At 39.1% G+C, this 72,089-nt stretch overlaps 3 protein-coding genes and 1 non-coding gene across 4 annotated transcripts; 1 reads left to right on the forward strand and 3 right to left on the reverse strand.

Annotated features, from left to right (window-relative positions):
- Positions 1–12,403: 12,403 nt before the first annotated feature.
- On the forward strand, positions 12,404–12,506 carry LOC145633494 (small nucleolar RNA R71). The gene has a single exon (XR_014112817.1). It is a non-coding gene; the product is annotated as a small nucleolar RNA R71 (small nucleolar RNA).
- Positions 12,507–18,134: 5,628 nt separating this feature from the next.
- LOC145632791 (uncharacterized) lies at positions 18,135–19,154 on the reverse strand. Its single transcript, XM_081685127.1, has 3 exons — positions 19,087–19,154; positions 18,514–18,970; positions 18,135–18,377 (listed from the first exon to the last, which is right to left on the reverse strand). Exons 1-3 carry the CDS (start codon positions 19,152–19,154, stop codon positions 18,135–18,137), a joined length of 768 nt encoding a protein of 255 aa, XP_081541253.1.
- Positions 19,155–39,652: 20,498 nt separating this feature from the next.
- LOC145632792 (uncharacterized) lies at positions 39,653–40,054 on the reverse strand. Its single transcript, XM_081685128.1, has one exon. It carries the CDS (start codon positions 40,052–40,054, stop codon positions 39,653–39,655), a length of 402 nt encoding a protein of 133 aa, XP_081541254.1.
- A 313-nt stretch (positions 40,055–40,367) lies between these two features.
- Positions 40,368–41,510, reverse strand: LOC145632793 (uncharacterized). The gene has a single exon (XM_081685129.1). The coding sequence runs from the start codon at positions 41,508–41,510 to the stop codon at positions 40,368–40,370; it is 1,143 nt and encodes a 380-aa protein (XP_081541255.1).
- Between the last annotated feature and the right edge of the window lie 30,579 nt (positions 41,511–72,089).

Here is a 72,089-nt window from a genome sequence, read left to right on the forward strand (position 1 = left end):
TTAAGAACATAATGAGCAAAAGGAAGAGCATAATGGAGCCCAGGTTAAGGGTTGAGGAACCGAGTACTCAACAAACTCAAGCTCAAGGACCAAATGTTCCGCCTAGATTGATATTCTTAAACAAGGTCTATGCTACATTCTTTAACGACCTTCACGGACGAAAGTTAAGTCCCTCCAGACACTATGATCAACGCTCCATAAGAGCTTTGGGGATTAACGATGATATAAGGTCGCTCCTTGAAAACTTAGGGATGAGTGAGTTCATCAAACTTCAATTCCGAACATATAAGGATCCCACCTTCGAATTCTTAGCCTCTTTTGAAAAGGAGCCTTATGGGACAACTTCCAAATTTCCTTCCTATTGTTCAACAACCAGCACACTATGACTCTTACTGATCTTAATGTATTGTTGGATTTGAACCCCGAGGCGGACCTCCTTGCCCCTTCATTGAGCCTATTCCCTGAGTACGATGCATTTCTATGGTGGCAAACGATTACCGATTTTGAAGAGTTCAACACTAGGTATTCGGTGGCCAACCATATTATCCACCCTGTGCTCCGTATTCTACACCGCATTATGGGGTTTGCGGTGTTTAGCAAGCAGGACTTGAGTAAGCTCTCGCATGAAGAGCTATTTACTTTGTGGGTTGCCACTAGGGAGGAATTGAAAAGGCGGCTCAATATGGGGTACTGGTTCGTCGTGTGCTGCGAGGCAATCAAGTCAGGTCACAGGACGGGAGAAATTGCCCTCGGTGGGATGATTACAAGGATTGCCAAGAAGCTTAACTATGAACGCTTCTTCCCCTCGTGGACTCAAATTGGGGCCGACAAAGATCTATTCATTGACATACAGCAAATAAGAAGGTCGGGGTTCCTCCAAGGAACTTCAGATGCCAACAATTTTCATGCCTGGATGGTTGACCGCGAGCACCATTATATCTTGCCTTACCCCATTCGTACATCCTTGGAGCGGAACACAAGGAATGTATGGAAAATTCCGCGAGACAATGGTGTGTTACCCACTGCTTTGGGTGGCGCAGGGAATATGGAAGTCGACCAACAACAACAACAGCAACAACAACAACAACAATAACAACAGCAACAACAACAACATCATCAGCTACAACATCAAGGCATGAGTAGCCTTGAACAACAAATGATGAGCATGCAACTTGGCATTCAAAGCCTAATGGAGAACCAACAGGGTGTTTTTATGCAAACCCAAGCTCTTTATGGTGCGGTCGTGGATAGGGGTGAGGTCACCCCCCCCCCCCCCGGTAAATTACCCATATTGGTCACCCCAACAAGGCCCGGTCCCTTGGTGGCAGGGATCACAACCTACTTGGCGCTATTGGCAAGGGCCCTCCTCCCACAGTGTTTCCCGGGTAGACTACCCAACGGAAACCGGGTACGATTATCGTGCCCCCGGGGGGAGCGATTTTAGGGGTGACCCCAACTATCCATATGTCGACCCTACCCGCCCTTCCCCTCTTCAGCTTCCCACCCCTTTCGACTCGTTGCCTCAATGGCAACAAGACCTCTTCCGAGGTCACTATGGTTGGCCTCCAGGTTACACCGGTGGTTGGGACCCACACGGCATCCCTCTGGACGGTTTCTCTTACAACACCGAGGATGATGGAGATGATGATGAAGCCGGCCCTAGTGGCCACTAGCCCCCCTTGTTCTTTATTTCTCCCCTTTGCCCCCTCCCAATGTTTTAATTTGGCGCATCGCGGATGGTGCATTGCTTTAGTGTGTGGGGGGTGTAAGAGGCAAAGGGATGTTTTTTTTTATAGTGTGGGGTAAGGCTTGTCATTATTCTAGTGTGGGGGGGATTTCATTGTAGGTGGTAGAGCTCTCATGGTTCGGTTGGCTTTATCATGTTTTGATGTTGATTTATCTTCTTGATTGTGATGATGATGTCCCTAGGTGATTTGATAAGCTTTTGCTAACGAATTTTCAAGTGTTTGTGTTGGTGATGGCGCTCCCATGAAGTAAAATCCAAACTCCCGATAGTCCAAACTTCCCTTAATCCAATTTTTTTTTTAGTTTATTTTATTTTATTTCTTTTTCTTCATTTTGTTTAAATTCTTAATTTCTTTCTTTGATTTTTAATTTTTTTTTATTTTATTTATGTTTCATCTCAGTCGTTTCTTTCATTTTGGCTAACTTTTTTAGCTTGGAAATGGAGATAAAGGAAGTTAAGGGGCAAATCGAGCCCCCCTCGGTGAAATTGCATAATTTATCTTGTCTTTATTTCAAGCGGCATTTGGTGAGACCTTTCCTCTCTTTTATTTTCTTTTTATTTGGGTGTTTAGCTTAGGTTTAGCTTAGGAAGAAGTTTAATGGTTCGAGGATGTTTGCTTTTGGTTCTATGGAACCTGGGATCGTTGATGTTGTTATCGAACGATCACTTGTATGATGATTGGGATTTAATTGAATTATATGCCTCGTATGTGAACCTTTAATATTTCTTCCTCTTTCTTTTGTTTTGTTTTCCCCTTTTTGTGTTACAAGCATAATTATGACAATTTGAAATGATTTTTGATGTGTAATTTGCTCACTCTTTTGGATTGGTTTTCCTCGATGTGTCTTTGAATGATTATCTTCCTAGTTGATGAGGGTTTACACAATTTGAGAATGCTTTGGGTTGAGTTAGAAACATTGTAAGCTAAGGTAGCCCGGTTTAAAACTTTTGATGACATTTGAACCCCTAGTTCACGGGAAAGTGGTAAGATGGTGTTGCTCTCTATGGGTGGATAGTATTCCCTTGGTTAGTATTTGCTATATTTCTTATCCCGTGTGAGCGTCATTTGTTCTAGCCTTCATCATTCTTGTGAGCGACATTTAGGATCCTTAACTATGCATGTCTTAATCTTTGTGTTGGAGTCTAGCTCCCAAGATCGTGACCATATAACTCTAGAGGAGGAAGAGGGAATTTCTTCTCATTTTTCTTTGTTTCTTTGTGTTTTGTTACAAATTTGGTTTTCATTTTTACATTCACCCTCTTGCTAACCAATTGAGCCTTATTTCCCCTTTCTTGACTTAGCCATATTACAAACCTATCGGCCTATGTTCTACCAACCCTTGTAGTTAGTGAAACATTAGCTTGTGAGGTTCGATTTTGATAATGTTGAAATTGAGCAAGAAAGTTGTGTAATTTGGTTCAAATAAGGTTTTGAAAGATTATTCATGAAAAGAGTACGCAAAAAGGTTTGGCAAGAAATTTGAAACTCAAAAAAAAAAAAAAAAAAAAAAAAAAAAAAAATTGAAGTAATGTGGTGTGGTTTGTTTTGAAAGGTTGTAAGTTTGAGAACAGGTTCAATTCTTAGGATGTTCTTAAGAGATGGCCACTCTTACACTTCACTTAGGAATTGCCACCAAAATTTTCAAATTGTTTCCCAACCATAACCCCTAGCCATGACATTACAACCATACTTAAGACCCTTGGATTCTAGAGGGGCGTGGTCAAAGAACGGTGGAGGGAGATAGATTTCCACCCTATGGAGAGAGTATGCATAGTTGAGATGTCGAGATAACCTTATGATTCCACATAAATATTTCTTTTTTCGGTTCCCTCGAGGGACTATGAGGAGCTAGCTAGGGGATGAATTGAAGCTAGTGGAGAGAACACGAACCATCTTGGTTGGGGCTAGGGCGGAGAATGAAATCATTAGTTCTCTACGCTTAGCTTAGGTTTGTCTTTTTCAACCTTGAGCATCTTGGAACGTGTTTTCCCTCTTTGAATTGAGAAAGATAAGTATTCTTTGGTGCATTTATTTGCAAATGAGTCCAAATTGAGCATTTCATTACCTTGAGGCTTGATTGGTTTTGCTAAAACCTTGTCATGTTATGTTTGTTGTGTTTGTCTTTTTGTTCAAGTTTTCCTTGCTTGAGGACAAGCAAGAGGCAAGTGTGGGGGATTTTGATGAGTGACATTTATGCCACTCTTTTATCCTTTTTCTCTAAGGATTCTCCCCTCATTTGCACTTGTTTGGCCCTTTTTCTAAGCATTTTTACTAAGTTTTGCTTCCTCTTTTCTTTTCTCCTTTATCTTCCCTTTTCTCGCTTTGTTTTTATTTTTATTTCCATGCTTTTGTTTTGTAGGTATTATGTGTCGAAAAAAGAGGATATCAAGAAGCAAAGCTAACTGTTGTGCGCGGGGTGCTGTGCGGCTTCCGTGCTGGCGCGCACCTTTGGTTGTGCGGGCACGCAGCCCTGTCAGAACCCGCGCAGCCAGGCTGAAGAAACAGAGCCTAACCAGAGAGTTTGCGCGACTTGTTTTGCGGCTTCTGTGCGGGCGCGCGACCTAATGCGCGGGCGCGCGACCTAATGCGCGGGCGCGCAGGCCTACTATGCGGGTGCGCTTGATTTCCCGTACCCTCAAAGTTGCGGCCGCGCACTATGCTGAGAGGGTGCACACACCTACTGTGCGTGCGCGCATATGCCGTGTGCGGGCGCGCGCGGCTAGGTTTCTGATTTCTTTGCACCTTGTTGTCTAAGTGTCTTTCTTTTAGGAGAGCCACATATATATAGACAGGACTCTTTGTAATAGAGGGGACTTAGTACTAATTCCATAGAACATTAGCCTAATCTAGAGAGAGAAAATAGATTGTTATTCAAGCATCCTTTATTGTATTCAACTTTGCTCAAGGTTTAATCTTCCATCAATTAAGCAAGAATCCAAGTTTTCATCTTTCATTAATCATTTCTTTAGTAATCTCTTCTCCTTTCCTTTAGTATTATTTTTTTGTTTTATTGTTACTTATTCTTTTCAATCTTATTAGCTTATCTAGTTGTTATTGATTTCATTTATTTTAATCATGTTTTGTTTTGAGTTTTAGTTTATTTATAGTTTTGATATTATGTTTAATCTCCCTTCTCTAGGTTAAAATTTTAGCTAGGGGAAGGGGGTGGAAGATATGATTTAATATTGGATGAATGATGATGGTTGGATTGAACTTATGCCATATATTTATGAAAGACATGATATTTATTAGCTTGGGATTATTGTTGCACTCTATTTGATGTTTTCTAGTTTAAATGCATGAAAGTGATTTGAACTAGATTAGGATCACCTCTATTTTAATGATTGCATGAGAATGAGTTATTAAAGTGGAGTTTTTATGGATTATGCTTCTTTATTCACTTGATTTGATTGTAACAAATAGGATGCATGAGAATGATCCTTATTAGTGTAGACCTCTTTCATTGATTTGCCTAGACTATTGCATGAGAATGAATTATTTAGGTAGAATCTTGTGTTCTTTGGCATATGTTTCATGATAATCACCATTATTCTCCTCTTTCTAATCATATTGGACACCCCCGTATCCCTAGCGTCATTTTCTATTGATTTTAATCATCATTTTCTTGCTTATTTGTAGTTTTAGTGTTCTTACTCAACAAAACCAACAAAAACAATCCCCTTTTCACTCTTGCATTAGTGATATTTGACGTTGAATTATCGTGCTTCCCTAGTAGTTCGACCCTTTACTTGCCACTAACTAGTTTAGTTTAGGTTTAAGTATTATAAATGATTAATTTGGTTAGGGTAGTAGCTTAACGACCTATCTAACCCGCGATCAGAAATAAAAATTTTATTTTTAAAAAAATAGGAAAACTATATAAATAGTATTTAAAACAAACATGTATAGCATTTGGCAAGTAGCTCAGTTGGATAGGATACTCTAGAGTTGGACAACAGATCAGGGGTTCGAGTCTGGAAGGACGCATCTTAGTTTATTTTTTGTTTTTTTTTTCTTTTTAATCTTCTCCTTTTTTTTTCCACTGCTTCTCTCTCTTTTTGTTTTTCACAATTTCTTATGTATTTTAATATGGTTTCTAATTTGCACTTGTTTCAATTGTAGATTGTTAATCTTTTTTCTATTAAGTGTTAAGTTGTTGTTTTCAATATGATTTTGAGTTTTTCAATTTCTTGGTTGTTAATACTACCTCCGATCCAAATTACTCGCAACTTTGGAATATTTTATATCTCACAAATAATACCCCAAAGTTGCGAGTAATTTGGACCGGAGGTAGTATGTAGATTATTTTGTAACTTTTGTTGTATTGTTAACATTTAAATGAATAAATGGGCAGTAGATGTAGTATTGATTATTTTTTTTAATTATTGTAGTGTGTGACCATGAAAAGATATGTAATTCGTATTATTTTATGTATTGTATTTTGACATTTAATTGAAGTTACGTATTATTATATCATGCCATTTTATTTTGCAATTTTATTGAAATCTGGACTTATTTTATAGGGTGTTTGGTATAAACATTGTTAATGAAACGGAAAGGATTCAAATAAAAAGGGGAAAGGGTAATAATAAACGTTACCTTTACTATATGTTTGGCATTATAGTGGAATGAAAACAATTTAAGTATATTGTGATTGAGAAATAAGGAAACATATTTTGTTTCCACTAGTTTTTCAAGGGTAGCAAATAGGGGATTTTGTTACCCTTACTTTTGACCCATACCAAACAACTAGAAATGAAAACACTTAATTAAATCCGTTTCCTACATCTAAAGTTAGTATACCAAACACCCCTTATTGTGTACTTGTGTATTTATTTGAACACTCTATTTTATACTTAAATACCCGATTTATATCCACGCATTTGGATATTGTGTGTTTGATGATGTTTGAACCCCCTAGGTACAATTCCTGGATCTGCCACTGATTGGCTTTTAGTTCTAAGAAAAAATTTCATTATTGGAGCCCGAGTGTATTATAAGAATTATTTTTTTATCATTCAATCACGTGTTAATTACGGAGTAGCTATAATGTTTTTTATTTAATCTTACTCAAAATCAAACCAAAATAGACTCAACCTACAGTCCTACACCAGTCAATAGAGAAATATACATCACTAATCTCCAATTAAAGAAGCAAATCTACCAGAGTATTAGACTTAGCTTGCTGCTTACAAGTATTAAACTTCAAACCGAAAGGTGGCTCGAAAGCCGACATGAACATAAGTCGGACTGTTGGACTAGTATTAGACAAAATGTTTCGTCAGTTCGGACTGACAAAATGTTTCGTCAGTTCGGACTGACAAAATGCAGATTTTTGATATTTTTAATTGGCGGGATGATATCCTCTATTGGCTGGATGGTATCCTCTGTTGGTAGGATGATATCCTTTATCGGCTACATGATTTTCTTTATTGGCTGTATAATATTTCTACTGGCTAGATGATATCCTCTATTGGATGGATGATATCCTCTACTAACATGAAGATATCCTTTATTGGGTGGATGATATTTCTACTAGATGGGTGATATCCTCTATTGGTTGGATAATATCCTTTATTAACTATATGGTATCCTTTATTAACTGGATGATAATTCTACTAGCTAGATGAAATCATTTATTACCTTAGAGGATATCATCAAGCCAATAAAAAGATATCATAGACACAATCATAAACGATATGATATAGCTAATAGAGAATATCATCCAACCATGATATCATATAACCAATGATAGGCGTGTCGCGTACCTAACAAAAATAAACCTAACTAGACCACTACTATGTAGACGGGCAAGCAAGGGTCGGATCCCAAGAGACTATGGTTCAACTAATTAAATAGACTCAAGCAATTACTAAGCAAGTAACCAAATCAAATGAATGAGAATCAATAACTAAAGAACTAATTAAAATGATTAAATCAAAACAATATGACAAATCAATGCTAAAAACATCCAAGTTCAAGCATCGCCACGAATACAATTAATGCAATAGTCGTTCTACCCCTAACACATAATTCAATTGATTAAAGAGGAAAAGTAATCCGTGAATAATACCAATGGTCTCTCCCAAGTTATCAATGGCTTCTCTAATCACAATCAAGCCTACTTCCGTGGAATCATGTAATTAAAGACCTTAAGCACATTACTCTAACTTCCTAATCATCCATTCAACTACTCCCGTGATGAACTTCAAACCCTTAATTGATTTATTCAAATCCGTCAAAACCCAAATCCCGTTGCGATTAAAACAAAGGATTAATACCAATACTCATCATCCCTAATTCTAGTATTGGCATAAGCATAATCAATTAAGCATATCAATTACAATTATTATTAGAGAATTTAAATAATTAATTCATGCATCAATTATATTCGGGTTCCGCTAGATCTTGGAATAAAGAAACTACTCACACATATTAACGAAAGCAAAAACAATATTCAATGAAGAAAACATGATTAATAAGCAAATAAAAGTAGATGAAGAAATAAAGATGAATACCAATTGCTTGAATGAAGAAAAGTACCAATTGTTGATGAACAAGGATTAAAACTTGAAAGTGTAAATTAATCTAGATCTAGAGAGAATATTAGTGTTCTAAAGAAAGTTTAAAAGCTAGAAAATAATAACTAAATATGTTAAGTTGGGATTTACAAAGGGTATTTATATCCCTTAATTAAGAAAACCCGAAAAAAAATAGGAAAACACGGTCTTCGACACTCCGCCCGGTCTGACCGGGCAATGCTGCCCGGTCGGGCGCGACAGACAAACTCGCCCAAATGCTTCTTCACGTAGCCTCCTCGTGTAGTACCTCGTCTGCCCGGGCTGCCCGGGCAATGCTACCCGGTCCGGCCGGACATAAATTGAACTCTTCATACTTTCTCTCTTGTGGATTCTCTTCTTTCCTTCTTCGCCTTGGCTGCCAGGGCAATGTTTCCCTCCAGGGCGGACACAGGTAAAATTCTCTCCATCTTAATAACTCTCATGGGTATCCAAAATAAGTCCAAATCATCCGAAAATCTTCATGTGCCTAAAAAATCAATTAAATAGACCAAGCCACACTATAGAAGAGAATATTAGCGAGAAGTAGCTCCGTAGAGATCAAAAACCATATGAAAATAGCTATAAAATGAGGGTAAAATATGGTATAGAACGTGTACATCAAATTCCCCCAAGCTAACTTCTTGTTTGCCCTCAAGCAAGACAATCAATGACAAGCAACAACCAAATAAACATACTTCACCCCATAATACTTTGAAAATACCATACTTAAAATTGAATCGGACACACATGCATCTTAGCCAACTAATCACCTCATTCAGACTATAAATCAACCTGAATGGCCATCAAAAAGAGTCAACCATGTACACATAAGGAATCGATGACTAGAATTTCTCACTTAGTGGTCACTCCGCACAATTTTATGTGGCGAGCTAAAAATGAGCCCGATCTCTCTCCATCCCCACTAATAATTATAACCACCCATTCTCACAAAACTCGTGTGTTTAAAGGGTGATGATGCCGCTCAACCTAGTCAAAAGTCGACTCGAAATGTGACAATTACTCCAGCATTTTGACAAAAGACTCGTTTCACATGAACACAATACTATGCACCAAGGTTAGAAGGTCATTTTTTTCAAGCTTGTAATGTTGGCCGGGTGAAAATGGGTAGGAAAATTTGGAAAATGTAGGCAAATATAGTCCCTCAGGGAAGCCATCAAAATGAACAATACAAATTAAAATCCCATCGAACTAATTCACAAGAATACACACTCCAAACACAACTTGAATTAAGAGCAACTACCACCTTATTCACCCTACATAATCAATTCATCACACTATTCTTATTTTTGAAGCTCTTTTATTTATCCTTCAAGAAGCTGAAATTTTTTTCTTTTTTTTTCTTTTTTCTTATTTATTTTCTTTTTTTTTAAAAAAAAAACTATAAGAGCTAAAAAATAGATCATTTAGAAAAAATTTCAAGAACCTTCAAGATTTAAATTAATCTTCTCCAAAACATCATCACAAACCATAGAGAACACCAAGATAGATGGCTCCCCCAAGCTAGACTTGGGATAAGTTACTAATTGGGGCCGATAGGTTAATTTTGTGACTTAGATGAAAAACATGGACAAAGCTACAACATGGGTAAGCAAGAAGGGGACAGACGTTTTTAAATTCATCTGGAGGCTACCTAAGGAACATGGCCTTCGTCTTCCTCATCGTGCATGTGCAATGTACCATGACACACTACTTAAAGTCTCAAGATAAAACTAAGATCGATGTCACACGAGGAACTAACACACATGAATAAATAATAAAAGCTCAAGCCTCACAGTTAACACAGTCAAGCTCCAGATTCATACACAGTTGCACAAAGTTGATTTCCATTAGGCCAAGACAATCCAATATCAGATCATGATCATTTAATCCGCATTGCAAGTCTTTCAATCAAAATCAAGCTAAAAACCTTTAAATTATCAAGGATAGGAGAACAGAGAAGTAGTTTACTAACTATTCATCGTCATGATTCCCAAAGTAACTGCCCAAAGACAAAAGTAATCCCTCCCCCAAGCTAAACTTCACGTTGTCTTCAATGTGAACATATATCGAATAAGAACAAGCAAGGGAAAAAGAAAACTAGGCCCTATTGGCAGAGGAGGGACCATACCTAAGGGCGGGGCTGGGACCGCCCTCAAAATAACGTCGCATCATAACCCCAAGACACTAAAAAAAATAAAAAAAAAAATAAAAAAATAAAAGGGAAATTAAAATAAATAAAAAAAACGGAATGGGTTGCCTCCCATTTAGCGCTTGTTTAATATCTTTAGCTCGACCCCTCTTTAGTAGCTCAACCTGGGTCACCACACGGAGAAGATACTCTGTGGTATTTCTTATAAATATATCCACCTCCAAACGACTCCTTCAAATTAGAGTTGATGTGCTTTATATCCGAATTGACCTTCAAGTAACTAAACCCATCATGTGGTGGAATATTGTCCTTTTTGCTAACAGGATTTCTATTAGAAATACACTTATCAACAAAAAGGTTAGTAGCATCGATTCTCAAACAAGTACCACCATCAAAAGTAAAATTATTGTCATTGAAAAGCTTAAACACAACTTGTTTATCCGAAGCTCTAATGGTCACTTGTCCTTTAGGAACATCTATTAAAGCTTGACTTGTAGCAAGAAAAGGACGACCAAAGTTATGTGGGATCTTAAGGTCTTCTTTCATATCCACTACAACAAAGTCAACTGGAAATACAAGTTCACCAATCCTAACTAATACATCTTCAACTACACCCTTAGGGAGTCTAACAGTTCTATCAGCCATTTGAAGAGATATGGGAGAGGGTTTAAGTTTTTTGAAACCTAAATTTTCATACAAAGAAGAAGGCATTAAATTAACACTAGCACCTAAATCACACAAGACCCCATCGAAAGTTGTTTCGTTTATCTTGCAAGGAATAGTAAAACTACCAGGATCATGCAATTTAGGTGGTAGGTTCTCATGTAAGATATCAGAGCCATGCTTCTTCACTACCTAATTTTCTAATTCCTTATTATTATGATTATGATCTAGAATTCCTTTCACAAATTTTTTAAATTGAGGCATTTGAATTATAAGATCTGAAAAAGGAATGGTAGCATATACCTTCTTAAGAGTTAAGAATATTTCCAAAATGCTTATCGAGCACAGCTTTTGATAACCTTTGCGAGAAAGGCATCGGTTCCTCATAGGCTTGTGGGGCAACATATTTGGGGCCTTCATTCTCACGCGTTTTAGTTTTTGACTCTATATTGCACACTTTCTCCTCTAATTCCCTCGTAGTCAACTCATCTCTCTTCACAAAAATTGCATTGCATTGTTTCGTTTGGACTTTTGCTTGATCTTAAAGAGTTGATAGATGACTCACTTGTTGTGATAGTTGAGAAAGATGAGTTTCTATCCTCTTATTTTAAGCAACGAGCAGTTGGATCGAGTTTTCAAAATATTCATTCTGCTTTGCTTGTAACTCAAATTACTTTGATATAAGCTCTTGTTGTTGTTGTTGGGAAGTAGCAAAAGTCTCCATAATGGATTCAAGATTTGAAGATTGAGGTGGTTGTTGGTGCATGGGATGATGATTGAAAGGTGCCCTTGCTTGAAAAGCTGGTCGTGGTGAAGGATTAGCTATAGCTTGTGTGTTCTTGTATAAGAACCCTTGATGATTTCTCCACCCTTCATCAAATGGCCTTGTGGAGGTCGTGGTATAGAAAGCATTAGCTTGCTCAATCGTCATTCCATCATAATTGGGTTGACATTCCCGTGCAGTATGGCCTTGTAATCCACACATCTGACAAGTTTCCATTGAGGGTCGAGGGGACTCAGCTTGGAGTTGATTGACTTTATGAGTTAGTGCCTGCACAGAACTAGTCAACATGGTTAGAGCATCATTATCATGTTTATTACCTGTATTGATAGCATTTCGTCCCCTTGGATGGTAATTATCATTAGCCGCTATCTTCACAATCAAATCCTTCGCATCGGTTGGATTCTTCATCATGATAGAACCTCCAGACGCAGCATCAATGTATATGTGAAACTCATGGGTCAAACCATTATAGAATGTTTGGATCAACATCCATTCTTGAATACCATGGTGAGGGCATTGTCTCTGCAATCTCTTAAACCTTCTCCATGCATCATATAAGGATTCGTCATTAGATTGATGAATGGTAGACAAAATATATGCTTAGTAAAGCGAATCACAAATAACTAGTAAAAAACCGTTAGTCCCCGGCAACGCCGGCAACGCCGCCAAAACTTGATAGGCGTGTCGCGTACCAAAAAAAATAAACCTAACTAGACCACTACTATGTAGACGGGCAAGCAAGGGTCGGATCCCAAGAGACTATGGTTCAACTAATTAAATAGACTCAAGCAATTACTAAGCAAGTAACCAAATCAAATGAATGAGAAGCAATAACTAAAGAACTAATTAAAACGATGAAATTAAAACAATATGACAAATCAATGTTAAAAACATCCAAGATCAAGCATCACCACGAATACAATTAATGCAATAGTCGTTCTACCCCTAACACATAATTCAATTGATTAAAGAGGAAAAGTAATCCATGAATAATACCAATGGTCTCTCCCGAGTTATCAATGGCTTCTCTAATCACAATCAAGCCTACTTCCGTGGAATCATGTAATTTAAGACCTTAAGCACATTACTCTAACTTCCTAATCATCCATTCAACTACTCCCGTGATGAACTTCAAACCCTTAATTGATTTATTCAAATCCGTCAAAACCCAACTCCCGTTGCGATTAAAACAAAGGATTAATAACAATACTAATTATCCCTAATTCTAGTATTGGCATAAGCATAATCAATTAAGCATATCAATTACAATTATTATTAGAGAATTTAAAGAATTAATTCATGCATCAATTATATTCGGGTTCCGCTAGATCTTGGAATAAAGAAACTACTCACACATATTAACGAAAGCAAAAACAATATTCAATGAACAAAACATGATTAATAAGCAATTAAAAGTAAAAGAAGAAATAAAGATGAATACCAATTGCTTGAATGAAGAAAAGTACCAATTGTTGATAAACAAGGATTAAAACTTGAAAGTGTAAATTAATCTAAATCTAGAGAGAATATTAGGGTTCTAATGAAGGTTTAAAAGCTAGAAAATAATAACTAAATATGTTAATTCGGGATTTACAAAGGGTATTTATGTCCCTTAATAAAGAAAACCCAAAAAAAATAGGAAAACGCGGTCTTCGACACTCCGCCCGGTCTGACCATGAAATGCTGCCCGGTCGGGCGCGACAGACAAACTCGCCCAAATGCTTCTTCACGTAGCCTCCTCGTGTAGTACCTCGTCTGCCCGGGCAATGCTGCCCGGTCCGGGCGGACATAAATTGAACTCTTCATACTTTTTCTCTTGTGGATTCTCTTCTTTCCTTCTTCGCCCTGGCTGCTAGGGCAATGTTTCCCTCCAGGACGGACACAGGTAAAATTCTCTGCATCTTAATAAACTATCATGGCTATCCAAAACAAGTCCAAATCATCCGAAAATCTTCATGTGCCTACAAAATCAATTAAATAGACCAAGCCACACTAGAGAAGAGAATATTAGCGTGAAGTAGCTCCGTAGAGCTCAAAAACCATACAAAAATAGCTATAAAATGAGGGTAAAATATGGTATAGAACGTGTACATCAGCCAATAAAGGATATCATCCAGCCAATAAAGGATATTATAGACACAATTATAAATGATATCATATAACTAATAGAGGATATCATCCAACCATGATATCATATAAATAATAGAGGATATCATCTAACGAGTGGAGGATATGTATAACTTGTTTGAAGATATGTATAATTTGTTTGATAATATTTATAACAATGGTGGAACCTCCATTGAAGTGCTCGAACTAAGGTCATGAGCATAACATAATTTGCTCATTTCTCAACCAATATACATGCATATGTTATCAAAATGCTCACAATGTAACATACAATTTTATGAGACAATCAATTTAAACAATTATACATCATATAACAAAAGTCCCAATTTGATTTTTGGGCATTTTTTTAAAAAAATCCAAGAATCTCAAGCTTTCTCTCTCTTCCGCCATGGATGACCTCGTTGCCCTCCTTTGCTGTAACTACCATTGACTTGTTATCGGGTGAAAACTTGTTCTTCATCGCAAGAAGATGACGGTGCTGATACTTTCTTGAGTCTCGACTGACGGCCGCACTCAATACTTTGTGTTAGACAAAACCAACTTCACTAACCTCTTTGGCATGCCTACCTAAAATACTTCACATTTCTGGAAAATGCTTTCATACCATTGAGTTGGTGAAGAAACTGATAAGTGATAACATCCATGCTTAACAAGTCTAATGCTAGTAAGCTAGTTGATTCTATGATCAATAATGTGACCGGTTTCTTACAATAAACATCAAAATGAGGTCTGCACAAACAATGTGATGATTCTAAACTAAACAACGTTGTACAACTTTGAGTACTCAATGGTTGATACTTACAGCTTAATTAGTATAGGAGGCAATTTCTATTTTCAGCTTCGTAAGACAATATAGTGCCTACTCATTCATAGTGGCGGAGCCAGAAATTATAAAATGGGGGGGACAAATGAACATCGCATAGTTTGACAAAAACGTTGCGGAAAAAAAAAACAATACTTAGCTTGAACAGGTATTTAGTTTTTTTTTTTTTTTTTTTTTTTGAAGACAAAACAAGGGGAATCAATTTATTAAATTAAGATCTGCTAAAGTTTGAAAACTTTGGGGGATAGAATCCGAACAAATACATTCATCACTAGTACCCGTATCCTATCTAGCAACAAAGTGAGCTACAGTATTCCCCGCCCGTCTAACATGAACACAATCAAAACTAGTAAACGCATTCCTCATTCTACCAATATCCTCGAAGAAATGAAAAACAGGAGCTGCTCCCACTTGCTTGTCTCTAATAGCACGAACCACATTCATCGAATCACCTTCAAAGATCACATTTACAAACCCAAGTCTGCGAACAATCTGAACACCATAGCACGCGGCAGCAGCTTCCGCCACCTCTGATGACCATCTGCAGGAAGTCTTTTTCGTTGCAGCCAACAAAATCGTGCCCCATTCATCCCTCACGACTGCACCCAAGCAAAAACCTCCATGGTTGGGCACATGTGCATCAGTATTTACCTTAACAAAGGAAGGCAGTGGCAGACTCCAATGTTCACGAGAGAAAGAGGTAGGAGCATACACACCCCCACCAACTCTAGCATTGTAAACACAATAATCCTCTCACAATTTGACGAAGTTTGCAGCAATCATAACCCCATTAATATCATTTACATCGCCAAATATTGCTTTGTTTCTACAACACCACCCTGCCCACGCAAGACACAAAAACACTCTCAATTGTGCTTTGTCAAATTTGCTCGATACCTAGCAGAATAAATCTTGAAATGAAGACATTGGAGCATCATTTAGCAGTTTAAGAAAATTACTCTGCTGCCAAATACTCACAGCATGCGTGCAATAGAACAAAGAATGGATTATTGACTCACTACCTGCGCCACATATTGAGCATCTGCTTGAGGGATGAATATTACGAAAATGCAGCATTTCCATCACTCCAAGGGACCCTTTTCATGCCATCCATATGAAGTGGCACAGCTTTGGAGGACCTTTTAAATCCCAGACCTCGCGCCAAAGTCGGTTTTCACTTTCACCATGGAGCAATTCCCATGAACTCAGCTTGCCCAATCTACCCAACCAATAAGCTGATTTCACAGAAAAAATCCCAGACTTAGATGGCCACCAATACCTCCTATCCTCAACCAATACACACGGCAAAGGAATATCAAGCACCCTAGGGCAGTCCTCCTCACAGAAAGTGGCAATCACTAGCTCCGAATTCCAACACATGTTCTCAAAATCGATGAGTTCACACACCAGCAAATCAATATCAAAGTACAATTGCATAGTAAGAATACAGCTTGGAGCATCCCCACCTAACCATTCCTCTTCCCAGACCTTAATTGAGGAGCCATTACCCACTCTCCATTTTAAACCCTCAAGGAGCAAAGATTTTTCCCCCCAAATACTTCTCCACGAATAGCTCGGGTCAAATCCTCTTGAAGCACCACAAAAATCAGAATATTTAAAATACTTTGCTTTGAGAATTTGTTGTAGCATTGTATTTTCATCCCCATATAACCTCCATCCTTGCTTAGCGATGAGAGCCAAATTGAAGCACTTTAGGTCTCGAAATTCCATTCCACCCTTTCATTTAGGATGACAGAGGTCTTCCCATCTATGCCAATGAATCCTCCTATTCAAGCCATCCGAATCCCACCAAAATCGGGCTGGAGTTGAGTGAATTTCATCGATGAGACAATCTGGAATCCTAAAAATACTCATCATGTAAGTTGGAATTGCTTGTGCCACCGCCTTAATTAATATTTCTTTACCAGGCCGAGATAATAATTTCTCCTTTCACCCTTGAAGTTTCTTCCAAATACGCTCTTTGAGACAAGTGAAGACCGCTTTTTTTTTATCTCCCGATAAGAGTCGGAAACCCCAAATACTTCTCATTTCTATCCACTTCTCTAACACCAAGAATTTCAATAATTTCCTTTCTTCTCTCCGGCTTCACACATTTGCTGAAAGCTACTTCGGTTTTGCTTAGATTGACTTTCGGACTGGATGCTCTTTCGTATGTACTGATTATATCAGCAATATTAGAACATTCATGCAAATTAGCCATCGCAAATAAAATGTTGTCATCTGCAAAGAAAAGATGAGACACCCTAAGTGCTCCCCTACAAATACTAACTCCATGTATCAAATTACCTGATGCCACCTTGGAAATCAGAGTAGAGAAAGCCTCCGCATATATAAGAAACAAGTACGGTGATATTGGGTTCCCTTGTCGGAGTCCCCTAGATGGAATAAGAGCCTCAGAAATTACCCCATCGTATTTGAAGGAGAAAGAGACGCTCGATAGACATTGTCGAATTCTATTAATCCAAGCTACTCTGAACCCCATCTGTAACATAACTTTCTCAATAAAGACCCATTCTACTCTATCATATGCTTTGCTCATATCAAGCTTCAGAGCCACATTTCCATATCTACCTTCCCCCTTTCTTTTCATAGAATGAAAAATTCCGAAAGCAATTAGAGCATTGTCCGTAATTAGTCGATTCGAGACAAAAGCACTCTGATTTTCCGAAATAAGATAACCAAGCATAGGCTTCAATTTATTCGCAAGGGTTTTTGAAATGATCTTATATAAAACATTACATAAACTAATAGGTCTAAATTCAGACATCTACTTAGGTTCATCACATTTCGAAATTAAAACAATGCAAGTACGATTTACCTCCGAAAGATCGATTTCACCCTTCCACCAAAATTGCACAAATTTGACAACATCACCACCAATAATACTCCAAAATTTCTGGAAGAAGAGGGCATGCATTCCATCCGGACCAGGAGCTTTATTTTGGTGCATCTGAAACAAAGCATCCTTAATTTCCTCTGCCGTCGGCTCCGTATCAAGTATATCATTCATTTCAATATTCATTTTATACTCAATACCAGATAAAGCCTCCTCAAAATCTGTTGGCCTACTTAACGCAAATAAATTGCCAAAGTAACCTGCAATAATGCCATCCATATCATTCTTCGACGACTTCCATACCCCGTTCTCAACATAAAGGCCGTCAATAGTATTTTTCTTTTTTCTCTGACTTGCTTTATGGTGAAAATACTTTGTGTTTTTATCACCATCCCGCAACTCATTTGCTCTTGATCGTACGAGCTAATATGATTCTTCAAGCCTTTGGAGTTCACTGAGTTCTTGAGCAATTTTGATACACAAACTCAATCGACGAGCATCCAATTGCTGCCCCTGTAATAATTGAAGCTGAGATTCTGCTTTCTTAATTTTCTTTTTAATCTCCCCAAATGTAGTGGCAGCCCACGAAGACAGACCCTCCTCCATCCTTGCGATCCACTCATGAATCGGACATCCATCCTCTACAATCCACGCATCAGTCACCACCTTGCCACACTCTTCTTTTGACAACCAAAGCGACTCAAATCTGAAAAAAAAAATTCTTTTTTTGTTCCACCTCGCTTTCCCCAAATTTCAATAAAATCGGTGCATGATCAGAATGGCATATTTGAAGGTGAATTACCTCAAACGACGGAAATAAGGAACACCACCCACTACTAGCTACATATCGATCAAGTCTTTCACGAACAAGTGTCTCGATTGATGTACCTCTTTGCCATGTATAGACATTGCCTTTGTATCCCAAATCTCTACAATCACAATCGTCAATAGCCTCTCGAAATGCATCGATTTGTCTTTCTCCACGAATAGCACCATCATATTTTTCATGCATGCCAAGAATCACATTAAAATCCCCAAATATCACAATCGGAAGAGATGAAGAAGCATAATTAGACTGCATCAAATCCCACATCAAGTGCTTATTAGTAGCTTCCGGCCACCCATAAATACCCACCAATATCCATGTCGGAACATTCTCCGCATTACATACCACACCACAAATATGATGCTCAGAGTAACTACTAATATTTAAGGACAAATCTCTCCACCATAACCCAACACCTCCGGATCTTCCAGAACTATTAATACACAAACCATTAGTAAAACCACATCTATTCCTGATCAACTCTAATCTCTGTGAGTCAATCTTAGTTTTCGAAAAGAAAACTACATTTAACCTCTCTCTCTCTAACACCAATCCTGGAGAGCCTTAATTGTTAATGGGTTGTCAAGCCTATAACAGTTCCACGCTAGGATTTTCATCGTTCTTTGCAGTGTTGGTCATCGCCAACATCCGCTACTGTAAATTAAAGATTAGCATCAACTCCGTCACATCCTCTCTTCAACCTCTTTACACCACCTCCCCCTTCCACCTGTTCCCCTTCCATAGTCCCCTCCCTTTCTTTTCTTTTCTGACCCCCATTGTCGTCAATAAGCATTGTCGTACCCTTCATCTTATCAACTGAAACAATTTTCACCTTCTTTTTTGTTCTTTTTATTGAATGAGAATAATTATGCCCTGCCCCAATATTAAAAGTCGGTATCCCACTATTATTTATTGTCACAGTATCCCCAAACTTCACACTCTCCTCTCTCTTCCCCTTTTCTCTGCCATCATCAACAACATTTAAAGCCCCCTGGGTATCTCCCACCATCATTAGATTTTAGTCAATCCCTTGACCCAAATACGTACCCAAGTAACCCCACTCCCCCCCCCCCATCAAGGACTTCACTCTCTAATCCCTCATCATTTACCGCCACACAAACATTCACCACCCCTTTAAGCACATCCCCTGGCATCACATTCCTTTCTCCTACCCTTTCATTCAAACGCAACATATTTCCTGCTGCCTTCTCATTGTTCCCCCCTTCAAATTCCTTCAACACTGCCAATCCTTTTCCCCTGCGCACCATACTCCTGTCTTCCATGTCATGCATATCATGAGATTGTTTCGGCACAAACAACAGTTTTTTAGTAGCTTGAAGTTCTCTGACCTCCTCATCACTTTGTTTTTTACCTCTCATAGGAGAAGCTTTCAGCCACGTTCCCCATCCTAGCACCTGATCAATTCAATCATCATCCGATACATTAATACAATCTCGCTCGTTGTGTCCCATAATCCCGTATGAGAAACAAAAGAAAGGGAGTCTTTCATATTTCAATGGAATTTTGACAAGATTTCCCTCCCTATTTTTAACCGTACAAAATCCCCTTAGGGGTTTATTAACATCCAGCATAATCTTTACCCTACGATTCTTACCAATACCAAGCAAGTCATCTTCAATTTCTATTATTTCACCAAGAATCGAAGCTATAGCTTTAATATGAGCATCAGAGCGGCAATTTAACGACAAATTTTCATACCGAATCAAAAAAGTAGCATGTATAACGCTAACCTCGTTTGGATGTTCATCACCCTTAATTGAATTAAGGATTAAAAGATTTTGTTCAAAGCACCAAGGACCACCAGCAAGAACCTTCTCCTTATCATGCCAATGGAAAAATTGGAAAACAAATAGATTAGGTCCAAGATTTCTAATCAAAACCTTCCCTTTCATCGACCATGATTGGGTAATTGTCCTCTTGAAAGCATCAATATTCACACTTTGTTCCGTCAAAAGTCTTCCAACTAGCAATAGGGAAACCCTAGTGTCCTGTTCCGTTGAATCCACTTCTCCGAAATCAATAATATCATTCTCTTCTTCATTAAGTCGTAGATTAGAGCACTGTTCGATCAAATCGTCGGCCATATTGCCGGAGAATTACCACGAAAACAATGGTAGGGAGTCCTCTCTCGCAAGGTGGTTGCCCTCTCTCTCAAGGGATAATTAACTTTGGTAGTTAGTTTTATTATTAAAGCTTTACAACTCAAAAATCCAAAGTATTAAGTAAAAAACGCCTGCATCTTATACTAATTCTTGCTCCTTCGATATACCTTACTAGTACATTTTTTTTTTATTTAAAACAATACCAAATTTTTTTTATTCTTTTTTTTTTTTTACAAGTAAAACATTACCTTACTAGTACTTAGGTTAAACAATGACAGATCTTTAAAAAAATTTACTAATGGCCGAGTTTGAATTTTTGACGAATTTGAACATAAGATAATATAAGTAATATTATGCACTTATCATACTTCCCTATTAGTACCATAACGTGTTGTTAAGGCAAAAAAAAAAAAGCTAAATAGTCTTATACATAAAATTTTGTACTTAGTATAATTAAAGAAAAGAAAAAAAGGTCAAAAGCCAAATGCAAAGGCTAAAAATTAAATAGCAGCCTTGCTGGGTTTGATCTCACGTCATTCGAAGGTAAGACAAATAAGTGGGACTTTACCATTGCGCTACCTAGATTTTGTCTCTATTATATGCATGCATTTAAACTCATATATTATTAAGCAGAATTTTTTTATTTTTTTATTTTTTTAAAAGTGGGGGACAGTTGTCCCCCCTTGTACCACCCTAGCTCTGCCCCTGAAGCCAACCGAAGCTCACAATTGTAAGGCTACTGCTACCACCGACCACCAGATTGTTTTTCAATTTTAAATAATACTCTCTCCGTTTCATAATGTTAGTTCTATTTAAGTGTATAGTTATAAAAGATTTCTTTTAATTTTTAATAGTAAAAAAATTTAATTGTGATTTATATTAGGTTCCTCAAAAAAATAAAAAAAAATAGAGGGGGTATGAAGTAATCCGTGTATATTTAGCCAAAGTTTTGTTTTTTTTTAAAAAAATATAATTTTTACCTTTATCTTGCATTTATTTACTACGTAGGTTGTTTTGGGTAGTGAGTTGATCATTATCCATCTAGGTGAGTAAACCAGCTTTCTACTTTGTTCTACCCAGTTCACCCTTTAGGCTAATCTGGATTCGAGGGTCAGTTATAACTTTTCTACTTTGTCAATCAATTAAATCTTAGGTAAGGATGCATGTGGCGGGAATGGACACGTATACGGGAATAAAATGCATACAAGAAAATGTTAAATATAAAATTAAGGGATATATGTATGGCATATTGTTCTTATGGCTATTATCGATATATGAACATAATTTAATTTTTTTTTCCATTTTATGATTTATATCTAGGAGTGCTAATCGAGTTGAGCAACTTGCGAGAAATTTCAACTCCACTTGGTCAAAACTTGGCTCGAGTTCGCTCGACTAAAGTTCGGCTCAATTCGAGAGCTTAATGAGCATGAGTTGAGTAAGCTCTAACTCGAGAGGTTACCATGTTTACAATAATTTGACAATTAAGAAGAGTTAACTAATTTTTGGGCCCGGGTGATGCCCTGCGTTATTACAGAAAACTAACTGATCATTAATATAAATTGTAATCTATGATTTAATTTTCTTGTAATTAAATTTGTTATTTATATTTTCATTTTGCTACATATTAATATTTTATATTCAAAAGATTACATAAAAAATAGTATAGCTTTGTGGTAAGACATTTAGTTCTTGAATTAAAAGTTGCGAGTTCAAATCTCGTGGAGAACTCTTTTTTATAATTATTATGAATGCATGACATGTAATGAAAATCAATGGAAGAGAGAGCCACGTGGCGTTATGAGTACTTGAATGGATGACGTGGCGTAATGAGGGGAGTTTACATGACATGTGGATGTTGTTAGAAAATGTCTTTTAATATACTTGTATAGATTTATATTATCAAAAAACGAGAGTAAATCTTTAATAATAAATAAATAATTAACAAACTATTAAATTGAACAAAAACTATAATAATAAAGGCCTATAACTTTAAATTAAAAGGACCAAAATTTTAACGAAAAGATCGTGAACTACTCGACTTGACTAAAACCTTTAATGAACACGAGTTGAGTAAGTTTTATTGACTCAAACTTTAGTTAGCACGAGTTGAGGATGTTGAGCAATGTAAGAAGTTTTCGAATCGCGTTGAATACCACTCATCTTGTGATCGACTCCTTTGATTAGCACCTCTATATATGCCTAATCAAATTACACCATACTCGTACTGTCAACATTTTTGTTGAGGAAAATTTCACAAGAACTCAACACGTGTTATTATTTATGTCTCTTTTCATAGTATAATGTAGTTTGACTTATACTCATTTTAAGATTTTACCAACACTAAAAAAAAGCAAAATATTTCTAAATTAGTCTTTATTATATCATTATTATATTCTTTTTTATACAAAATACTTCTTACTAATATATTCTACTCCATCCGCCCCCAAAACTTCGACCCTTTTGGGTTGATTTTGCGGTTATTAAGAAACTTAGGGTCTGTTCTCATTGACTGAACTCAGCTGAACTTAACTGAACTAAACTGAACTGAACTGAGCTGAACTGAACTGGACCAAACTGAATTGAAATGAATATTTTATAAGAGAAGGAAATTAGGAGCTAAACTGAACTAAACTGAGCTGGACTGAACTAAACTGAATTGAACTAAACTGAGCTGAACTGAACTGAACTGAACTGAATTTCAACGTAAGAGAATAGACCCTTAAATGAAAAGAAACAAAACATATAAATTTACATGGGTTTGTAAAAAAAAGTAGAGAGAGATAAAGTATTAAAAATACATGAAAAAGCAAAATTTTATATGGGGAAGCTAATTTTGCACAAATATTGATGTAAATTGGTGGGTCTTTAATGCAAATAGGTCAATCATTTTGGGACTAAAATTAGGCCAAAAGGGTCGAAATTTTGAGGACGGAGGGAGTAATACAATAACGAATCAGAGTATAAAGTAGTACGCTGTAATTGCAAAACATTAATGATCATCATTGGTACATGTCTCAAAATGAGTGAAAATTTATGTACAACTAGGTGCAAGGTGTATAGAAGGGTATTTTCTGCTCATTTAATATTCCTTCCGTCGCTAAATATAGTTTTTGTTTGACTAATTTCATAGAAATCCAAAAAAGGGATGAGGAACTACTAAAAAGACATAGGAAACACAAATACTCAATCATTTGTGAAAAAGAAGAGAGAAATGTTTTTTTTTTACTATTTTCAATGACAAAAAGAATAAAGTACAAAAAAGGAGTAATGATGCATAAAGAATAAGAGCCCTAAAAAATGCATAAAGAATAAAAACAAATTAGATATTACTTTTGGCAATACACATTATAAAGACAGAAAAATGAGGAATCATGGGTAATTTCCAAGGGTCCATAATGTTAAAAAAGGAAACGGGAACAATATTTAGGACCACCAAATATGGCAAATGGAAACTATATTTAGGGACGGAGAGAGTACATTTTTTTTTCTCATTTAAAAATCTTGAATTGAATGTTTGAATAAAGAAAACTTGAATTGAAATTATGCCTTGGAAATTTTACAGGTCCTTTCAAGGCCCAATGATATCGTTTTTTCAATAGGGCTCGGGGTTCATTTTCATGTCCTTTCAAGGCCCAAATTCCAGGTCCGCAAGCAGCCCTCCAAGGCCCGATTAGCACATTTTTTGCCGAAACAATTTGGCGCCGTCTGTGGGGGTTGTGCCTGGGAAGGCCCTACGATGCCGGATTCAATACAGTGTTTAGAGAGAGAAAACTATGCAAGAGAATTAATTGCTTGAGACTCTAAGTGAGTGAATGTAGAGAGAGAAGATTGATTGTTTTTATACCTTGACATAAGAAGAAGAATGGGCCTTGAGTCAAGTGGGTTGGTCATGTTGACTAGGCCTTTGACTGACTTGGCATGAATTGGAGAGTTGAACCCTGACCTTGGGCTTATTATTGAATCATTTATGGACTGGCCCAATTGGAGTAAATTGGACCCAATAAGAATCCTTTCATAACAAACATCTAAAAACATAAATATCAGAATTTGTAAAAAAAAAAAAAAAAGGCTATATTAGCAAAGAAGTTGTAAAATCAAAGGAAACAAAAATCGTTTTTCAAAAGAAAAGGTAAAACTTGTTTCTTAATTTAAGGCAATTTCTCTTCAGCTTAATTTCATTTCAATTCAATTCAGCTCCAATCAGTTCAGTTCCTAATTTTCTTCTTTCATAAACAGTTTAATACAGTTCAGTTCAGCTCTTTAATTCAGTTCAACTCAGTTCAATAAATCAGAACATGCTCTTAGTTTTGATGAACTTCTTTTTTAAAGTAGTTATTAAATCGTTAATTTTTCATGCATTTTCGTCAAAATAAACCCTAATTTTTTGATAAACTTTTTAAGATACTTCTAAAAAAGTTGAAGGCAAGCAAAAAGAGGAGAAAAATGAAGATAAAAATGTAATTGTGTGTGTGTGTGTGTGTGTATTACTATCTTAATTCACTGATAAGAGAAATTATTTTGATTCATATACTACCACTGTAAGGCCTTGTTTAGTTCACCTTATTTCTAAAAAAACACATTCAGATCAGATCAAACTAGAATAAATAAGTTCAGATCAGAAAAAATAAATTTAGATTAGATCATTGTTTATGTGTAGTTTTTTATCGCATAATATCTTTAATTTTGTAATAAAAACATTATGAAATCACATATTAATAAATACACATTATTACGAATATAACAAGACCCCACTTAATATATTTTTCCGTATAGACTATTGTATACTAAGGTCAATTTGACATTCAGATTAGACCAAACCAGATCAGATCATCAAAAATAAGGTGAACCAAACAACCCCTAAATATGTCATTTTGATTCACATATCATGTAATATATTGTTGGAAAGCTCTAAAGTCTTATTTTCAACCGAATTTGGGTCACTTCATTAACATACTAGTTTTGTACCCCGTGCGATGCCCGGGTTATTTATTGAATTTTAAGATAAATTTTTAATCTATGTGTCAAATTTTAATATATATCATTGATACAAAATTAATTAGGAAATGATGTGCTTTTGTGATGATTTGCTATCAAGTAGGCTTGTAAGGACTAAAAATAATGTTAGTGGAAATGTTCGATTTAATACATTAAAATAATAAAAAAATCATCAAATAAACAAATTAAATAAATTAAATGTACAAAGCCCGTTGGGTTCTGAACCCAAAACTTTGGGCAAGGGTTGAACATTTCTTGACTCGTAACCTGAAGTGATCCAATCTGAGATGACTCATGACCCGACCCTAATTGATAGGTCTACATAGGAATAAAATTCTATTAGATTGTAAAGTATATTATTTTAACCGATTAGTATATATTATAAGTGGATGTTTTATGCATTGAACTAATTCCTTCACTTCAAAAAATATTATGATATTAAAAAAATTAATTTATATGATAATTTTTTAGAATTATAATATAATAATTTTTTTGAATAAAATTATAATTCAATTTGCAAATCTAAAATATTTGTATTTTATCGAAAATAAAACTCTAAACTAACAATTTTATCCTAAAATTCTATCTAAATAGAATTCTAAACGACTTTTTTTTATCTTATGAAGTCTATTTAAATCTATCCAATGTGGCACGACACTTGAAAAAAAGTGGGAATGCCAAATGTCGCTGCCTCGTGACCTGCCTAAAGTTTAGCTCTATATATTAGTTATATGACGTAGATAAAAAGTTATGAATGAAATAGATGACGGGGCTCATATTTGCCAAGTCTTTCAACAACGTTTTGCTTCATTCTATCTCAATTTCGTATTGAAAATATGAGTTGATATCATTGAGCAAGAGAGTTTTATATTCCATGAGTATGATACTCAAGATTAGCCAACCATAATCCATTTCCATATAAACCACTTGAAATTCATCAAAACACACAAACGAAAAGTAATTGAGCACAACTCAAGTAGATAATGTAAATATGGAGTTATAGGGAATAATTCAAGCATCCCACACTTGAGCCCCAATGTGATCATACACTTAAGTATGGTGGCGTCCAAAGGGAATTAAGCTAGAGTAAAAGAGTCGCCAACAAGTTTTAGGAACTTGAAAACCGTTCATAAGGTGAAGGTTACATCCCTTCACGATCCATGACAACATCACTAACTCCATAGTGCTCTTGAACCATGACTGAATATTTGGGGACGAAGGTACAAATCCAACCTAAAAGAGATTGAACCTGCCCTAAAAATAGGTCTCTACATTATTCTTCTCATATTCTTGTGCGCTTTCTGACTAACATAAAATCAATATATTAATCCTAAACCCGTTTAATCTATGTTGGTTGTACATTAATGCACAAACAAAACTATTATTGGCGATCACTTGAATTAAAATCACATTAGCAAAAACAAGATTATTAATTATCTTATTTAGCATTATTTCAAGTACAAATTCCATTTAATTCTGCAAGAGAGGGCATGATCAAGCAATAATATAATTATATGATATCAAGCAACATAATATTGATACAACAAACTATCATTATCATAATAATATTCTCATCAAAGCATAATATTATTAGCAAGATCCTTGGCATGATTCTACAAGATTAATAACAAATCCTAGCATGTCACTAAACAATAAAAATCAAAGATTTATCCCAAACATGATACTAACATGATAGAAGAAATAGGAAAAAACCTAAACATGATACTAGAAAGCAATAAATATCATCCTAACATGATACTAGGAATTAATATAATATAAACATGTTTTATAAAATAACTTACTTTATTGTCTCGTATCTCTTTCTAATAACAAAAATACACACGTTAGTAACTTCAAGGAAAATATCAAACAATTAAATTAAATAATTGAAATAGGGATTTGGGACCAAACCCTCATAAATTATCAATCTTTGACGTCTAGGGCGAAAACAACTTCGAGTTTGGCTAGGTGTGTCTAGAACTCGTGAATGCGAAATTGTGTGTGAAAAAGGCTAGGCTAAGAAAGAGGGAGAAAGAACAAGCTATTGCTCAAGAGAGAGAAGAGAATAGAATTAGATGATTGTTGATGATTGTGAATGATTGTATAACAGGGAAATACGACCCTATTTTTAAGAAATATAGCCTAGAAAAAATGACAAAATGACCTGGAATAAAACTACCTCTGTCGCGGCGTGACAGCTTCGTCGCAGCGCGCTAATTCTGTCATTTTGCGATGGTTCATGCGTTTTCTAAAATTCGTATGGAATCCTTAATCTAATTAAATTCGATTTATTAACGTCAGTTCTTATATTTGAAAATCAGATTTATTCCCTTTAAAACACTTATTTTAATCCAAATAGAATTCCATATTTTCTAAAAAAATATAATTATTTATCCTAATTGAATTACAATTCAAAACTAACCATCTAGATTATTCTAGAAGATTAAAATCAATCCTAATAATTTTGGGAATATTAATTAATGGGTCCTCCACTAGATCAGTGGGACATATAAAACCATTTCAAGCCCAATTTAGTATTTTGGCCATAACTTCTTCATTATTCATCGAAATTGGGCTTATAATACATCTTTGGAAAGCTCTTTTCGATCCCAAACCAACTACACCATTATTGGACCCTTATCATGGACCAAACTAAATTGGACTGGACATTTTCTTAAATATAGTTCATTTTCGAAAACAGAAAGAAAGATAATTTATAAAAACAATCGCATCACAAGACTTTTCACACTTTCATTTCGTTCGATAATCATGACGCGAAAGGTATTCAACACTAGGTTTGGTTTTTAGGGAGACAAAATTAGGTGTCTACAGCAGTAATGCATCGAAGACCTCTAAATTTATAAGCAATTAAGAGTGGATATGCTTATCAAAAGTGTAAATCAAATTAGGATTTGACCCAACCTATATTTATGTGCCATAAACCTTGTAAACCCAACATGATTATATTCGAATTCAAAATTGAACTCATTTTGAATTTTACTTGAATGGAACCCAACCTACACCCGGAAAATAGCTCCAAAAGTAAAGGATCCAACATAATCCAATCTTAACTTGACCCGAGTTAAACTTGAATTTGACTTGGTGACTATATTAATTTGAGATAAACTGAATTAAATATGACAGGTTACCTGAAACAATTAAATACAAGCATAGTTTGAACATCCAAAAAATAATGAGTTCTAAACTCATTATTTAAATTAAATAAAAAAATTAAGGAAAGAAGATGAAAAGCAGCACTCATTTCTTTTTTTAAGTGTAAGTTTAGTTCAGATCAGGTTAATTAGTTCAGTTCAGTTCCAATCAGTTCAATTCATTTCAATTTCAATCACTTCAGTTCAGTTTAGCTATTAATTTCCTTCTCTCATAAAATATTCATTTCAACTATATTCAGTTCAGTTCAGCTCCAATCAGTCCAATTAAATTCAGTTAAGTTGTAATCAGTTAAGTTCATTTTAGTTCAGTTCAGTTTTGTAAATGTGAATAGACCCTTAGTTTAATTGTGCATATATGTCAGTGCATTATTTTAACCAATAATATCTTTAATTATCAATTTGTATAGATTAGAAAGTTTTGATATTCAAATCAAAATTACAGATTAAGACATTCAAATAAGTAAACAAATTATTATGTTTTCCTTATGAAAGTTAATCAGGAATATTGGTCAAAATAGTTACTCAAAAACTGAAATAAGAGCCCTTAAAAAAATGAAGGTAATATATCTATACCCATTACTTATAAAGAGAATAATAAACTCATGGTTGAGGAACTTGAGCAGGTGCGGAGCCAGGGGGGCTAAGGTGGGCCATGGCCTCCCGCTTGGCTCAAGATAAATATTAAATTTTTCTTGCATTTGTTATAAGTTGTACTCACTCCGTCCTTTTATTAGATGTCTGTATTTTTTTTTTTGTTCATCAAAATTAAGTGTCTGTTTCTATTTATATTTTGTACTTTTTTTACATGCGGTTTTTTATTTCGATGGCTTAGTCAGTCCGTTTGGAACTCTCCCCTATATTATTCTCTTTTTGATGATTTGACTCCCTTTTTTTCATTTGTTTACTTTAAAATCAATTCTCAATACTTTCTCTCTCCTGATTTCCAACCACATTTTCTTTCTCTCTATCTCTCTCTAACCCTACATGCATATTTATACTCCAAATTATTAGTTTTAAGAAATGTTAACTTTCTTAATTCCCGTTCAAAATAAAAAAAATAGGCATGTAATAAAAGGACGGAGGGAGTGGTGTAGAGTAGTTTGTTTTTTTCCATGTGATTATATATGGACAAGAGGACAAGAGCTCAAACCTAACAACTAATATTTTGTAGTTTTTTTTTTTTATTTTTTATTTGATTTTATTTATATTTGTTATGAAAATATTGTGTGGATATCCATTATCCTCTTTGTATGTTTCCGGATTATTCTAGATCTAGGGTTTATTGTTATCTTAGCAAACCCTATTATTCTATGTATATATACCCCAAATATATGGAATAACATAGATAGATCAATTCTTTCTCAATCCCTGACGTTTTCCCTTATTTTCACAACACGTTATAAGCACCAAAGCTCTGAATGATTAATAATTCTTTTGATTCCTATACATATACATAATTGCTTTTCGATATAATTGACAGTTCATCCTGTTTTGGGTGTTTTTTCCCTAGGGAAAGTTACGTCACAAACACTGGTCCGACTGAGTTGTACCTGCAAAAACAACGGAGACTCCGGGTTGTTGGAGCTCCGCCTCCGAAGATCAAGTTAGTAAATTGAAAGGGAATAAAAAGTGCAGAAATTTAGGTGGGGATCTGCTTGGATTCCAAGCTCAGGTGTTTCTCTGATGAAAGAGAAAATATGTGTAATAAATTATTGAATGTGTCCCCAAAATGGGAAAATATCTCCCTATTTATAGGTTCATTGGTAGGTGTGCCCCTATCTAGGTCACTTGACCTAGATTTTAGTGGGCTGCGCCAAATTACGGCGTTTTCTTGGGATTTGGGCCCTTGAAGGCCGCCATTTTAGAATCTATATGAAGGAGCCATGTGTCAGATGGCTAGGGGGCCACTTGGGTCAGCCTGATCTTGACACGTGGCCTTCTCTTATTGGGACACCTGTCTAGGGTAATTTTTACCCTAAACATTTGCCGCTCAAAGGGGTCACGTGGATGTCACGTGGGGCCTGTAACACGTGTCCACCTTTCAAAGGTGAACAGTAACAACGACTAGTAAAAATTAAAATTCAAACGGGATGCCCCCGTTTTCACCTTCTATAAATAGAAGTTTACCCCCCCCCCCTCCCCCTCTTTCTCTCACTTCATTTTCATTTGACTTTCTAGACAGAAAAAGAGATATTTTTTAGAAAGATATTCTCTGATTTCGTCTGCATCAAATTCTCAAGATTTTTGTGTGCTAACCTTGCAACACCCGGTCACCGTTTGTAGTAGTTTCCAAAGTTAAACGCAAGGTAACCGCCTGAACCATTTTTAGCTTTACTTTTCCAACTTTTATACATTCTTTTTTCTGTTTGTATACATAGTCTTAAAAATAAAATGAGCTCTCAATCCACACACTCGGCACTGCCTAGGACACTCAGCCGGTCTCCCGGATCGGCTGAGTCTAGAACCAGAGGTGCCTTTGCTGGACTGTCGGAACTGTTGTGCTCATCCCCGAATTCCTCCCTCTCTGTGTCTGTGCAGGACACAATGGCTAGAGTCAAACAGACGGCCAAAAAGTCTAAGAGCCGGCACACTATGGAAGTGCCTACCGACGAGGTTGTTCCGGATGGGGAACATAAAAGTTTGGAGGAGAGTAACAATTCTGATGAAGAGGCTCCCTCTTCTTCTGGGAGCTCAAGTGTTCGAGACGTAGACGTTGAAGAGGCCGCCTCCTCTAATGGATTCAGGGAAGGATCAAGCGGTATTGAGGCCACTAAAAGATCCTGGCTCCGATCAAGATAATTTCGCGGCTGACTATCAGCAACCAACGAAAGTTGCTGAAAACCTGACCCTAAGAAAATTAGGATGCTTCTAGGTGACATAGCCCTGCTGAAGAGTGGCTTCAGGGCTTTCAACGAAAAGCACCCCTTTGGAAAGGGGTGGGATATTATCGTTCCGCCTAGGGACGCAGTGATGGCCTGGAACGACAAAATAGAGAATGCAGACAACTATTTTGTCTGCTACGAGGCGGTAATAGAAGCCGACCTCCGGTTCCCTCTCCATACTGGATTAGGAAAATCCTAAAGGGGTATTGTTCCAAGTGCGGATCCAAGGGTTCTGCAGGACGAACTGGGTCCCGTCAACTACCTACACAAGGTAGCACATGTAAACTGCCCTCGGGGGTGGCTCGAGGAAACCCCCCCCTCCGAAGCTTAAGTTGGAGAGTGTTTAGAGAGAGAAAGTGTACTTAGAGAGATGTAGAAAGTATAATGACTTAATTGTCTTACCCCCTTTCCGTTGTACTTTACCCTCTATTTATAGGCGTACCATCTCCTTCGTGGAGAGTTCAGCCTGGTCAGCCCTGCGGGCTGACTCTGCCGGGCTAGTGAGCCCTTCTTTAATTGCTTTCTTGGCAGTGAGTGCGCACCCTGGGGGCTGGGCGATAGTTCAGCCCCTCAATAGGTGGTATGAGGTCACTCATGCCGACTCTTTGCTTGTAGGAACATTCTTCTTATCTGAGCCCAGCTGGAAGGAATAGCTCAGCAGGAGCTATCCCCTACAACTAGCCCCTCAAGAGATGGCTTGAGGTTCTTTTCTTGCCATCTGTTCTGAGCGTGTAGCCTTATCGGCCATGACTTAACGGGTCGTCTGGCTGAATTAACCTGCACACTCCTAGCCCCTCAAGTCTCTAGGGTGTTGACGCGCCCTGAAGACTTGCGAGGTCAGGTGCTGTTACTGTTGAGTCTGTTGTCGTATTGTTTGTATGGTGATGTTGGTTCCAGTCTTAAGAAATGACAATCTCGCAGGGAGGAATTTCAATCACTCCCGTTGAAGTCTGAGAAATGACGATCTTGCAGAGAGGATTTTCGATCACTCCTGCTGAAGTCTGAGAAAAGACGATGTTGCAGAGAGGATTTTCGATCACTCCCGCTGAAGTATGAGAAATGACGATCTTGCAGAGAGGATTTTCGATCACTCTCGCTGAAGTCTGGGAAATAACGATCTTGCAGAGAGGATTTTTGATCACTCCCGCTGAAGTCTGGGAAATAACAATCTTACATAGAGGATTTTCGATCACTCCCGCTGAAGTCTGGGAAATAACGATCTTGCAAAGAGGATTTTGGATCACTCCCGCTGAAGTCTGAGAAATAACGATCTTGTAAAGAGGATTTTCGATCACTTCCGCTGAAGTCTGAGAAATAACGATCTTGCAGAGAGGATTTTCGATCACTCCCGCTAATTTTTTTTATTTTTTTTTTTGACAGGAATCACATTTGCATGAGTGGGACACGTGTTGGCGATCCGGGCTACCAGATTGATTTTAGTGAAGTGACATGGCGGTTTGCCTTATGTCTAACTGCCCATTTACTTCGTATTAATATCACTGTCTCCTCTTTCACTTATTTCTTTTACTCCTCTTACTTTATCATCTTCCCTATTCATTAATTTGTCATTTCAAAACTTTTGCTCTTTGCTCTTCCTCTTTCAAGTGTTCGAGATCCTCCATTGTTGTGGTAAGTTCTTGCTTCTTCGTCTTTGTTTTTATCTTAATTTTCACTTTATTTTCTTTTTCCCTTCTTAATTCTTGCTTCTTAACTGACTTGTTTCTTCTTTGTTCTTCTTAATTGCAGGTTAGAACTTTGCTGGGCATTTATTTCGCCATTATTGTTGTACTCTTTTGCTTCTGCAACTTTTTCTTTAAAGGTACTTACTTTGTACCTTTTGTTGTCTGTACTTATCCCATTTTTGCATCTTTTTGCTTTTTCTTCGCAAGATTGTGCCTTTTTATTCTTCTCAATTGTCGGTGTTCCCATTTCTTCTCTTTGTTGTCGTATTTGCGTTCTTGGCTTTTTCTTCTTATTCCTTCATTGTTCCTAAACTGATTCTTTGATTTTCTGGTGCCCAATTGCATCTTCTTTCCTTTGCGGGCTTGTATTTCCTTGTAGATTTCATAATGTATGACGCTTCTGATAGTCAGAACATGAGTGAGCCTCAAACGGCCACTGGATCGGATTCTTCTTCCCAATCTTTTCTTTAAGGTGAGCGCCCTGCGCACACTTCTCCTATTTCTCCTTCTTCTTCTCCTACCCCTAATCGAACTGTTATCCCTCCTGACTTTCCCCCTACTGCGAGCGGGTCGGGTACTGCTGCGACTCCTACTGCTGCGTCTGGGTCGGGCAGTAGTCGTCTCGTAGAGGGTAGTGCATTTCGCCCTTTCTAGCGCAGGCCCCGTCCTGATTTCTTTGATCCTTATTGCGAGCGAGATCACACGCTGGATGGGATTCCTTTATCCCATCTTACTCGCTTGAGGCTGCGCGCAATGCGCCATAAAGCGTTAGCCGATGCTGTCAAGGCTAATCCCCCTGGCGTGTCTCTTGTTAGCCCCATTCCCCATGTTCAGCCTTTAAACAGTTTTGCTTGGCTTGATGACATGGCTTACGTGCATCGATTTGATCATTATGTAGTGCAAGGCGGAAATACTAGGACTCTTTCACCGTTTTCTTCCCCAGCAGTTCAATCAAGCAGAATGACTGAGTCTCCTGGCGACCGCTCATATTACGACTGTCAGCCCATTTATGTTGTGGAGCCCGTAAAGGAAGGAAAAACTGAATTCTTTCTGGATGACAAGTGTTATGGGCCTTAGAACTGTTTGTTGGATTTTGGTTGGCGGAAGGATGCAGAAAGGCTGGATCTAGCCGTTATTGGGCAGAAGTTCTATGGTTTTGGGGAGGGTTACAAGTTGGTTCTCCCCGCTGATGGTGCAAAGTTATCGGCTCCCCTTGCAGGTCATATGGTTGTGTTTGCCTCACAGCTAGATTTGGGTTTGAGGTTTCCTTTGGTCCCCACCTTAGAGAAGTTGCTTCGTGCTTTCAATATCTGCATCTCTTTGGTGCACCTTGCTTCCCTTCACACCCTGATTTGCGTACTATGGTTTCTAAGGTTTCGAAGGTATCTTGAGTCCCTGCACTTGTTCAAGTCTCTCATGAGCCTAAAGAGGTCTGCTTCTGGGACTGAGTCGGGGTGGTACTATGTTGCTCCTAAGGAGAGTAGGGTCTTGTCCTACCCAAAACTTGGACGTTACAGGGACTGGATTGGCAAGTTCTTCTGGGTGAGGGTGCCTTCCAACTTTGCTGCCCCACGCAACTTCAGAGAGAGTCGTACAAACATGGTCGGGGTCACAGTATCTCTCTTAGAGACTACCCGTAAGACATAAGCTTTTGAAGCTCTGCAGGGAGCGGGGACTGGTGACTCCAAGTTTCCTAAGGTCTGGCTGCCCAAATCCATTTACATTGTGGGCAATGAACATCTCTCTGCCATGCGTTTGTGTCGTACGCATGAGTCTGGTAAGTTTTTCCGCCTTCTGCCTTTCCTTTTCCTTCCTCGTCTTGTTTAACTTTTCTGCTGTTTTGTTTATCAGGCTATGACCAGTTGGACAAGCGTATGCTCGGGCTGGTTGATAATTGGAAAGACCCTTTGACCGCCAATCTTGAGAATCCTCCTCACCTTTTTGATATGCTGGAGGTGTTTGCGGGTTCTCTAAAGGGTGAGGTACGCCTAGCTCCTGCTGAACTGCGGGCTATTGTTGGCACAGCAGCTACTGGCGAGCGCGCTGGGTCCAGCCGTGCTGACCCTGAGCCTTCGTCCTCTATTGTTGGGAGTAGGCGTGAGACTCGCCCCGCTCCTCGAAAGGAGGCTTCAGATTCTGAGGCGTTAGTGGCGCCTGCTGCTTCTCCTGAGAAGCAGTCTGTCGCGGCTTCCGGCCAGGTGGCACCTCAGACCTCTGCTGCCAAAAGGCAACGTGACTAAGCTTCTGATGAACCAAAGGCTAGTGCTGACGATTTTGCTGACAGTGTTCTCCAGCTTCCCTCTAAGGGGATTGAGACTACTACTGCGGCTGAAAAACCTGTTTCTTCTTCAGAGCATGTTCTGCTCTTTACTTCTTCTGTTGAGGATACCACCGCTGCGAAGGACACTACTGTTCCTTCTGCTGCAGCCGCTGATTTTCAGCTCCCTGATGAGTCTATCATGGAGCTTCTTAGATTTCCGTCGCAACCCTACGGGCTAAGAGGGCGGCTCTGAAGCACTTCATGGGGTGGGCTCTCCCGAGCAGGGGGTTCTCACCAGCAAGATTGTCTTGTGATTGATTGGAGGACGATCCGGTGTCTTCTGCCCCTACCGGAGATGAACTAGAGGCGAAAAAGGCACGCACTTCTCCTGGTCATGACCCTCTTGCCTCCGCCTCTGCCAACATTGGGCTTCTAGGTGGGAACGCTGGTGGGGAAGACACTAAGAACTCTAGTGACCTTAACCGTTGTGTTCACCAGTTCTTGAGCGATGCCTTTGAGAATCCCTTGTCTACGACCTCGCTTTCTGCTGGAGGGACTTTCCGCCCCACTGGGGCTATAGAGTTTACTGAGGTTCCTATTGATGTACATCTCCGCCTCATACTCTGTCCTGCTGGAGCTGAGAACGCTCCCTTTCGGCCCTTAATGAATGTGAGGGCTGATGAATCTTTGTTTGTGGACGACCCTTAGAAGGGCAGTACCTTAGGGTACCATTTGACTCAGGGGGTTTGTCTTCCTGCGGATTCTACGCGTAGCTCAGTCAGCCTCCCAGCTGCTATGGCCTGCCATGACCTGCAGAAGGTTAGTTTTTGCTTTCGATCTTTCTTTTTCTCATTTCAGCCTTTCTTTTCTTCTCTGCTTATTCTGTGGCTACTGCTTTATTTTACTTTTATTTTATTTTGCTAACTTCTTTTATTAACTCTCGCTTTGGCTCACCCTTCTCTTCCTCTGCTTTTCTTACAGCTGGTTATGTCTGTGGGAGATTTGTCCAATGCTTTGCTGTCAGTGGAGAAGGAGTATCAGAATTAGGGCATAATTCTCTCTCATAAGAATTTGGAGGTCCAGCAAGCTTAGGCTGAGAGGGATGCTATGGCTAGTGAGGTGACTCCGCTGAGAGAGTGGGCGGATGCCCTACAGCTCCAGTTTGGAGAATTTCAGCTCACTCAGACCAAGTTGAAGAGCTGCGAGGAACAGTTGGGGACCTCTTAGGCCAGGGTGAAGGCGTTGGAGGCGGAAATGGCAGATCTGCGAGCTGCGCATATTGTTGAGCTGGAAGCGGCTAGGAAAGAGGCTCTCAGATATTTTGCGCTCTCCTGCTTTTGCTATGATGGTGGATGGGAGGTTGCGGCTCGGTGCGTTAGCAGCTTATATGGTGAAGGTGAGGAGCATCAGGCTCGCTTCAGCGCTTTCTGGGCTAAGGTTGAAGCTGCAGGTGAGGCTGGCTTGTTTGACCTCCCTGCTGATCATTCTCGTGCTGATGGCTGCAAGATTCCCAACCAGGTTGTGCTGAACTTGGAGGTGCCTCTCTGCCTTGACGTTGCTGCAGATATCGGAGTGGATTCCTTGACTGGTGATCAATAAAGGTTATGGCGGCTGTCACCCTCCTACTCCAGTGGTTCCTCAGAGTTTCCCTCACCCAAATCTCTTGTAACTAGGTAGTTTTTGTTACTATCTTTGGGGTGTATAGCTGCCAAAGATTATGTTTCTCTGTGTAATTCCTGAGTACTTTGTCTTTTGTTGCTGGGTCTGCCCAGCTTAACTTGAATTTGTGTTCTCCTAACTTTAACTATTGAGTGTTTCCTTGTCCAGGGGGACGAGGGCTCGGCTTTATTTGTCCCGTGACTGTCTTGCTGAATGTTTACTCTGCCCAAGGGGGCAGGGGTTCAGCTTTATAATGCGTGCTTTTTATGATCTTCTTCTGCTGTTTCGCCTGCTGTTTATTTCATTGTTTGCACACTTTCCTGGAACTATGCTTTTCTTATTAGTATCCAGATCTTTTTCTACTGTAGCACTTTTATTGCATTTGGTGGGGCCTCGTAGGTTGGGCCTTCCTGCTGAGACTTATTTGTGTCGATCAGCTTACTTATGCTGCGACTTGTCATTTTGTGAGTTGTCACTCAGCTTGTTTTGCTGTGACTTATTTATGTCGTTCGGCTTGTTTATGCTGCGACTTTGTCATTTTGTGAGTTGTCATTCAGCTTTTTTTGCTGTGACTTATTTATGTCGTTCAGCTTGTTTATGGTGCGACTTTGTCATTTTGTGCCTACTTACTTCTTTTCGTAAGGGCTTATTGTCTGGTTGTCTTCTCCTTTCCTCTCCCCCTCAAAGAGATGAGCTAAGTGGGACTAAGAGAGCCTTAGTGTTGCCCACATAGCTCATCTTCTCCTTTCCCCCCTTTTTTTTCTGCTCAAGCTGAACGTGTCAGGCTTCCCCCTCAGGCGTCCCCGAGGTGGTGCCCTGTTTTGCTGTAAGCAGGTGAGGTGAGGCTTAAGGGAGGGATGCGTTTGCTTTACCACTTTGCACTAGAGTGCTTCTTGCCTCTAACACTTTGTTATAGTCTTTATTTGACTTCTGCATGTTAGCATATGATGCTTGGGCATAACATATTAAACAAATTTACGCAGCATACTCCTCACGTAGAGGCTTGTATTTCATTTAATAAAAATGGCTCAAATACCTTAATTAACATAACATGGAATGAATAAAAGTTTATCAGACTTGAAACAACTATGATTGTTTTTTCAGATTGTTTAAACAAAATACTTCTTTAACACATCCGCATTGAAATTGTTTCTTAAGACCTGACCTTCTTGATCTGCAACGAGGAAAGCTCCTGGTCCAACTTGCTCGTGAATGATGATTGGGCCTTCCCAATTTGCTGATAGCTTCCCATGCTGATTTCCTCTTCCCACTACTGTTGCCCTTCTAAGGACCAAGTCTCCGGGCAAGAGCTCCCTATGCTTGACCCTCTTGTTGAAAGCTTTTGAAATCCTGCTCTTCTGGGCTGCCAACTAGACCTGTTCAACGGGCCGGATCAGGGCTGGATCGTGCCTTAATTAAATGGGTCGGGCTGGACTAGGGTCAATGTTTATTTGAAATAGGCCATGCCAGGGATAGGAGTCATTGGACTCAGCCCAGCCCGGTCCAATCAAACTTTGTCATCAAAGCTAAATTGGGTCTTCAAAGGGTCGAGTATAATCCGAGTCCAATTATGAAAAGGATATTACATTATTACTAAATAGGGTCTTCATTATGTTACTTTTTTTTTTTAATTTTTTTTAAAGTGACATAATGTTACTTACGTATCAAATATATTAAATCTATAATATAAACCTTCATATTTAGAAAACTTATTAAAAATGCTTCAAAGCTTTCAAACTTCACCTGAATTCACGATTAGATCCCAATTTCACTTTTTTTTTTTCTTCTGAAATCGCAATTTAACATTATATTGGTGGACGATCATCATAAATTCGATGAAACCATTACAGATTTCATAAACACCCAACAAGATGAAATTCGTGGAGTTGCCAAATTTGTGGTTGATCTACAGTGAAGCACGGTGGAGCAAGCAAGAGAACAGAGGAGAGAGACTACTAATTTGGGGATTCTTTTAGGGTTTATAATTTTGGAGAAATTTGGGGATTTTTTTAGGGTTTATAATTTGGGAGAAATTTAGGGATTTTTTTAGGGTTTATACTTGAGTGAAGAGAAATTGATACATAATTACATATTAGTATATTACAGAGTATCAAATATAGAGAGTTTTTTTTTGAAATTTGCAGGAGAGAAATTTCAAAAAAAAAATATAAATAAATAAATAAATAAAAATAAAAATAAAAAATACAGAGAGTTTTTTTTTTTGACGAAAAATACAAGTTAGAAAAATAGAGTCAGGAGAGAGAATCAGAAAATTAGAATGAGAAAGAGTTAGAATAGAGGATAAAAAGCCCTCAAAGTGTAATTCTTTCCAGCCCTTTTAAAACCAAGTCCAACCCTTTAAAAGCCCATAATTTTTGTGCAGGTCTACAGCCAACTTGGGAGCTGCTTTCAACCTTACTTCTGGCAGGAAGTCTAGCTCTTCCATCATACGCTTTTCATTTCCTTGCTGCTCATAGTGTTGTATCCTCAGGCTAGGGATTTGTACTTCCACTAGGACAACCGCTTCAGCCCCGTAGGCTAGGGTGAAGAGGCTCTTACAGGTTAACTCCTTCTCAGTGGTCCTATTTGCCCACAAGACCTCTAGGGCTAGGTCTGCCCACAGGCCTTTGTACTCCTCCAGCTTCTTCTGCAAGGCTGTCAGGATCAGCTTGTTTACTGCTTCTGCTTGACCATTGCTTTGCGGGTGGCAGACTAAGGCACTTGCATAATTTGTGCCCATGTCTCCCAAGTAGTCCTTTATGGTGTCACAGTCAAATTCACATCCGTAATCAAAGACTATACACTGTGGCACCCCGAATCTTGTGATGACGCTTTTCTATATGAATGTCCTGACTTGGGTTTCCTTTATGTACTTAGTGAGTTCGGCTTCTATCCACTTCGTAAAGTAATCTACCGCCACAATGAGATACTTCCTGCCTACTGACCCAGTGGTGAAAGGTCCCAATATGTCCATTTCCCACTAAGCAAACAGGATCGGGCTGAGGATTGGAGTTAGATCGTTTGCTGACTGATTTATGACTGGTGAATATATTTTACACTTGTCGCATTTTTTCACATATGCTAGTGCGTCTTGTGCGAGAGTTAGCCAATATGCCCCCCTTCTGAGGACCTCTACTCCATAATGCTTTTCCACCAATGTGGTTGGCGCATATTCCGGAGTGGGCTTCTTCCATAATGCCTTCCTGCTTCCACTCTGGAATACACCTCAGCAGCGGCTTTGAGAAGCCCTTTTTGTTGAGTTCCCCGTTCATCACTACATACCAGTTGGCGTCTTTCTTCACCTTCTTGGTCTGTACTTCGTTGTCGGGCAGGGAGCCGTGGACTTTGTACGCCAAGATGTCTGAGAACCAAGCTCTCTGCCTTTCAATGCAGTTTACCTGCTCTTTTTCGATAATGCTGCTTTCTTCTAGTACTTCGACCATCACTGTCCTTGTTAGGCTTTGTAAAGTGGAGCTGGCTAACTTGGACAAGTCGTCGGCCTGAGAGTTTCCTGCTCTGGGGACCAAGTCTATTTGGAAGTGGACTAGCTGGGCAACCAGTTCCTTTACCTTGGTCACGTACTTCAGCAAAGTGGCTTCCCTTATCTCATATGCCCCCTGCAGTTGGCTGGCAACAAGCTGAGAATCAGTTTGCAGGTGTACTTTGCGGGCTCCGGCTGTGAGGCTCATACGCAGGCCAGCCAGCGCCGCTTCGTACTCAGCTTCGTTATTCGATGCTTTGAACTTAAACTTTATGGCATCCACTTCCACCTTCCAGACCCCAATATCATCTTCTTTCTCCTCATAGGAAGCTTCCACTATGAAGTCTGCTAAAGCTTGTGCCTTTATGGCTTCTCTAGGCTTGACCTCGAATTCGTACTCAGAAAGTTCAATTGCCCATTTTAAGAGTCTACCCGATGCATCCATTTTTTGTAATGCTTTCTCCAGCGGGTGGTTTATGAGGACTTCTATTACATGCGCGTCAAAATATGGCTTTAACTTCCTTGCTGCTGTGACCACTGCGAAGGCTAGCTTCTCTACCAATGGGGACCTTTGCTCTGCCTCGGTCAGCACGTGGCTCACGAAGTATATCGGCCTTTGTTGCTTTTGTCTTTCTACCAGCAAAACGGCTGCGATTGTATGTATTGACGCAGAGATGTACAGTTGCAGCTTTTCCCTCAGCTCCAGGCTAATCATTGTTGGGAGCTTAGTCAGATGCTCCTTAATGCCCTCAAAGGCTTCTTTTTCTTTAGCCCCCCACTCAAATTATCTGTTCCCTTTCAATAGCTGATAGAACGGCAGGGCCTTATCCGCTGACTTGCTGTTGAACCTGGTCAGCACGGCCATTCTGCCTGTTAACCGCATGATATCCTTGATGCACTTAGGCTTAGGCAGGCTAAGGACTGCTTCAACCTTTTCTGGATTGGCATCTATCCCTCTCGCGCTGATCAGAAAACCCAAGAACTTTCCTGGCCGAGCTCACCCAGAAGACACATTTCTTCGGGTTGAGTTTGATTTTATATTTGTTCAGGGTGGCAAATGTTTCCTCCAGATCCATGATATGTCCAGCCTGCGTGACGCTCTTAACAATTGAGTCGTCAACATATACTTCAACATTCCTACCCTTCTAGTGGATGAATACTCTATCCATTGCCTTCTAAAAAGTTGCCCAGGCATTCTTCAGCCCGAAGGGCATAGCTATGTACTTATACACTCGCCCTTCAGTGATGAATGCGATTTTCTGCCTGTCTGGCTCATGTAGGCTGATCTGATGGTACCCTAAAAAGGCGTCCATGAAGATTAGCAGGGCGTGTCCGCTGGTTGAGTCTACCAACTGATCCATCCGCGGCAGCGGGTAATAGTCCTTCGGGTAGGCCTTATTGAGATATGTGAAATCAACACACATTCTCCACTAGCCATTTGCTTTCTTTACCATGACCACGTTGGCTAACCACTCTAAGTAGTCACAAAATTCAATGAATCCTGCTTCCAGAAGCTTCTCCACCTCCTCCTGGATTGCTTGGTTTTTCTCCGTGGAGAAGCTTCGCTTTTTCTGCCGGACTGGCTTAATATCCTCCTTTACATTCAGCCTGTGTACCATGACTGCTGGGTCAATTCTGGGCATCTCATCTGCGGAAAATGCAAAAACGTTTTTGTTCTTCCTTAGTAGCTCTATGAGGTGCACCCCTACTCCTGGATCAATGTCTTTCCCGATTTTCACTGTCCTTGAGGGGTCACCTTCTGTGAGCTCGACTGTGACGTGCTCCCCACTGGGAAGTGGTCTGGCCATTTCCTCTTTCGTGGGCTCAAAGTTTTCCATTACTAGCTTCTGTTTATCCTTTTCCCTGTGATATTCTTCACGCTTCCTTTTCCTCGACTTCCTCTCAGGTTGTTCAGTGGGCCTTCTCTCTGAACCAGGCTGCTGTCTAGTTCTTGCGGGCTGCTTTAGGGCGGTTATGTAACATTGCTGGGCTGTCTTTTGACTTCCCTTGAGCTTTGCTGACCGTCCCTCCTTAGTTTTGTAAGTCATGGCAAGGTGATAGGTGGATACCACTCCGCCTATTTTGTGGATGAATGGTCTTCCCATGATCAAATTGTAGGGTGAAGGGGAGTTTATCACCAGGAACTCTGCCCGGACATCACGCCTTCTTGATCTTTCCCCTACTCGAATTGAGAGTTCGATTATACCCTTTGGGGTAAGCCCTGACCCATTAAACCCGGTGACTTCATATATTTCACCCTCTTCAGGTCTTTTCTGTCCAACTTCAGCTCGTTGAACGCACTGATGTATATGATGTTGGTTGAGCTACCTCCGTCTATCAGTATTCTATCCACCTCCCAGTTTGCGATTCTCATTGTCACCACCAGCGGGTCATCATGGGGGTAAACTATGCCCTTCTGGTCATACTCGTCAAACGTGGCCTGCGGCTACGGGGGAAGAGGCGGCCATCTACGCTTATCATTGTCATTTATTTGATGTATCATACTCGCGCTCTGTTGACTGTCCCCCCTTGTACTGGGCCCCCGCTGATCACGTACACCATGCCTTCTGGCTTGCCATCTATGTCCCTGTCTCCGGTTGGGCCCCTCTGACCTCCTCTGCGGTCAGGACGGCCTGCTCTATCTTTATCCCTCCTTCTGGGAGGGTCATCGCGCTGCTTAAACTGATTCAAGTACCCTCGTCTGACCAAGTCTTCTATGTTGTCTTTCAAATGCGTGCATTCTTCAGTGGTGTGACCATGATCTCAATGGAAGTCACACCACTTGCTGGTATCACGATTTATGTTAACCATCCTCGGAGGTCTCTGCCACTTGTCATCAGCTTTGTTCACGCTGGATATATGAGACCTGGAATGGGTTAATGGGATATATTGGTCAAACCTTCCAGGCCTTGGCCCTCTCTATGGGTCTAACCTTCTCAGTCCTACTGCTTTGTCCGCTTCTTTGCGGTTTTGCTCAGCCCTGCTCGGCTGATCCACCCTGGGTGTGTTCTCTGCCCGTGTGACCTCTGCCCGCTTGACTGAGTCACCAGGTGCTTTCCTACTCAGCATTGCTCTGTCAGTCTCGTCTGCTTTGATGAACTCGTGCGCTTTGCCTATTGCTTCAGCAAGTATTTTGAGGCTCTTACGCCCCATATACGCTCTGAACGGTGATCCTGGTAGTAAGCCACTCCACATTACTAGTAGCGCTACCTCCTGACTCATATTTGGGATGGTTGTTGCCTCCTTGTTAAATCTGGTGATGAACTCCCTCAGGGGCTCGTCTTTCCCTTGAACCAACGACATCAGCTCGGTTGTCATATTGGTTCGATCTACCAGGGTTATCAAATGCTTCATGAACATTCTCTTCAACTGGCTGTACGAGTATACATAACTTTTGGGAATGGCTTCATACCACTCCGCTGCCAGCCCATTTAGGGTCGGCAGGAAAGCTTTACACCATACTGAGTCTGTCATAGTGTAAAGTACCATATGGTTCTCAAAAGCTAACATGTGGCTTTTGGGTGTTGTGGTTCCGTTGTATCTGCAGCTTGGCGTCTTTACTTTCTCCATTGGTTCCTCCAGAATCTCCCGGCAAAATGGCAAATCATCTGGAACAACCTGGATTTGCGCTCGTTTGGCTTTCTCCGGCTGGGTCCTCACTCTAAGGTCGGTGACCTGCTACGTGGGACTCGCTTCTCCAGGCTGATTCGAGCAGGGGTTATTTCATCCACACTCCATTCTTTATTCAGGTTACGAGCTTCTAGCTCCAATACCTTCTTCCTCAGCTGAATGAGCTCTTTCTGTTAAGGGGTGAGGGTCGAGGACGCCAGCTTTTTCGCTACGGGCTCCGCAGCTGCCGCTGTCGGTGACGGACTTGCCCCCTTACCCATATTGGTGAGGACCACAGTCATTGCAGCCAGCTGCTCCTTATTGCACTTAGAGAGGTTCTGTAGAATGGCTGGCATATTTACGGAATGCTGTTTCTGAGATGTGGGTGCTGAAACAATGAGTTCATTGTTCGCGCCTGTTAATGGCATTCCGTATTTGAAAATGGAGCTGGATCCCACCGAGTCGACTGGTTTCGACGCCGCTTTAGCAGCAGCTGATGTCGATCCGATGGGGTTGTATTTCTGCGAGATGGTCGATTTGGGGTTTCCGGTGGATCCTTTTGGATCGACGATTACTGGGGGTGTTTTTTGTGGTGTTTGGCTGGTCTCATTAGTTTTGGACATGGGTGTCTGTACAATTTCTTCTCCGGCCATGGTGGTTAGTTAACTAGCCCCTAGCTCAATTGGTGAACCTTAGGTTAGATGATCCGTCCCCTCCTTCAGCGCCAATTGTTCCAGGTGCGGATCCAAGGGTTCTGCTGGACGAATTGGGTCCCGTCAACTACCTACACAAGGTAGCACACGTAAACTGCCTTCGGGGGTGGCTTGAAGAACCCCCCTCCGAAGCTTAAGTTAGAGAGTTTTTAGAGAGAGAAAGTGTACTTAGAGAGATGTAGAAAGTATAATGACTTAATTGTCTTACCCCCTTTCCGTTGTACTTTACCCTCTATTTATAGGCGTAACATCTCCTTCGCGGAGAGTTCAGCCTGGTCAGCCCTGCGGGTTGACTCTGCCGGGCTAGTGAGCTCTCCTTTAATTGCTTTCTTGGCAGTGAGTGCGCACCCTGGGGGCTAGGCGATAGTTCAGCGGGAGCTATTCTATACAACTAGCCCCTCAAGAGGTGGTATGAGGTCACTAATGTCGACTCTTTGCTTGTAGGAACATTCTTCTTATCTCAGCCCAGCTGGAAGGAATAGCTCAGCAAGAGCTATCCCCTACAGGTATGATCTGGGTGAACATTTTAAGCTATATTGCCGCCAGCGAGCTCCGAAACCTTGCTCCCAGCTTCTCTGCCTTCGCTCATATGCATTACTTGAGCAAGGCCCCAGGCGGTCATGGGGCATGGTACACTCTTACCACCTTGCCCCAGTATTTGATAACTTGGGATAAGGTGTCCAAGTGGTCCGGGTGGAAGGAAAAATTTTATTTAATCTCCTCACGAACCCTGAGACACAACCGAACACTACACTGGTATTAGGAACCGGTTCTCCTTGGCAGGAAATGCCCTCTCTCAGCGTTCTCTACTAGGGCCAGGGAACAAATGATGGAGCCGAGTTTCTTCGAGACCACTACTGAGCCCTTGGGGATGGGACTCATATCATTATTCCAAAGAACTAGATCCCCCACCCGGACTATTTCAAAGATGAATGCTTTCTGTCCGCCTGTGGGTTAAGCCCCATGTTTCCCAAGGGTAGATCCACTTTCATCCGGCTTTTTTGTAGTTTTTATTTTGTACTTCCAACTTTTTATGAACTTTTTGTTCTCCTTGCAGCGTCGCCTTGAGAATGGTTGACTTGGCTAAGTCAGCAGCGCTGCTGCGCAAGGAAAGTGCGCTCTCTAAGAGGGGAACAGCTGTTGAGGCCAAGAAAGGCGGGGTAAGACCGCCTGACTTTATCTTTGTCTTTAAATTTCTTGCAAAGGTTTTTGTCGGCTAAATACATTTGGTTCTTGATTTGCAGGATTCCACTAAACGTGTTCCACGCTTCATCTCCAAGCTTTTCAAAAGGCAAGGGGAGGAGCTGGATAAAATGTCGGCTACCAAGACCGCCAGGAAGAACCCTTCCCAGTCAACTTCTACTGCCAACCCGGATCGTCCCACGACCGGAGGCAAATCCCCTTCAGCCATGAAAATTCTGAGTGAAAGCTTAGAACGATCGGGGAAGAAAATGTCGGATGCCTCTACGACATCAAAGAGTGGTCAGCCACCTAATGTTGCAGCCGGTGCGGCAACTACTGGGGAGGAGGATACTCCTAAGCCCCATCAGGAAACCCAAGTTAAGAGCAAGATTGAACTACCTTGGCCACTTGACTTTATGAGAGTCAAGACTAAGGTTGACCTTTCAGGGGTTCGGTTCGTAGCCGGCAACGAATGAATGCCAACTATGTTGCATCCCTCTCACCAAGTACTTCTTGTGGTGAAGATCTTACATCCGGCGAGCCGGATCTTCCTGGGTTTGCCAAACGAATGGTGAGGACCCTCACCCGGTCTGAGAAGAATTTCATACATGATCTGCAGGTAGTGGACTTTGACCGGATAATGGGCCAACTGGCTTAGGTAAAAGATTCTTCAACTTAATTCTGATGTTTTTTCTTCATTCATTTTTACCAAGTATTTTATAATTCGGCTACCGTTTTCTTAGGTAATGCAGAGGGTGGATGGGCTCCAGGGCCCCTTCAGGCGGAAACAAGAAGAGGTAAATGACGCCAAACGAAGGGCCCTTGAAAACCTCAACTCTGCTGAATATGCTAATTATATGTCTGATTTAGAGATTAAAGCAGTAGAGTTGATCCGGAGCTTGACGGCTGCGAACAATGAAGCTACCAATCGGGTTAATGAACTTGATCAAAAACTGAAGGATGCTAAGGCTGAACTCAAGGCATTAGAAGACGCTAAAAAGGAGAACATGAAGCTCCGGGCAAACGTCACCCGGTTGGGGCTGGAAATTATCTACCTGCAAAATTAGCATGCAGATGAAACATACAAGGAGCAGAAGCGGCTGATGGAAGAGAATGAGCGGGTTAATGTTGCCCGCCTGAAGATCACTTGGGGTCTCCTCTATCCGGATATAGACTTTGAAGTCTATAAACTTAGGTATGATTACGCCATTGCGGTGTATGATGCCCAAGTGCTGGAAGAGGCAGCTCCGCCTCGCTTCAAGGATTGGGTTGCAGAGCTGGGATATGATGTCTCAGATAATGAGGAGGAGCCGGCGGAGGATGAGCAGAATGAAGGCAGTCAGCCTCAAGCAGCTGGTAACCAATTAGAAACCCTCCCAACCTGTCAGAACTAGCCGGATCAGCAGCCTCCACCTTAGCCTTAGGCCAGCCTCCCAAAATTCAGCGACAGTATGCCAAGTTTCTTTCCTTTCCGGCTTGTAAGCCGAGCATGTTGTATTTTTACCAACTGTGGAGTTAGGTTAACAATCATTTCTTTTCTTCTTCAACAGATGTGATTTCGGTTAACAGTTATTATGGCCTTAGTGCCATTTTTAATATTAATATGAAGTATTCCGACTCAGTCGGTTGTTTATACATGTTTGTGTTTGAATTATTCGAATTTGAATTTTGCATATATACTGCAATTTCTTAATATTTTGCCTAACTTAGAAAAGTGTGCGGCAATTGCAATCCGGCTGCTCTTGCCCCTAGACGGCTGTGTGGTTGGTTTCATTTCAAATTGATTGATTGGCTTGAAAACACTTGATACTTGGAGAAGTATGAGATGTTTTAAGGCTAATCAATCACAATGGTGATTGCCCCATACCAAGTGCACAGCCGGCCATTAGAACGGGTGCTTCGAGCCTTTTACCCAGGCGGTAATATTCCGTCTGGGATTATTGCATAGCCATTACACAAACCCTTTTTCCCTAGTTGGGAGAGAGAGTGAAATTTTAAAATAAATAATCTAAGTAAGAACTTCAGTCGAAAACCGACTGATGCCTCAGGGCATCCGGTATTCGGAAACTTAATCGTTCTTGTAGTCTATTCTGGTCAAACAGCTATGAGTTGACCAATTTTGCCGTTCAATCTTTGTCGTCTGCATAGGTATGTAGAGCTAAAAAAGAGCCTGCTCTCTGCGACGATTGCACTCGGAGGGGTGTCGCCGGACGCCATTGTCCATGTCGGGACATGCGGTTTTGTAAATTAAGCAACCATCGGCCATTGGCCTTTGGTCTTGTTTGAGACCGGTTGTATAGCTACAAAGCGTTTTTGTGCCTAGTTTTTCAATCTGGTCATTGGCCGCGTGTTATTTTTACATTGAATTTACACTAAGTATCGAACTTAGTTGGTTAAGCAAATATTCCATCTGAGTATTACCTAGACGGATAAGTAATTATAAAGATAACAAAATAATTTTGAAAACAAATCCTGATTTCTCATTAATAGACTCTTTGTTTACAATAATTTACAATTCTCAGAAGTAGTACTTTTTTAAGTTATCTACATTCCAGGTTCTAGGTAGGCATCTGCCGTCTGGAGTTTCCATACGATAGGTGTCATCCCTGACTTCTTCATAAATCCGGTAGGGGCCTTCCCAATTGGGGGTTAGCTTTCCAAGCTCATTGGCCCTACCGGTTGCCTCCATTTTTCGTAATACAAAGTTGCCAACTTTCAAAGGGCGCTTGTGTACTTTCTTGTTGTAGGCTCTTGTCATTATCAGACGGTATATCACATGACGCAGGGCAGAATTGCCCCTGCGTTCCGGGAGGGAGTCCAATGCCAACCGCATGGCCTCCCAATTTGCCTCTTCATCATTAAGGTTGATTCTAAGAGTCAGCTCGTAATGTTCAATGGGCAAGACGACTTCAGCACAGTACACCATGAGAAATGGGGTTTCACTGGTTGCCCCTTTGGCAGTTGTCCGGATGGCCCATAAGACATGAATCAGCTCTTCTGCCCATAAGCCACCGGCTCTTTCAATTTTCTTTTTTATGCCGTATGAGATAAGCTTGTTGAAGGCTTCAACTTGGCCGTTTGCTTGGGGTCGGCCGACTAATGCAAAACAATGTGAGATTCCCTGATCTCCCAACCAAGTCTTAAGGTGAGGCGTTTCAAACTGAGGGCCATTATCGAACACCATAGACATAGGTACCCCAAACCGGGTGATGATGTTCTTCCAAATGAAAGAGATGACATCCTTTGTCTTGATGTTCTTGACCAGCTTAACCTCTACCCATTTGGTGAAGTAATCCACAGCCACCAAAATATAACGCTTTTCGCCTGGTGCAGGCGTATAAGGACCCAAGATATCGATGCCCCACTTAGCAAACGGGATTGGGTTGTGGATTGTCGTCAGATCAGTAGTCGGGCATTGGATAAGCTTGCCAAACCTCTGGCATTTGTCACACCTCTTCACCAACTTTTTAGCATTTGCTTCAAGAGTAGGCAAAAAATTATGCCGCCTAGCTCTGACGGCTAGGGACCTACCGCCTATATGAGAGGCGCAGTATCCCGCATGCAATTCTTCGAGAACTTCTTTACCCTTCTCTAGGGTAACACACTTCAATAGAGGTTTAAGGAAACCCGCCTTGAAGAGCTCTCCATTTCTCATCTCGAAATTCGCTGCTCGTTTCTTCATGACGGCTGCCTCCTGTGGTGAATCAGGAAGCGTGTCGTCTATTAAATATTCCCGGATGCCATCCATCCAGGTAGAGCTTCGGTCCAGGATTCCAATGGGCTCTTCATATATACTTCTTTTTTCCAGAACTTCCCAAAAGACTGACCGAGGCGTATCACAACAAGCGGAGGATGCCAGTTTGGACAATGCATCCGCCTGGTTGTTATTTGACCTGGGCACTTGACTCAGTCAGAATTCTTCAAGTGCCCCAGCCTCTTCTTTGACTGCCTGAAGACACTTAATCATAGCCGGATGAGTTACCTCATATTTTCTCTCATACTGGCTTACGACCAACTGTGAATCAGAGTAGGCGTCAATTTTTGTTGCCCCTGCTACCTTACACATGCAGATTCCGGCTAGCAGGGCTACGTATTCCGCCTCTTTATTCGAGGCCTGGAACTTAAATCGCAGTGCATATTCAAATCTGTCCCCCTCAGGGGGCTCATATATAATTCCTGCACTGCAGCCGTTCTTCGTCGAGCTCCCGTCTACATACACTTTCCAAACCTGATCAATGTTATCCGGTGGTACCGGTCGTGTCATTTTAACAATGAAGTCGGAAAACGCCTGACCCTTCACTGCCTTTCTGGGCTCAAAAGTGATTTCAAGACTTTGCATTTCAATAGCCCATTTTAACATCCTGCCGGATGACTCTAAGGTAGACATTGGCCGCTTGAGGGGCTGATCAGTGTAAATTACAACTGGATGTGCCAGAAAGTACGGCTTCAGTTTTTTTAATGCCATATATAAAGCAAGGCTAAAATTTTCAACCATGGGGTACCGAAGTTCAACATTTTTTAGAACATGGCTAATGATATAGATCGAGAGCTGGATGCCGTCTCTCTCAGCAAGGAGAACAGCACTGAGGGCATGGTCTGAGACGGCTAGGTACATGTATAACGTTTCTTTGTGCAGAGGGCTAATAAGCCTTGGCAAAGAGTGCAAGTGTTCTTTCAGCTTTTGAAAGGCTGCCTCAGCATCATCCCCCCATTCAAATCTGGTCTTCTTCCTGATTGCTTGGAAGAAGTAAAGGCATTTGTCACCTGACCGGCTAAGGAACCTCCCCAGTGCCACCAGGCAACCGGTTAGTCTTTGTAATTTCTTAACAGTGCGGGGTGACTTCATGTCAATTACTGCATGTATCTTCTCAAGGTTAGCCTCTATCCCCCTTTGATCAATCAGGAATCCGAGAAACTTCCCAGACTCAACACCGAAGACGCATTTCTTAGGATTTAACATGACCTTATGCCGCCTGTGTGTGGTGAAGGTTTCTCGGAGATCAGCAAGGTGATCCGCCTGCTGCTTGGATTTGACTATCATGTCATCTATGTACGCCTCCACATTCCTCCCAATTTGAATAATGAAGACCGTATTAATCATCCGTTGGAATGTAGCCGGCGCATTTTTCAAGCCAAACGTTATCACAGTGTAACAGAATAACCCCTGATCAGTGACGAAGGCCATCTTCTCTTGATCTTTTTTCCACAGGGGTATCTGATTGAAGCCGGAGTAGGCATCCATAAAACTCATCAAGGCATGCCCGGCTATAGAATCGACCAGACTGTCGATCTTTGGAAGCGGATAATTACCCTTTTGACATGCCTTGTTGAGGTCTATGTAATCAACACACATACGCCAGGTACTATTCGGCTTCTTTACAAGCAAAACATTCGCCACCCGGTCGGGGAAATTACATGGCCAAATGAACCCAACATCCAGCAGCTTTTTTACTTCGGCGGCTGCCGCCTGACTTCTTTCCTCGCCGTGATTTCTTTCCTTTTGCTGGATGGGCTTCTTTTTTGGATCCACGGCGAGTTTGTGGACAGCAAGATCCGGGCTGACGCCTGACATCTCTTCCACTTCAAAGGACAAAATGTCTTTGAATTCTTTCAGCAATAGGTGCAGGACTGCACCCAGCTTAGCATAAGTAGTCGTCCCAACCTTAACAGTACGCTCTGGACGGCTGTCTTCTAGAGGTATATCAATATGTTCTCTGGCCGGTTGGGGACGAAGCTCATCTGACCGTTTCCTGGTCAGTGATTGCTATTTTTTCTCATTCTCCACCTCCACGAGCTGAGGAGTCGGTGCTTTTCTTTTCTTCCCGGATGCTGGTGGGGCTTGGCCGGTGTCCTTGACATTGTCAAGGTCTATTGGTTCCTGCCCTTGGCCGTCTGGGGCCACAATATCCTTGACGGCTGAGAGGTAGCACTCCTAGGCCGTCTTTTGGTCCCCATTCAAGGAACCAACAGAGCCATCATCCCTCTCATACTTAATGAGCATGAGAGAAGGGATGATTACAGCCTTGTCTTCATTGAGGGTTGGACGGCCTAGGATGATGTTATAGGCGGTTAGTTCATCAACGACCAATAATTTGACGACCATGTGTCGTCCTTTTCCTTTTTCACCCAACCGAATAGGTAAGTCGATCCTACTGATTGGGTAAACCATCCTGCCCCCAAAACCAACCAAGGGGTGGGTAACCGGATGCATGTTGCTGAGCTTGTATTTCAACTTTTGCAGGCACCGGAGACTGATGATGTCCGACGAGCTGCCAGTGTCAATAAGGATTCGACCAACCAGCTGGTTGGCGACTTTACTTTCAATGACGACTGGATCGTCATGCGGACGAAGGACAGTACCCCTGTCCTTCTCAGTGATCAAAACGTCCGGGAAGGAGGAGCTAGTTGCCGCCTTCTTATCATCATCATCATTGTCCATCTTTTGAAGATGGCTCTTGGTGCCTCGGATGGAAGGACCACCGCATAAGAACCCGCCTGCTATGGTGTAAACCAGCTCCTTATCGGTGTCCGAACTACTAGCAGGCTGGGGTGTCTTAGATGCTGATAAGTGACTTTTATGTCACTTTTAGGGGTGTTTATTGAATACTTTTCCGGCTTATTTCAATAATTAAGCTCATTTTATCCTTTATTTCTATTATTTTGCTTATTCTCGTCTTTTATCTGTTTATTTAAGTATTTTGTAGTTTTTAGTTTAATTTAGATTAACTTAGTTTTATTAATTCCTAGTTTCTCTCTTTTTATTTATTTATTTTTTCTTTTAGTTTCTAGTTTGTTTTCTTTATTTTATGTTATTTCATTTAATTTTAATATTTATTTAGTTTTAGCATTTTATTTTATTTACTTTATTTATCTTATTTTATTTTATTTTATTTTATCTATTAAAAATCCCCTCTTGTTGTTTTTGGTTGTAGGTGTTTTCGGGTCCTTGGTCGATCGGGTTCAAGGTCCGAGGTTCGAGGCACAAAATTGAACCAAGCTCCACCACTGCTTTCCCCCAACAACACCAACACCAACTGCCACAGCAGCAACCCAAACCACATCAACCAACCAAACCAGCCTCAGCAACCGACCACCAATCCACAACCACGCACATCACCACCAATTACCAACAAAAACCACCTAAACTACCAACCCAGCCGCACCTGAACCACCATCACCAACCAATCCCCTGCTTCCCCAATTCACCAACAACAATCTGCAACAACAGCAACTCGTCAATTCCCCTGCTCCCTCACCTCACAAATGCAACAATTCCACTCACCTTCAATCTACCACCAAAAACCACCCCGCAACAATTACTACAGCCAACACCCCGCAACACCAATTAAACCACAAACTCACACATCAACAACCACAATCCCCTGCTACCTTCGCGCACCACCTTCATCAACCCAAACCGAGCACCAACTGACACCAATTCACCTCATCCAACAACCAATACACCACTGAACTCACCTACAATAGACCACCGTCAGCCACCAAAACAACAACAACAATTGCAGCCGCACCCAAACTCACAGAGCAACCAATTCGCGGCCGCGCAACCCTGTCAGAAAGCGCACAAATTGGAGTCCAAAATCAGAGTTGAGGCAGTAGCTTTGCGCGACCTGTGCGCGACTTTTGTGCGGGCGCGTAAATGTGGGTCAACCACGAGCTTTTCACATGATTTTAATGAAAATCGGACGGCCAAGATTCCTTCGATTAATCCAAAGGCCGAGAATTTGGTGATGCTAGATGATGATAATGTTGATGAACGGTGATTATGTTGTTTAGATGATGGTTGATGATGGAGTGAAAGCAGCCAAATTCGAAAGGGAAGAAGAAGAGGTGGTCTATTGGTTTTCGTGGGTTTGGGTGGGAATTTTGGGGGTTTTTGGGTTTATTTCTCCATTTCTTTTTCTTTTACTTTATTTTATTTTAGTTTTGTTTTTTGTATTTAGTTTTAATTAGCTTTATTTATTTTATTTTATTTTTATTTAACTTGTATTATAAATACCCCCTTTGGGGTTATTTTCTCACAACTTTCAATCAACATTTTATTTTTAGATAGATTAGATTAGTTTAGCCTATATTTTCTCTCTCTTAGGGTTGGTTATAGGAGTAGTGTAAAGATAGAAAGCTTGGATTTCCATTGAGTTTTTGAGAGGTTGAAGAAGCAACTTTGTGGAACTTCTTCTCATCTATTCAACGAGCATTTTCTAACTTTCTCTCATCTTTATTTCTTTGCTTAATTCTTAGTTTTTTTTTTGCTTTTTGTTTGTTGATTTGTAGTTTGTTTGTTTAATATTGTTTTTATTCTTATTTTACCTTGTTTTCCATGTCTTTCTTCATCATGTTAGCTTAGGTTTTGTTCTAGGGAATTGGATGAAGGTTATATTAATGAATTGAATAAGTGATTGTGATTAGTATGAAATTGTTTCTTTATTATTGTGTATGGGTGATGCTTCTATGGATTAGAATCTTTCTAGCTAATCGGTTCTATGCTCTAAATTGTGCTTTCAATCAATTGTGCGAGAGTGAGTTGGTTGAGAGCCCTAAATTCATCCATACCTTTGCTAGGCTAGTTGCACGAGAGTGAATTAGTTTAGTAGGATAATTAACATGATTAATTGTGCGAGAGTGAGTTAAATGTGTTGATGTTCCTAATCAAGGTCATTTTCATCTATTTGTATGATGTTGTCTAATACATTGATGTGATTGGATTCCACTTTCCCTAGTTTTAGTTAATTGCTCTTAGTAGTGTTTGGTTTAATCTCTCTTTATCTCACAACCTTTCCTACTAGTCTAATTTGCACAAATTAGTACACTTAGTCCTTTGGGTTCGACCCTTTACTTGCCACTAACTAGTTTAGTGTAAGTTTAGGTATTATATATGATTAATTTGGTTAGGGTGGTAGCTTAACGACCTATCTATCCGCGATCAAATTTTGGTGCCGTTGCCGGGGACTAAGGCGTTCATTAGTTTGTATTGATTAAATTAGCTAGGTTCTTGTATATTATTTGATTTTTGTTTGCTTTTCTTTGTTCTTTGTATATAAATGGCATGCTTATCTTTTCCTCAATTTGATGGTGAACCCTTCTATGCTTACTTTGAAAGACTAGATTGTTTCCTTAGTTACCATGGGTGTTCTCTTAGTGATGCTTGTGGTATAGCTTATTGGGGCATGAATGAGTATACTAGGGGAATGGTTGAGGACATGAATAATGGTAGATTTTGTCATTTGACTATGCATGATGCTTGGGATTTCTTCACATGGTTTGCTAGGGATTCTTTAGATAGAGAATCTCACGTTTCTTGTTTTGATTCTCAATGTCAAGATTCTTTTAATTTTTGCATGAATTCTCTTGATACTTCTTATGTGCCTTGTGATGATCCAAGTATGCAAATTGACACCTTCCCCCCTTATGCTCATTTTGATGAGGTTTGTGCTAATTTTGATGATATGCAATTTGATTTTGATCATGAACCTCAACCCAATAACATTGATGCCCAAATTCTCTCTCAAATGCAATATCTCACCCAACAACTCCAAGAGCTTCAAGAGTAACAAAAATTGAGAGAAGTGAGGCTTGCCCAAGTGATGAGTGCTATGATTGATTTAGATGGACGTGAGGCACCTCACTTGGAGTGTGAGAGTGTTGTTGAGGATGATGTGGGGCAAGGGTGTGAAGGTGAGGGGAGATTTTCTTGTGATGAGAGGATTTTTGAGGATTTTGATCCTTTTCATTCCCCATTTGAGCTTGATTGCCATCCTTCCCCTTATTCACCCCCTTTGAGAGCTTCCCATGGTGAGGATGTGAATGAGCCATCTTCATGTTTGAATGAGGGATTTCATAAGACGATGATGATGAGTTTGAGCAATCAAGAGAGCTTGAGAGTCCCTTGAGTGGTGGTGGAAGAGTTGTGAATGAAGAAAATGTCGATTTTGAGGATTCCAACCCCCTTCCCCATCTTGATAAGTCTACCTTGCATGTTTGTGACCCTTCTATCCATGAGTCTTTGGACTCATTTGAGGTTATGTCTAGTATGTTCATTGAAGGTGTAACAAATCATTATAAGCTTTTGAGATAGTTCATTGGCAATGCTTCATGGGAAAGGGATGAGTTTGAGGAAACCTTTATCCTTTCATGCATGGTTTAGAGACTCTAGGCTTTGAGGATCTTGAGGGAGTTGTTGTTCATCGTTGTGATAGAGAGGAGGATGAGGTTGTTTCTATTGGAGAGTTTTTGTTTGAGGGAGATGTGAGCCATGAGTGTTCTTTTGAGGATTCTATGATTGATTTTCATGCCCTCATTGGTGATGTGAGGCTTTGTGAGACCATTGTTTCTCCTCCCCTTCCTCATGTCCCTTTCTCAAGGAAATTTGACCACATCTCCTACTATCCCATGTTCCTCCCTTCTTTTGTCAAAGAGCCTATTGAGGACCTTCTCTTGTTTGATGAGACTTTTCCTTTTCATCCTCCTATTATTGAGGAAATGGGTGATTGTGCCACCCAAAAACATTTTGAGGAGAGTTTGCCTTATTTTTCTTCTTCTTTATCTTCTTATTTTCTTGATTTTTCTTTTGATTTTTCTTCTTTCTTTTGGCATCTTCCTCCTCACTTACGTGCAATAATCTTGTTGCACGTCCTCTTCCCTTCATTTGCCTACTTGTCATCCTATGAAATGTGTAGTAGTGCATTTGATAAGCTCTTGCATTTGTTGCAATATTATTTATTAGAGTGGTCTTGCTTGGACGTTAAACAAGCCTTTCTCGGGAAGTAACCCGAGGTTTTTATTGCTTTCATTTTATTTTCTTTTTAGATTAGATTTTCTCTCATGAAAATGTTTGTGTGCCTTTTTCTAGGTACATAACTTGATATATACTTATGCATTGGTTTGGATCAAGAATTAAGGAAGTTTAATGCCTATTTTTGCTAGCATATGGAAATCGAGATTCAATTTAAGAGGAAATCGGCTTTGAAAGGTTAAAGTGGTTCATTTGCGGGTAATTACACCCACCAATATCCGGTAATATCTTTCCTAGCTCTTTCTCTAATGGTTGGTGACTCGTTGAACTTGTGTTGGTTTGTTGGATTGATTTCTTTATTTTCCCCTCCCATGGATTATTTGGTTTATATTTGAGTATATTGTCTCACTCAAGCTTGGGGGGAGGGTATTCTATCATGTTTGGTGGGATGTTGATTCATTTATGCCATGCACTTGAGTATATGCATTTCCATGTCTTTTCTTTTATTTTGAAAAATCCAAAAAGAATTTTGTTCACTTTCAAGGTAATGTTGGCAAAATGTGTTTTGTTTGTTCTTATTTTGGACATTTTGTTTTGGGACTTGAATCCTTGAATGTTTTTCTTCCTAAATGGTAAATTTATGCACGGTTTGAGAGTGTCATTGGTTGACTCTAGGATACTATATGCTAAGTTAGTCGGGTTAAGAATTTTTAGGGGTTCATGAAGCCTTAGTTCACGGGAATGTGGTAAGATGGAGTTGCTCTCTATAGTGGATTTGAAACCCTTGGTTGGTATTTGTTTGGTTATAATCCCTTGTGAGCTTCATTTGTTCTAGACTTCATCACCTTATTGAGCGGCTATTTAGGATCCTTGACTATGCATGTCTTAATCCTTGTTTTGACCTCTAGCTCCCAAGATCGTGACCGAGCCACTCTAGGGGAGGAAAATGGCACCTTTTCTCATTTTTCTTTATCTTCTTTTTGTTTTGTTACAAATTTGATTTTCTATTTTGCATCAACCTACTTATTAACCAATTTGAGCCTAATGTTTCCCGCTCTTGATTAAACGGCATTACAAACCCAATGGCCTATGTTTACCAACCCTTTTAGTTAGTGAAGCATTGGCATGTGAGGTTTGAGTTTTGAGAGTGTTGAAATTGAACAAGACATTTTGTGAATTGGTTTAAGTACGGTATTGAAAGTTGAGCTTGAAAAGAAAATGCCAAAAAAAAAAAAAAAAAAAAAAAAAAAAAAAAAAAGGGTTTGAGAAGAAAGATGCAATTCAAGAAAATCAAAGGAAGTTTCAAGAAAAAGCCGTCCATAGTTAAAAAAAACAAATAAAAAATCCAAGGACATCAAATAAGAGCTAAAAAAAACACAAAAATATTTTAGTTTGGTTTTGTTTTCTTCCCTATTATAAGCATTGAGGACAATGCTTCGTTCAAGCTTGGGGGGGAGCGTTACTTCGGTTTCGGTATATATTGTGTTAGTGTTGAATAAGCTTGGGGGAGATGGCATTATTGGTATTTTTGTTTGATATTTTGTGACTTCTTGAGTTTGTTTTTGAGAGTAGGCCACTCTTTTGCTTCACTTAGGAATATCACCAAAATTTTCAAATATTTACCCCGCCTTAACCCTTGGCCTTACGTTACAACCCAATAAAAGACCCTTAGACGTTAGTGGGGTTAGGTCAAAGAACGGTGGAGGGAGATAGACTTCAAACCTATGGAGAGAGTATGCATAGTTGAGATGTCGAGATTACCTTCTCAAAGTTTTTCATTTCTTTACCTTTTTTCCGGTTCCTTCGTGGAATCATGAGAAACTAGCTTAAGGGTTGATTTGAAGCTAGTGGAGAGAACGCGGCCCGATCGGTTGGGGCTAAGGTGGATTGTGTCCCCATTGGTTCTCTATGCTTAGCATATGTTATGTTTCAATCAACCATTGACATCTTGGAACGTGCATACATTTGTCTATTTAGAAAGGTTTGCATTCATTGATGTTGTGGGTTAAACTCTTAGGACACCCTCACGAGAGCACACTCGTCCTCTAGGGCGATCTAGGGGTTTAAAGGGCTTGTCTTTAGTTGCTAAAATTGACCGTGATTCCTACGAAAGTGAGTTAGTTTACATTCTTGTCTCCTTTAGTGTCTTAGATTTTCTTGAATAAATCACTCTCCTTCTCCTGTGTTTCATGTTAATTTGCTCGAGGACGAGCAAAAGGTTAGCTTGGGGGAGTTTGATAAGTGACATTTATGTCACTTTTAGGGGTGTTTATTGAATACTTTTCCGGCTTATTTCAATAATTAAGCTCATTTTATCCTTTATTTCTATTATTTTTCTTATTCTCGTCTTTTATCTTTTTATTTGAGTATTTTGTAGTTTTTAGTTTAATTTAGATTAACTTAGTTTTATTAATTCCTAGTTTCTCTCTTTTTATTTATTTATTTTTTCTTTTAGTTTCTAGTTTGTTTTCTTTATTTTATGTTATTTCATTTAATTTTAATATTTATTTAGTTTTAGCATTTTATTTTATTTTACTTTATTTATCTTATTTTATTTTATTTTATTTTATTTTATCTAATAAAAATCCCCTCTTGTTGTTTTTGGTTGTAGGTGTTTTTGAGTCCTTGGTTGATCGGGTTCAAGGTCCGAGGTTCGAGGCACAAAATTGAACCAAGCTCCACCACTGCTTTCCCCCAACAACACCAACACCAACTGCCTCAGCAACCACCCAAACCACATCAACCAACCAAACCAGCCTCAGCAACCCACCACCAATCCACAACCGCGCACATCACCACCAATTACCAACAAAAACCACCTGAACTACCAACCCAGCCGCACCTGAACCACCATCACCAACCAATCCCCTGCTTCCCCAATTCACCAACAACAATCTGCAACAACAGCAACTCGTCAATTCCCCTGCTCCCTCACCTCACAAACGCAACAATTCCACTCACCTTCAATCTACCACCAAAAACCACCCCGCAACAATTACTACAGCCAACACCCCGCAACACCAATTAAACCACAAACTCACACATCAACCACCACAATCCCCTGCTACCTTCGCGCACCACCTTCAGCCACCCAAACCGAGCACCAACTGACACCAATTCACCTCATCCAACAACCAATACACCACCAAACTCACCTCCAATAGACCACCGTCAGCCACCAAAACAACAACAACAATTGCAGCCGCAATTCGCCCAACACCCAAACTCACAGAGCAACCAATTCGCGGCCACGCAGCCCTGTCAGAAAGCGCACAAATTAGAGTCCAAAATCAGAGTTGAGGCAGTAGCTTTGCGCGACCTGTGCGCGACTTCTGTGCGGGCGCGCAAATATGGGTCAATCACGAGCTTTTCACGTGATTTTAATGAAAATCGGACGGCCACGATTCCTTCTATTAATCCAAAGGCCGAGAATTTGGTGATGCTAGATGATGATAATGTTGATGAACGGTGATGATGTTGTTTGGCTGATGGTTGATGATGGAGTGAAAGCAGCCAAATTCGAAAGGGAAGAAGAAGAGGTGGTCTGTTAGTTTTCGTGGGTTTGAGTAGGAATTTTGGGGGGTTTTGGGTTTATTTCTCCATTTCTTTTTCTTTATTTTATTTTAGTTTAGTTTTGTTTTTGGTATTTAACTTTAATTAGCTTTATTTATTTTATTTTATTTTTATTTAACTTGTATTATAAATACCCCCTTTGGGATTATTTTCTCACAACTTTCAATCAACATTTTATTTTTAGATAGATTAGATTAGTTTAGCCTATATTTTCTCTCTCTTAGAGTTAATTTTAGGAGTAGTGTAGAGAGAGAAAGCTTGGATTTCCATGGAGTTTTTGAGAAGTTGAAGAAGCAACTTTGTGGAACTTCTTCTCATATATTCAATGAGCATTTTCTAACTTTCTCTCATCTTTATTTCTTTGCTTAATTCTTAGTTTTTTTGCTTTTTTTTTTGTTGATTTGTAGTTTGTTTGTTTAATCTTGTTTTTATTCTTATTTTACCTTGTTTTTCATGTCTTTCTTCATTATGTTAGCTTAGGTTTTGTTCTAGGGAATTGGATGAAGGTTAAATTAATGAATTGAATAATTGATTGTGATTAGTATGAAATTGTTTCTTGATTATTGTGTATGGGTGATGCTTCTATGGATTAGAATCTTTCTAGCTAATCGGTTATATGCTCTTAATTGTGCTTTCAATCAATTGTGCGAGAGTGAGTTGGTTGAGAGCCCTAAATTCCTCCGTACCTTTTTTAGGCTAGTTGCACGAGAGTGAATTAGTTTATTAGGATAATTAACATGCTTAATTGTGCGAGAGTGAGTTAAATGTGTTGATGTTCCTAATCAAGGTCATTTTCATCTATTTGTATGATGTTGTTTAATACATTAATGTGATTGGATTTCACTTTCCCTAGTTTTAGTTAATTGGTCTTAGTAGTGTTTGGTTTAATCTCTCTCTATCTCACAACCTTTCCTACTAGTCTAATTTGCACAAATTAGTACACTTAGTCCTTTTGGGTTCGACCCTTTACTTGCCACTAACTAGTTTAGTGTAAGTTTAGGTATTATATATGATTAATTTGGTTAGGGTGGTGTAGACACCTAAAAATGTCTCCCCAAAACCAAACCCGATGATGAACAACCTTTCACCTCCACTATTGGTCGGGTTCAGTATTTAATCCCGAGAGTACTTAAAAAATTGTATTTGATTAAATTCATGTTTTTGAACAGTCCATGGATTAGTCTTGATGTTTGGTAAAAGCATAGTTTTAATTTTAGCCCAAACCTTTTTATTTTATTGTTTTTATTGTTTATTTTTGGCCCAAACCTTTTATTTAATTATTTTCTTATTTTAGCCCAAATAATAAAAAGTAAGAAAAGGCCCGAAATTATCAATCGGCACTTAAAATGCCGAATGAAATTAGGGTTAAAAATGTATTTAGACGGAAAAACAGGCTGGAATTTCCCGCGCCACGGCAGGAATCTACCGTGTCACGGGAATCCTTCCCGTCTGACGGTGGGATTTCCCGTGACACGGGAGGTCTGCCGTGACACGGGACATTCCATGTCTTTTTCGCGTAAACCCTTAACGCGTTTTCTATCCTGTTTTCTGAAATTTTCCCGCGTCACACCAAAAGTGTACCGTGTCACGGGAATGTGTGCCGTCTGACGGTGGAGCTTCCCGTGTCACGGTACAGTTTGCCGTGTCACGGGATACTTTTTTAGGGTTTTTATCATTTTAGGGTTCTGTGTGCTCCCTCAGCGCATTTTCCCTATCAATACCCCCTCATTTCTGATGTACGGGGCACCGAGTAATTCTCTTATTTTATTTTTCTCTCTTCTATGCTTTAGCCTAAACACTAGCCTACCCTTTTCTACTTCAAAATTCCTTCTTCAAGTACTCAAAGGAGTCCATACTTTACTCGTGGTTCTATCCTTAAGCCAAGGCGTGAAAGGTAGAATTGTTTGAGGGTTTGGCCCCAAAATCAACTTTACTTTATTTAATTTAATTTGATTACTATTTCCTTGAAGTTACTAACTCGTTTATTATTTTGTAGTTGCAAACAAACAGAATCAAAGTAAGAGTCATGCTCCTTTTATTTTTATTATTTTTCTAACGATTTTATGTTGTTGGAATTGTGATTAAATTGGTTCTAATATTAATGTTGTTTTATTATATTTATGATCACCATATTGCATGTTTAAAGGGAATATGTAATTGAAAATCACGCCTAATAAGATAATTTGGACAACCGGTTTAGGATCCCTTTTAATCTTATTATTAATTGAAGTGATCACCAATATTTTAGAATTATGTGTGCATTAATATTAAACCAATTTAGCATAATAATAGTTTGGAGCAAATTGAATATTTTGTTTGTATGCCTTTGAGATCACAGGAATGCTTTTCACTATAAGAATCGAGTAGAGGCCAATACGGGCGAATGTGACTCCATGACTCACTTCGTACCATCATCCTCGATCCTCCTTTCGTGGTTCCGAACCATATGGACACTACTAGAAAATCCGTGTTTTATGGACGCTTTTAAAGCCTATTTTCGACGCTAAAAAGCGTCCAAAATAAGTGAGTCGAGAAATTTAGGTGTCATAAAAAAGCGTCGCGAATCTCGACGCTATATTTTGTCCAGATTTTTCTACGAAGCGTCGAAAATTTTGATAATTGGCGCACTTTCTTTGTTTTATCGACGCTTTTAGGTGCCCAAAATCTTAAAATTGGCGACGCTTTTCAATGTCTAAAGTTTTGTTTATTTGATGTTTAATATTTTCGTGATGCTTTTTTCCATCTATATTTTTATCAGTTAGGGACGCTTTTTCTTGTCCATTTTCATTAAAAAAAATATACTTCGTATATACAATACATTTACCCATATAAACAATTCATTTACTACAAAATAATATTAGTACACTAGTTTTACCAAAATATAAATATACAGCAACTTAAAATTATGCAAAAAAAATTTTATTGCACATACTTAAATATATTATAGTACATGTACAATATGAGTTTTCTATTACAACATATATAATTCTAGCTTGCACTTAATTCGTGACTAGTAGTGGAACAAATTTGAGACACCAATAGTTTATCTTTACATAGCTTAAAAATATCTTTCTTCCATCCTTGTAATCTTGCACTGCTCTGCAATCCAGGGAGAAAAAAAAAATTAACAGGTTAGCCATTAAACTTTAGTTCATATAGATCAACAAAAAAAAATTAACTCGAATAATAGCTATACCATTTCTTCTACTATATATTATATAAATAATCATTAACCTGAGACCAAATTTGAGTGAAGAACAACAATCTTCTCATATAGGACGAAAAAAACTGTTAAATTAGCCTTTCATATAAATATTCACCAAAATCTAATAATAGCACCCACAATCATGTCAAGAAATTATATAGTGTTGGACAATCAGACTAAATAAAAGCAAGACTGCTCTATTTGATAACCAATATTGGAGATTAAAGTTTTAAAAATCAACGCTACTTGATTATTAGAAATCAATGAGACAAGCCAGGATGATATCCGGTGTAAAACAAAAATCTACCTCGTAGTCGTGGATTTGTTCTATGCCGATTCTAGATACAGAGTTTATAGCTGCTCCTAATCCAATACCAATAGTTGTTGTTCTGTACTCAAATCTAAGCTAACAGTATAGAATTTTAATTCAAGATCAATTGTAAACAAAGAAACTCAATCATGAATATTGTTAGCAATGTATAAAAGCTAAGAATGAATATTCAGTAATGGAAGCAACAAGATACATTTGAAGCTAAATAGCTAATTGTCACTACATAAGCCAAAATTAAATAAACATGGTATATAATACCATGCCACGAATAAAAAACGAGATAATTGGCACAAGACTTGCAGGGTGGGAGCTCTAAAATTGAGCTCCTACTTAAATCACACCATTTGGTACATATCCTTGACCTTCAATACACTAATAATTGAGGATTATTACTCCATATCTTATAATTACTCAAATGAAGAAAGTTTAGTTGTTGCTCATACTTTGCATATCTTTGTTTTACTATCAAATAGCAGCCTTGCAGTTATACTTTCTGTTTTATCACTCTTATCATATGCTATATTAGACAAGGACAAACCGTATACATGATTAACGACACACTAATAGTTCGATCCAATGAAAACATGGAAAGGTGATCAGAAAAAGGGTATTGTCGGTTCAAATTATGCAACAAAAGCAAGTCATCACAACCATGATACATGTAGCCCATTTGTTTCATAGTGCACCTTTGCTTTTAATTAAAACAACTAGAAAAAGGGCCATCAGCTTCATGGTGTTTTTGCAGTTTGTAGAACAAATAAAGTTTTATATAATTAACTTGAAAGTCTGAACAATATATTTTTCACTGTGCATTTCAAACACAAATAGAAGTTAGAAACAAAGAATTAGTATATTTTAATTGCACGAGGGTAATAAATCTTATAAGGTTTTTATGCAAGTTAATCGCTAAGACGAACATGACAAATATTGCACCATTAGTTTACGAGTCATTGTTTTAGACAAGACATCTAAAATCAGTTAATTCCAATATAATACCCCATTTGTTCTAATATACCACTAAAAAATCATGTAAAATGGTACAGTAGTTCAATTCCACTTGATCAGTGAAATCCCATAAAATTCAAGCCTAATTTACACAATTTCAGATTAAATAATTAAGAAAATAGATTGATTCAGGTATGCAGGGTAACTTTGTACCTGAATACTATCGTTAAAGACAATGTAGAGAAATTATATCAATGTATGTTAAGATCATAGACCATAGTGTGAGAGGCCACCTGTGCCAGAGATACCATTTACAGAACAAAAAAAATTAAAAAAATGTAGATTATTCCCCAAAAAACGCATTACATACAAAACCAAATATAAATTAACAAAATCAAAACTTAATCGAAAAAAGGTTATCAATCAACTCTAAACTCATAATAAACGTGCTTCAGTTGCAGAACAAAAGGCCAATTTTGAAAAATTGAACTAAAATAGAAGCAGAATGAAACATAATAATACTTTGTATACAAACCTTGAAACATCTACTGTCTTATGAATCAAATATTTAAACATGCATAATTTTGTAACATTATTGAAAAATAAAAGTTAAAAACAATTTACAAGATTCAATTCGGAAAAAAAAAAAAATCATAAGGAAAGGATGTACCTTGGTATTACCGATCGACACTAAGAAAGGCGACATAGATTAAAATTTTGGATCAAGATCTAGAAATTGATTTCTAAGATCTGAATTTCAAATTGATGTACCTAAATTCGAAATTGAATCAAAGAGAAACAAAGATATGAATTTAAAGTGATGTTCCTCAATGCGACATAAATTCAAAGAGGGGCAAAAATCTGAATATGAAATTGATATACCTTACTTTGAAACTTGGAGAGAAATGAAGATATGAGTTTGGAATCAATGGTTCCATAAGTTTCTGTAGAATTCTGATTGAAAGACAGAAGAATAATTAGGGTTGATAACTGAGTAGCAGAAACTTTTATGTTTGTGTTCGGCGGTTTTGTTTTTCCCTAAATTCTGCACAAGGGGTATTTGCAGTCACGTGTGGGGCACGTGCTCCAATTTCTCGACGCTTTTTTACGCCGAAAACTAATTTCGACCCAAAAAAGCGTCGAAAAAATACGGATAGTATATTTAATAGCGGACACTCCCTGCCCAGCGTTGAGGGCCCTGCGTCGAGAAAAGACTCTTTTTGTAGTAGTGGGAGTTAGTAATCTCATGGATTATGAATGGGGTGTAACCTTCACGGGTCAATCGTTGTTGCCTATCGTTGTCCCTTATCGTGGTTTCCTTTTATGATCCGTGAACGGTTTACAAGTTTCTTAAAAACTTGTTGGCGGCTCCCTACTTTATTTGTCCCTAATCGTATTATGTCAATTCCCACTTCCTATGAGTGCCAAGCATATTCACCACATGCTTTAACGTAGGCGCACTTCAAACGACGCCTACAGGTGGTAGCTTAACGACCTATCGATCCGCGATCAGATGCCTGCCCCGGGTTCTTCTTATTAGTCCCTTTGGACTTAGAAATGTAGGACTTTAACATCCCCTTGTCAGCCAGACGGTCCAATGCCCGTTGAAGGCTGAAGCAGACGTTGGTGTTATGGCCAACTTCCTCATGGTATTGACAGAATTTATTTTTGTTCCTTGATTAAATGGAACTTTTCATTACATTCGGCTTCTCTAGAGACAGCCGGTCCTTGATCTCCATGAGGATGGAGTTGCAGTCCTTGTTAAACTCGTACCTGGGGACGTACAGTTTAAATTCTTTCTTTTTCTTCTGGGACGGTGGTTAGAATCACTCACCGCCCAGACTTCTTTTCTCTTTTTGCTCTCTTTTTGCTCTCATCTTTTTTCTTGGCCGGCTGAGCAAGCCGGCTGTCTTTTTGCCTATCAGACTTCTTCGAATCCGACTAGCTACTAGGCGAGCAGAGGTCGGTTGTTTGAATATAGCTTTCCGCCTCCCTCAGGGCCGCCTGCAAAGTAAAAGCCCCTTTTCTGACAAGGTCGAACTTAAAGGTCGACCCGTCTCTCAGACCCTTAAAGAATTATGTAAAAGCTACCTCGTCGGACAGTCCTTGAATCTGAATTATGGTCAGATTGAACCGCCTGATGTAGGAGCGCAATCCTTCTCTCTCTCCCTGCTTAATGGTGCTCAAGTCAAGACTTGTTTTCTTCGCAGGGATGTTCATTGAGAAGTTGGAAGCAAACAAGGGGAGTCGGCTGGCAGGTTGCCAAACCGTTATTGGGCAATGCCCTTCAATGTAGCCGGAAAGCATCGACACCAAGTGACATCATCCAACCCACCCCAGTAAATACATGAGGTTAGTGTAAGCCATGAGGTGATCTTCCGGGTTGGAGGTACCGTCATAAGTACCCACCAACACATTTTTAACCTTGGCCGGCTGTGCCGCCTTGGTTATTTCCCGGGTGAACGCAGAAGGTTGTTCACCCAGGCGGAGCAGACGAAGCTGCCAGTCCAGTGGCTGGACATTGCTGAATGCCGCCTGACCTCCGAAGAGGGTTGGATGCATGTAATGAGGAGAATACGGACCGTAGACCAAAGGTGGTACATACGGTGCATTTCCGATCATCTGAGGGCCAGAATGGACGGTATTACCGCCTGTATGGCTCTCATGGAAGGATTGAACATTCCTTGCAGATGTATTCTTAAAGCTGTATGGAAAGCTTGATGTAGAAGCTGACTCAGACAACTGTTGATTCCTCTTGCGGGTGATGATCTCCCGGGCATCAAGAGGTGATTTTTTGTTTCCCACCGGTTGTTCAGTCCGGCGGGTAGTGTTGGTGTTCCTCTTAGGAAAAAGAATCTTGGACTAATCAATGGTCCTAGCTGCCTTCTCCTTTAGATGCGGAGTTGGCTGCCTTTCTTTGACTGACTTCCCCTTCTCCAGAGGAGTCTTCCTTGCCGAATGACCCCTACTTGGGCCAGCCCGACTCTTGGTGATCAGATCCTTAATTTCACCCTTGAAACTAGTCAGGAATTTCATGAGTTCGTCTCGAGTGACGGGAGCGGATCCACTGGCTGTATGGGTTTCCCCTTCCGGCTACCCAGGGGGTCGGTTTGTACCCGCCTGGCTGGCATCCCGCTCTAGAGTGTCTCAGGGCTGGATGCGCTTGGTTATCAGAGAGCCATCACTGGCTATATAAGTTTCAACCTGATTTGAGGATCGTCGTCCTCTTAGTCAGTAAAGACTTCCGGTTCGTCCACCTTACGCTCAGGAGGCGGTACAGACTCTTGAACCATCCTTGAGGTACTCTACCCACAAACGACGCCAAATGTTTTAGGTGTTTTTGTCCCTCGGGAGAGTTACGTCACAAAGACTGGTCCGGCTGAGTTGTACCTGCAAAAACAACAGAGACTCCGAGTGGTTGGAGCTCCGCCTCCGAAGATCAAGTTAGTAACTTGAAAGGGAATAAAAAGTGCGGAAATTTAGGTGGGGATCTACTTGGATTCCAAGCTCAAGTGTTTCTCTGATGAGAGAGAAAGTAGGTTTAATAAATGATTGAATGTGTCCCCAAAATGGGGAAATATCTCCGTATTTATAGGGTCATTGGTAGGTGTGCCCCTATCTAGGTCACTTGTCCTAGATTTTAGTGGATTGCGCCGAATTACGGCGTTTTCTTGGGATTTGGGCCCTTGAAGGCCGCCATTTCAGAATCTATCTGAAGGAGCCACGTGTCAGTCGCTATGGGCCACTTGGGTCACCCTAGTCTTGACACGTGGACTTCTCTAATTGGGACACCTGTTTAGGGTAATTTTTACCCTAAACACATCCTATGCAAAAAAAAAAAAAAAAAAAAAAAAAAAAAAAAAAAGAAAGTAATTTGGGTTTAGCAACTTCCTTCTTGATCTTTGTCTCGTCAATTGGGTATGGTCTCAAGCAAAAATATATGATAAATCAAAATCAACCCTACCCGGCTAACGAGACAAGTTTAATAGCAACTTTACGGGTATCCCTATATTCTTTTCTCCATATTTTATTGAATTTGTCAGATTATTGTCCTTCTTAAAATAAACTAATTATAGGGTATTAGACTAGTTATGCGATTGATTAATTTATATACTCTGTTTTTGATGAAATGAAATATACTGTTCATTAGATATGGGATATTGCTATTGATTTGTTCAGTTAAGTTGTCGTTTTTGAATATGTCTAACTATTGTTTTGTTTCGGCTAATTAAATATCTATAATTTTGGAGAATGATATCAGTTGATGGTTTCATCATCAATCTCCATCAAAATATGTGATGATTTAATATATACATGTTGCATTCAATTGTATCTGGTTTACCATCATCATAGAGTGTTCAAGTGTACGTATTAGTTATGAACTGTTTTAATAGTTGTAGTCGTGTAGATTTTATTTTTTTGGATTTAGATAAATTCCAATGAAATACATAAGATGTTAATCAAATCCTTCTTAAATTAGGCACCAAAGTTTGACCATTAGATATAAGTTATAGGATTTAATGAAGACTCAAATACTTTTATACTATTATAATAAAGCTGAGAGTTTTTTCCTTCATCACTTCTTTAGTTCCCTTTGGTGTCGAGTGAGTATCAAGAAAGTATGATTTTGAATGATTGTTAATCCATGTGATAAACTATGTCACAATGTATTAGTATTGCATTTGGTTGATTATTTAGGTTGACTACAAGAATAATCTTAGTTTTACCTTGTATATGTTTCTTTTCTTCTAATTGTTTACTTTGTATTTGGTTTTGTATAAGGTATAGCAAACAAATTATGCTATTATTATTGTTTTTATTTCGTGATTATACCTACTCATCGCTATCAAACTTAATTAGCTTTATCACATGATTTCGTTATGTTTATGTGATATGTTTATTATTAATGATCTAAGATTATCTATTATTCATCGTCATGATAATCTATTATTAATATATTTATCTAAACTAGATCAGATCCTAAGTCTTTATTTATAATATTTTTCTCATGGTATGTTTATACCATATACTATGTATTGTAGATGACATGTGTTTTTATATAGGTTGTTTAATGCTAAAGAAATTTAAATTAGTTTTGATTTATTATGGAGTATTGTTACGAGATAATTTCCTAAATTATATCCCATAATAAATTTATTTGTAATTTTATGAGTAATATTACTTACACTTGAATGACGCTATACTATAATTCCATTAACCTCATGAATAAAAGGTTCTAAAAATATTTACAGTCATAATCAAGAACTAATAGATATGATGAGTATGATTTGGTTTGTTTTTATGATATGTAGCATTAGATTGTTTCTAATTACCCTTATGAGTGAGATTGCTAATAATTACATGATGTTTGATGAGTAATGTGTGATCAATATCAATAGTATTTGATTATATATGTCTACATAAATTTAGATTATTAGAATGATGAATTTATTTGAACATGTAATTTTTGTATATACAATAAATCTGAAGTAACCTAAATCTATGAAAGCAAGGGTTAAAGACCTTTAAGAATATTATGAAAACTGAAATGGCTAATATAGTTTCTAAATTATGTTTACTAGATTATGCATCATGTTAAAATATATAAATAAGGAGTTGATGTATCTTTCTTTTGGTTGAATATCTTTATAGAAAACTATGTGTGAGATCAACTTGATGAATGATATCTAACTAGACTCACTAGCTCATTCCCAGAAGTGAATGAGAAATTGCATGATCGAAAGAAAACTAATAAGCACATTTGCATGATGTTCTTTTATCTATTTGAACAAGAAATAGTGTTATGAGTTAAAGAAATTAATCATGACATTATGAGAAACTTACTTATAAAATATATTTATTTTGCCCGTAGTTATAAGAGATTAATATAATTGGACAAGAGTTATGAGTAAGAACAAGTTTATAAAAATAAATTTAGTATGTTTGATACATGCATTGCTAAAAGAATTTATGCCTTAAAATTTGGATGAGATTTAATGTTGGATTCATTTTATGCCCCATATGTAAGGATTAGGGGGAGATTGTATTCATTCCATTATTTTATGTAATCCTTGATCATAAATTATAAAATATATTGATGGTCAGTTTAATTGGTATATACGTTAACCTAAATATCAACGATTTATACAATGAAAGTGGCCATATGTTGATTAAATGTTTTGTAATGATACCATCCTGAAGATGGATATGAATAAATGTCATTGACTACATACCAGCTATAAATGCTCCAATGAACTTAAAGAACGCCTAAAGCGTAATAGCCAATGGATTCCAAAGATAAGAAACTTCAAATAGCTAGGAAATGAGCAATTATTAACAATAATTTGACAAGGTGATACATTTGAATAGATCTCTAGAACATATGATATTTATTAATTAATATGTATCATAATTATATAAAATACTCTAGAAGAGTATAAAATGTCCAACAAGATTAACATGTATCAAGATTATACTACAACAGAGTATGAGTTAATATTATATTGGATCAAATATTAGCTGATTGTCTTGCCAATAGTATAAAGAAACACATGTTAGTGTTCTTATATCACATCATATACATGGCCATGCATAAAGAACGTTTAATAAAGTGATCACTAGTATTGAAAAACTGACCAAAGTTCAAATTTAGAGAAGTGATTGGATGTGATAATTAAATTAGGCCATCCGGGTTTAATTATTACCCATTATGGAAACCCGAACTTTCATTTGATAATGTGATGTTGCTCTCTCAATGTTAGATATATGAAATGAATTGAATGGCAAGACATAACATTGAGATTGAGCTATATATGGATTGTGATTCATAATAATTTGTACTGATGAAAATTTCAAGAGTTATTAGGTTTTGGTTTCTTATATAAAAGAGTATTGGGTGACTAGAAGTTGATCAAAATAACTTATGTACTATTGTCAACTATCAAGTGACCAAAAGCTCACCAAATACACTATTTAAGTCTTTAAAG

The sequence above is a fragment of the Chenopodium album genome, chromosome 5 (assembly GCF_948465745.1).
Source record: "Chenopodium album chromosome 5, dcCheAlbu1.1, whole genome shotgun sequence".
In the NCBI taxonomy this organism is placed as follows: domain Eukaryota; kingdom Viridiplantae; phylum Streptophyta; class Magnoliopsida; order Caryophyllales; family Amaranthaceae; genus Chenopodium; species Chenopodium album.

Excerpts from the sequence above, each read along its gene's own strand:
- LOC145632791 (XM_081685127.1), bottom strand. The coding sequence starts at position 19,154 with ATGAAAATCCTAGCGTGGAACTGTTATAGGCTTGACAACCCATTAACA. Across the intron at positions 18,971-19,086 it reads ATTAAGGCTCTCCAGGATTG|TTCTGGAAGATCCGGAGGTG; the intron begins GTGTTAGAGAGA and ends GTGTATTAATAG. Across the intron at positions 18,378-18,513 it reads CCTTATTTCCGTCGTTTGAG|GTGGTGACTGATGCGTGGAT; the intron begins GTAATTCACCTT and ends GAGTGTGGCAAG.
- LOC145632792 (XM_081685128.1), bottom strand. The coding sequence starts at position 40,054 with ATGGGCACAAATTATGCAAGTGCCTTAGTCTGCCACCCGCAAAGCAAT.
- LOC145632793 (XM_081685129.1), bottom strand. The coding sequence starts at position 41,510 with ATGATTAGCCTGGAGCTGAGGGAAAAGCTGCAACTGTACATCTCTGCG.